The 71,776-nt window shown below is 35.2% G+C and overlaps 5 protein-coding genes and 2 long non-coding RNA genes across 8 annotated transcripts; 1 reads left to right on the top strand and 6 right to left on the bottom strand.

Moving 5' to 3' along the window:
• The first annotated feature begins 5,518 nt into the window (after positions 1 to 5,518).
• LOC136816380 (uncharacterized) lies at positions 5,519 to 6,223 on the top strand. Its single transcript, XM_067072709.1, has one exon. It carries the CDS (start codon positions 5,519 to 5,521, stop codon positions 6,221 to 6,223), a length of 705 nt encoding a protein of 234 aa, XP_066928810.1.
• Positions 6,224 to 13,171: 6,948 nt separating this feature from the next.
• On the bottom strand, positions 13,172 to 14,521 carry LOC136816343 (uncharacterized). The gene is made up of 3 exons (XR_010847913.1): positions 14,464 to 14,521; positions 13,581 to 13,761; positions 13,172 to 13,351 (listed from the first exon to the last, which is right to left on the bottom strand). It is a non-coding gene; the product is annotated as an uncharacterized lncRNA (long non-coding RNA).
• Positions 14,522 to 24,854: 10,333 nt separating this feature from the next.
• On the bottom strand, positions 24,855 to 30,545 carry LOC136816379 (uncharacterized). The gene is made up of 4 exons (XM_067072708.1): positions 28,216 to 30,545; positions 27,726 to 27,924; positions 26,400 to 27,230; positions 24,855 to 25,841 (listed from the first exon to the last, which is right to left on the bottom strand). Exons 1-4 carry the CDS (start codon positions 30,543 to 30,545, stop codon positions 24,855 to 24,857), a joined length of 4,347 nt encoding a protein of 1,448 aa, XP_066928809.1.
• Positions 30,546 to 38,230: 7,685 nt separating this feature from the next.
• Positions 38,231 to 38,894, bottom strand: LOC136816348 (uncharacterized). Its single transcript, XR_010847915.1, has 3 exons — positions 38,758 to 38,894; positions 38,487 to 38,605; positions 38,231 to 38,351 (listed from the first exon to the last, which is right to left on the bottom strand). It is a non-coding gene; the product is annotated as an uncharacterized lncRNA (long non-coding RNA).
• Positions 38,895 to 42,438: 3,544 nt separating this feature from the next.
• On the bottom strand, positions 42,439 to 45,143 carry LOC136816402 (moesin/ezrin/radixin homolog 1-like). The gene is made up of 4 exons (XM_067072730.1): positions 44,608 to 45,143; positions 43,786 to 43,878; positions 43,343 to 43,452; positions 42,439 to 43,006 (listed from the first exon to the last, which is right to left on the bottom strand). Exons 1-4 carry the CDS (start codon positions 45,034 to 45,036, stop codon positions 42,484 to 42,486), a joined length of 1,155 nt encoding a protein of 384 aa, XP_066928831.1. The 5' UTR covers positions 45,037 to 45,143; the 3' UTR covers positions 42,439 to 42,483.
• Positions 45,144 to 51,297: 6,154 nt separating this feature from the next.
• Positions 51,298 to 55,431, bottom strand: LOC136816346 (uncharacterized). The gene is made up of 4 exons (XM_067072667.1): positions 54,904 to 55,431; positions 53,307 to 53,578; positions 52,310 to 52,414; positions 51,298 to 51,945 (listed from the first exon to the last, which is right to left on the bottom strand). The coding sequence occupies exons 1-4, from the start codon at positions 54,959 to 54,961 to the stop codon at positions 51,388 to 51,390; spliced, it is 993 nt and encodes a 330-aa protein (XP_066928768.1). The 5' UTR covers positions 54,962 to 55,431; the 3' UTR covers positions 51,298 to 51,387.
• Positions 55,432 to 57,622: 2,191 nt separating this feature from the next.
• On the bottom strand, positions 57,623 to 69,633 carry LOC136816345 (uncharacterized). Of its 2 annotated transcripts, none has more exons than XM_067072666.1 (2): positions 69,582 to 69,633; positions 57,623 to 59,390 (listed from the first exon to the last, which is right to left on the bottom strand). In XM_067072666.1, exons 1-2 carry the CDS (start codon positions 69,630 to 69,632, stop codon positions 58,104 to 58,106), a joined length of 1,338 nt encoding a protein of 445 aa, XP_066928767.1. In that variant the 5' UTR covers position 69,633; the 3' UTR covers positions 57,623 to 58,103. The 2 variants fall into 2 exon arrangements, with proteins under 2 accessions (XP_066928767.1, XP_066928766.1); XM_067072665.1 differs by lacking the exon at positions 69,582 to 69,633 and adding an exon at positions 60,436 to 60,695.
• Between the last annotated feature and the right edge of the window lie 2,143 nt (positions 69,634 to 71,776).

Raw genomic sequence — 71,776 nt, 5'->3', positions numbered from 1 at the left:
TCCTGAATAAAGCTTAGCAAGTGTATAAATATTCTCAAAAAGTTCAGACATGAAAATCGATCAGAGTAAATAAGGAAAGCTAATTTCAAAGTATACCTTCATCGTAGTTTTGAGCCTGGACAAAGAAATGTCAGTCGCTTTTCTGTTTTCTCCACGCGGACTGATGTAAGTGATTTTTGATTTAAAGCCTGCGCCTGCAATAACACGTATTATCTCGTCTTCGATACTTTTTTGCTTCATGACAACAAAATACGCCACCCCTTTCTTGTCTTTCTTTCCTCCCTTGTGTCTTCTTCCGTTTTCTTTTTCTTTGCGTTGTTCTCTGAACCGGTCAGACATGATATGACAAATTCAACACCAGGTGTTTTTCCTATTTTTATATCGATATCTTTGCGAAGCGGTAAATATTCGCCTCCAAGGGAAGTGAGCCTCACGGAGAGAATGTGACATGATCTCGGTATCTAAATGTTAAAAAAATTGGCTTTTTAAATGAGAACATTCTTTTCCATCAAAAAGCAAATGACGAAAAAACATCGCCAAATAAATAAAAAATCGAAATAGGTAAAATTGATCTCTTGGAACTAGAGACAAATAAACTGTGAAAGAATTTCGTGTAAAAGTCACTTACGTTTAAGATGATGTTGCTTTCTAAAGCTGCTATGACCTTTTTATTTCCAATCTATGTGCTGGTCTGGCCATGATGAAAAATCTTCTGCGAAATAACGTTTCTCTCACTTGACAACACACAAGTTCCTTGTTTGTGCAATTGTAAGTGGGAACTAGATTTTTTCGTACCGTTTCTATTATATCATTTCTATATTATATTTTATTATTATAGATCGATTGATGGATGTTAAAATGTATCCAGATATCTTTAGCAGTTGAAACAAGAATGCCTGTAAATTTTGATGGTTGCCTTGAAACTTGACCTACCACTGATGTAAAAATGAATATTATAGCATGAGTAGAAAAAAACTCAATTTTCATAATCGTAAATTTCACCGCCAAAAATAGATATACAAATACTTTTGATTCTCTAAAACAAGCGAAAAAATAATATCACAATTGTATTTGACTATCAAAAGTTACAGGCATTCTTGTTTCCACTGCCAATTATATCTGGATACACTTTTAGTATATTGTATTATATATGAACATTAACAACATCAGTAATTTGTGGTGACAAAGTGCACTATACCAAGGTAGAGCTAAATTCAAAAATTTATTTATTTTATTTTTATATATAATTTTGGTAACGCGCAATTCCCCTTGTCAGAAAGGGGCAGAACTGACGTGACAAAATAACCGGAATTCTCAATATATTTCTTGAAAGATTGTCTGAGAAACTGAAAAATGCCGAATTCTACTCAGCGGGGGTTCTTATTCCAAGTTTAAAGCAATTTTTCTGGCTCAAAAATCCCCTTTCTTCAATTTTAGGGTCTAAAACTCGAAAAAAAGTCAAAATTTCCTGAAATTTTCACGTTTCTGACTTTTCGTAAATTGGACCTTTGCAAAATATTAAATATTTCATAAAAAAGTGTTTTTGGCCAGGAGCAAACCCTTCAAAATGGTCCGAAACATGTTTTAAGACAAATTTTAGAGGTTTTCAGGTAATTTTGGACCCCCCGCCGAGCAGAAATCAGCATTTTTCAGTTGTTCAGACAATCCTTCAAGAAATATTTGAGACAAATGGGAAATTCCCCAGGAAGTTTTGAAACCAAAATCGATTTGTAAATGCTCTAAAGTAGGTTCGAAGGGTAGAGTTTTAACTCTGAGTTTTAACGCTAGACTTAAGACCTAGGACCTTAGGATCTCAGGATCCAAAAGTTCAAAAATGGTCCAGTAAGGCTCCGAATATAGCCTGGAAGTCTGCCTACCCGTCTCAAATTGAAATATTCGATTAAATTAAAGAGATAGCCCAAAATCGGCTTTTTCGCCCGAAGTTTAAATCTCGAAAAACGTCAAAATAACCGGAATTCTCGATATATTTCTTGAAAGATTGTGGCAAGTAATTGGAGAACCTCTCCCTGATCACGTTAAAAGATATTACTGATGGCTGTGTTACGTTTTGACTCCAGTTGATTAATTTGAAACCATAGTTGCCTGGGTGTTTTGTAGTGCTCAGTGCTGACAGGGTGGTGGTTATGTGCGTCACGTCACTTTGAAAGAATATTTTGAATCCTCAAGCCAAAACCATGATGGAGAGCTGCAATATGAACTTCGTTTTCAATGTCAAGGACGCCGTTTTTTCCATTATATTGAAAATGTTGTAATATTTATTGGCTACCTGACAGAACACGTCCCTCCATAATCGTTCAATGCGGACATAATGAACAGACTTTCCAGGTACAAAAGCGTTATGATCAGGCCCATTCAGGGACTCCATCAAAGATTTGACATGAACAAATTCCCCGCCATGACCTGCTCTTACACGACTCGGAACACCTGACACTTTAACGCCTTCAACAAAGTCACACACCATTGTTTTTGCCGGGTTATTTGTATGAACTTTAAAATATATAATAAAGCGACTAAAACCATCAATGTAACTGTGTATGGCAAAGTTCCACTTGATAGAGAAAAAAGATAACAGCTTAAAAATCTTGGTGACAAACTTTATCATACCCGTACTTCATGAGATTTCTGAATAGTTCTAAACTTAGTTCTCAAAGTGCTAAATTGGAAATTTTAAGGGGACATCTACAGCCTAAGACTTGGTCGAAAAGCTAGACAAATCAGTTCATCTTATCAAAAGAAGAATCATTGAAAGATCGTTGAGTAGATCTGTTGGTCCCAGTAGTCAAGAACCAAGAACTCCACAGAACTCCACAGAACCTAGAACTCAACAAGAACAAGTCGAATCAAGAAAGCCAGAATCTGAGGCAGGTGCTATCAAGAACGCTCATCTAATGGAGTTAGCCAGACTCAAACAGCCAACTTATCTTTCTAATATCCTTCCTCCCCAGAGGTGGGAGGAGGTTGATGAAGATGAAGATGAGGATGCTGGTGGAAGACGTAGGATTAGACCTCCTTTTGTCTTTTGTGCCACCCTTTTATCGAACCGAACGATATCGTGCTTCCTTTTTTCCTTTTTGTATCAGTGAGTGGAATAACCTGGACGAGAACATACGAAATCTTCCTTCAATCTCTCTTTTCAAAACCGCGATACTCAGATTCTATAACAATAGAGGTGTGGTTCTACTTAACCGTTTAAGGGTCGACTTCAGTCATCTTCGGGAACACAAATTCAAACACAATTTTGCAAACACAGTTGATCCTTTTTGCAACTGTCGAAATAACTCTATCGAAACTACACAGCATTTTCTGATGCATTGCTCTGATTTCTCCGATGATAGACATGTAATGTTTGACAGCCTTCTTCAACTTGACATATGCTTGCTACCATTAAACCCAAGAATACTTTCCAGAATACTTCTCTTTGGGGATTCGAATTTTAGTAACAACCTAAATCATGATATAATAAGTATAACCGTAAAATTTATCCAAGATACCGGTCGATTCGAGGGTCCGTTGTTTTGATTGTTCACAATGCTCATTTAGTTTGTTTTTTGTTTAATTTTGCCTAAGTTTTCTATTATTTTTTTTCTTTCTCGTTTTTCTTTTTATAAGGTTCCTCTCTCCTGGCGGTATAATCTAGCGGTTTTTTTTTGGGGGAGGGCTGGAACCTTTTAGTGTTTGTATTCTATGTTCGTGTCATTACTTATAAATAAAAAAAAAATAAAAAAAAAGCTAAAGTTAGAGCAACAGTACAATCACGAAGAAGAGGCAAGCTCAAATCGAGGCAGAATTGATCGAAAATGAACTCCAAATTGCCATTGCTCAGTGGAAGCTAGAAGTATTCTCCAAACCAGATCTATTAGTAGACATACCTCTCGACATCCATCAACTGAAAGCTATGTCAATGATTATTTTCTAGACTCCCATACATATACTAGAACAGGGTACTTCGCCAGTTCTTCTCATTTCTTCATTTAGCTGTACTGCTGCTTTTATAATTTGCTGTGCAAGCCCTCCCCATCAACATGATGTAAAGCTTCTACTACACGCTTTTTTATAAGAATGGTGTAAATCAATTTCATCATGGATAATCTTAACTTTTTTGGGAAAATCAACCTAGAATATTCTTCAGCATTTTTAGGTTAGGATCCTAATTCAGACTAGATTTAACATTTAGTACATACGTCTCAAGCATACAATGACACTTTTGTGATAGGAGTGTAGGAGCCTTACTTGGGGATAATTGACAATTAATAATTGAAAAATTCTCATAAAATGGCATTCTTAGCTGCAATAGCAAATTTCCATGATGGTGATAATCTTAGCATATCCTTAATTTTTCGGCCATTTTCATCATGGACATTCTTATAAACTGTATTCTTATTAAAAAAAACGTGTATTTATTTTATCACACATATTCATCCCATATTCACATTATATTCTAGTTTGACTTTATGCTATTTCCTGTATTTTGGTTTATTACATACCTTAAGTGGATAAATTTTGGCGTGGATTTAATTTGGCGATTGACCAAAATACAATTTTTGGCGGGGATTTAATTTGGCGAATTGGAAGTTTTGTCACACTGACATGGGTGAAAATTACTCAAAAATATACTAAAAAGTTGTGATTTTTCATATAATTCTCTTTTTGTTAAATTTGGCAGGGATTTAATTTGGCGAATTGCCGAATTTGGAAATTTTGGCAAGGATTTAATTTTGCGAATTTTGGTATTTCCAGTGTGAATTGCTGCAAGCTTCAATTTCTGTCATCTATTTTTTAACTTGGCAAATCAAACACATGATTTTCATCAAGAGGATTCTTTTTCTACATCTTATGAAGGTTTAAATCCGTTTGCTCAAGTTTTTGTTTATGTTGAATTTTCTGATACTTTTTATTGTTGCTTTTTATTACAGTAGTTTTTGCAATAAAAACATATTTTTCTTATTTGCCTCTAGAGGGGGATTAATGGTGTTATAATGTTATTGGAATTTGATAAAGTATACAAAAGTACATACATCTACTGTCTAAATTTGATAAAGACTAGATGCAATCGTGTTTTTTGGACCTGGACGTGTTTGGCTTCAGACGACCCTGCCGATACACCGGACATTCCGGCGTTTTTTTTTGTCTGGTGTTTTCTTCATTGAATTTTCAAAAGTGCACACCGGACTGTCTAGTACCGTCAACTGCTCCAACTTGGGATGAGTACGCAACATGGAACTTGTTGATATCTGGCCTGTATTTTCACTTACTGTTAAATCTCTTGACAACAAATTTGTTTTGATAATTCCACCAAGTTTATCAATCATACTTTCCGTCATAACATGTCACGATAACTTTTACTGATAGCGCGCCCTTTTTAACTTTTGTTTTCATTTAAAATGACCGGACGCCGAATGGAGAATTAGAGAATTAGAGAATGCATTTATCAACCTATTTCACTAACAACAAAACTGTAATTGAAAACAAAAACTCTGTCAAAGATCTTGGAGTGTAGATGAGTAGTGACTGCTCATTCACTGATCACATCAATAAAATGATAGCAAAAGCTAAGGACATTTCTAGTTGGATTTTGAGAACATTCAACAACAGAAGCAGTGATGTTATGATAACGTTATGGAAATCCTTAATTCTCCCTCACCTCGACTACTGTTCTCAGCTTTGGTCACCAAACAGCATCCACCAAATTGAACAGATTGAATCCGTACAAAAGAACTTCTTCAATAAAATCAAAGGCCTTAGTGCTTTCGATTATTGGGAACAATTGAAAATGTTGAAAATGTATTCTCTACAAAGAAGGAGAGAGAGATACAGAATTATTTATATTTGGTCGATACTAGAGGGTATAGTACCAAATTTCAGCCACACTGAAGCAGAAGGCACTGTAAAAGGTGGTGTCTCGTCTTCAACTACAAGCCGTCATGGTCGAAAATGCCAACTACGAACAATCGAACGAAGTAGCTTTCGCAAATTTATTTGTGAGAGCTTAGCTGTACAGGATCCAAAACTCTTCAACAGTATTTCCTCTGACATACGAAATATCACTGGCTGTTCAAAAGATTCATTCAAGAAACGACTCGATAAATATCTGTGCTCTATACCCGACGAACCTCACACTACGTCGCGACAAACAAGATTGGCTGAATCAAATACTCTTTTCGATCAAATTATACGTGTTGGGCTCAACGAGCTGGACAAATGAATATCATCAAATCAAACTGAAGTATACTGAAGTAATGCCCTCTGCCTAACCGCCCGATGAGATAATAAATATTCCCGTCGATGGTTTCTAGATATTTGGGACAAGCTGGAGTTTTTACAAGCTCTTATTTGATTTGGTTGGTCGTTAACCAGTAATAAAACAATTTTGTTACTTTTTCTAAAGAACGCGTCATCTCTATCACTTCAAATGACCAATTAGTGAAGTATCTTGTAAAAACTCCAGCTCATCCCAGATATTTAGGTTGTATATTTTCAATTAAAAGTGGTTTGGGATTGTTCACACCCCGTCCAATTTTTTTGTGACCTCAGCTGCCTGTCTATAACAAATAGATCACATTCGCGCGTGTTCCACTACGGATTTTTTTTCATATTTCGATTTAAAAGCCTATTTGGTGCGAAAGAGAAATTGTGTATTTTTTAATACGCGGTTCATTAAACTGAATGCAAATGACTTTGCAGGTTCAGTGAAATTGTGGTGGAATGGCCGTCCCATTTTGCGTAAGATAGTCCCAAGTTGGAGCAGTTGACGGTACATTTTTCTCTCGGAAACAAAGTACACCAGACACTACACCAGACTTTTGTCCAGTGATTTATCCATATATTTGCGCACCTGACAAACTGCACCGGAATGTCCTGTGTATCGGCAAGGTTGTGGCTTCAGTCATATTAGCGTGGTTAAGCAATAAGCTATATATTACGTACGGAATCTATTACGTGAGTTTTTGGACTGGATCCGAGGCGTTTTAGCCTGATTCCTAAAGCTTCACGGCATAGAGAAAAAAGAGGTTAAGCAAAAAAGGCGATCTATTACGTATGACGTAATGTTTATTTTTCCGTATCGCACTTTCGGCCCCAACTTTGAAAATTTTCTTCTTCTTTCTTTCTTTTCCAGCTTTCTTGTTGGTGGTTTGGTCTATAAAATCCCCTTACTTTCAATCTTAATCTACTTAGTGTTTTCCCAATATAAACGTTTTCACAAAAATTAAAACTAGACAAGCATAGTTTTCTCTATATTGCTTTTACTATTTTTATTCAACATTTTTATAAACAAAAATATGTCTATGGACTTATCATTTCAATGAATTCTTAATATTGCAATAAAAATATATAATTTCATAATGTCATTCCTAGTTTACATAGGTACCAATCAGAAATTACTGCTTTATTTATAAACAAAAAAAATAATCTGTAAGAGCATAGTTTACAGTATGTCATCCTTATTTAGCTAAATTTCTATATATGAATGCTTCACCATTAGCATTACCAATAAAAACACTCTTATAAAAAAGTGTGCAAACCCAGTATCGTGTTTCATATATGGCAGGTGTTCCTTCTTCTACTTCTTTGTATTCCAAGGTATCAATATATCCTTTTTAGGAAGGGAGATGTCTCTTTAGTTTAGAATCAAACCAAACTTTCTGGAACGTTATAATGTTATAATGTCGAAGAAGTTGAATGATGACCAGTCAATCAAAATTTTTCAGTAAAGGATTGAGAACTTAAAGCAGTAGGGGTTGTCCAGAAGATAGAGCTTTATATAATTTTTGAGAACGGTTTGAAGTTCAGCAGTTGTGCGACACCAGGTTCTTTAGCAGGCTGATTTGTACGTACAATATATAGTTGACGATGAAGAGCAGAAATTGAATCTCGTTGCTTAGTTGTAGCAGTTGAAATTTGAGCAATAAATAAAGATTTCTTCTGTTATGCTTCGGGTCGTGGAAGGGTAATATTATTTGAGCTTGGCAGAGCAGTCTTTTTCGTGTTTGTTGCTTTGGGTGGGTGACATTATAACTTTGGCTTCTTCGCACTTGATGATGGCACCAAAGAAACATTGAAAAACATGAAAAAGAATATGGTTACATGCTGTTCATTGCAATGGTTACTTTGGATGTATTTGGAATTTGAGAGCATATAAAAAGCAAGATAAAAAAGAGAAGAAAAACTAAACACTAAACTGCTAAAGAACCAGAAAGAAACTTCTGTTTGTTTTAGTTTATACTATAGGTTTGATAAGAAAGTCAGCAAAGATTATTTTCTTACACTTACATCTTGACCTTCTTTTGTGCAATAAATCCTTTCACTGTTTGTATGCATCATAGTTTCCACAGATGAGATGCAAAAACTTTCTTCTGTTAGTTTTCTCAGCTCAAACTTGTCAGAAAGCAAAAAAAACTTTCTGTTTACATTTTTTTCGGGTGATTTCTGATCCTAAACGATTCAGCCCAATCTCCGTAAGCTGAATTTCCCGTTATCATGCGTATATCCTAATCGATATCTATTACGTGAGATTGGAGAATTTCGCGCAATAGATCCACTCCCCAAAATACGACGTACAGGTCAAATTTCATGGGACAGAGTTAGCCTTGAGATTTGGGCTCTAGTCCGCGAAAAACTCACGTAAAATAGATTCCGTACGTAATAGATGGCTTCTTGCTTAACCTCGCTATTATATAAGGCTGATCGCAAAAAATTGTTTGGTTCCCATCATTTCTACTTAGGGTAAAAACGGGACGAAATCGACGAACCTTTCCATATCTCAGGAACTTCAAAAGCCACAATCGTGATTTTTGGCCAGCAACTCCCTCTAATGGTCATCTATCAACCCTCTTAATGGTTTAAACTTATGACTTTTAGCTTTTGCAAAATATTCACGGATATGCGAACCGTAATTACCCCGGATTTTGGGGTAAAAACGGGACACCCCCGGGGTAAAAACGGGACGCGTCTCGCATTTACCCCTCGTTGTTTTCTGCCTAGTGGGGTAAAAACGGGACATGAACTAAACTTTGATTAAATGCTGATAATCAGGCATTTGACTTAAGATCGGGATCGGGATCGGGATCGGGAAGATATTAAAAGACCACCAGTATATCATAATGCTAATTTGTTTTTTTTGTTTTTTGCTTCAGGAAAAAAGATAAAGAAAGTTTATGAGCTATCGATATATACATAAAAGTTTCTTGGTAAGTAACTATTTCATCTCGTGCAATAGAAGCTCAAAAAGAACAAGTAGTCAGTCATCTTATTATTTAGAGGTGGTAATTGGAAACAATCGTTCATATTCCTCCTGTCGTTTTAAATCTTTGACCATTTGGAAGGTTTTTACAACTAATGGATAAGCTGGTATATTCCATTTCCCTGATCCGCGCCCGGTCGGTCCAGACATGATTTTAGCCTCTAGAGGGGCAGAGATCATGTTATGTATCTTACATAGTTCCTGGTGATCAGGGGTTTCCTCCAGGATCGTGGACGTAGATGTGGCTTATAGCGGCTTTCTTAAAACTAACAATTTCAATGTCAGTCACTGGACCTTTATCATCTACCATAAAACTTCGATCGATCTTCCCTACAAACAGATGCGGGTTTTGTTTGATATCGTAGAAGATAAAAGCGACCACTTTCCGGAGAAGCTCCTTTTCCTCGTTAGGAGGATTAAAATCTTCCCATACATCCTTCAAATAACGATATCCATCGAGATCGTTTGATGGTGGGAAAAGGCATTGATCAATGTGCTCGGGTCGGTTTTCAGAATCACTCTCGTCGTCGGTGTCTTGGTCAATCCACTCACCTTCTGACTCGCTCGAACTTAATTTACGTTTGGCTGCACTTCTTTTCTTTGTCTTTGCTGCAGGGTTTGCGTTTTCTTTGTTAGCTTCGATCTTCTTCTCCTCCTTTTCCTTCTTCTTCGCCTCTTTAGCGTTCTTTTTTGCCTCTTTTGCATTCTCTTCATCAATGATTACTTGGAACTTTTCATCGCTAGTTACTAACTCACTCATCGGGTTGACTCCCTTACGTTTTACGGTTTCGGGAGCTTTGGAAGACTTCCCCTGGTAGAAAATCTTGACAAGATCTTTTAAAAAAACTTTGTAAGAACTTTCTAGGTTTCTTCCCAAGATCTGTGCAAAGATCCTTAAAGATCTTTACCAGATCTTGAAAAGATCTTTTAGGATCTTTAAGGATTCTTGAAGGTATGCTGAGTACTAGGGTCTTTGAAGAATCGTTTTTACTTTAAAACGTCCTCTCAACGCCAACAAATCAGCACGACCCATATTGTTAATTTCGCATAGCGAAAGTATTACGATAGGCTTTCGCGGCGGCGGCGGTGCGGAAGAAAAATTAGAAAACGAAAGTAGTTGAAACTTCTAGAACATTCTCGAAAACTCTGAAATATGGACTCACTCGCTAAGATAAAATTTAATGATTCCCCTCTGCAAGTGTTAGGTAGGCGTAACCAAGCATTCGTAAACATTGCTCTCTTAATTTTTTAATGGTGGATTTCAGCATGCTGTCAGACTTGCTCTGGTTTTTTGTATTTTGTCATGTTTTTGGTGTTTTTTGAGTACTTAAAGAGGATTATTTTTCTTTTAGCATAGTATTTTATGTTTGTGTAGTTAGTAAATGCACCAATAAAGTGATACGAATCTTACAATTAAAGAACTGTCCTTGAAAATCACTACACACACAACAACACAGACAACAGAGACGGGTATGATCTTCATTTTTACAGGTAGAATTATTTGATATTTGATTAAGTTGTGTTGTAAGACAGATTATCATTTACTAAGTATCTCACAGAAAAATTTATGGCAGGGGATGCCAATGTGTATAAGTGATAAAAGTTTTATATATACCTTTTGTTTTGTTAGCTTAGCTAACCGTGAGATCGGGTTAATTTACCTTGCATCAGTGGAGGCAAACATGCATAGCCCTCAAATGAATGACCCGTCTGGTCATTAAAATACAAAGCTAAATCAAAACAAAAATGATAGAGTAGAGCTGTGTGTGGAGCTGCGTAGTTCATTTGTTTTGAAATTTTTGTTGCTATTTGATTGGTCAGTCATTTGATTGATGGCTATGCAAGGTTTCCCTCCACTGATGCAAGTTACCCGACTTCACGGTAGGTAGGTGAGATGTGTCATTTTCCAGACTCTCCCACTCTAGATAACTATTTCCAATCGATGACTACCGTAAGTAGTTGAAAAAGGGTTATTCCTCTCTGACCACTATATAAGCAAAGAATAACAGTTTCAATCTTTCTATAAATCTCAGCTGGTAAAAAGGGTGTCGGAATTAGAGGAGGGGATTATCAAAAACAATAGATATCCAATCCATCAATTATTTATCGATTAGTAATCGATTGGAAAAGGATATCGATTGTATCGAATGGGAGAGTCTGGCATGTTGGATGGGCGCTTCGTGGAATAGTGGTCATTAACCTTTGAAGTTGCGATTCCTGATGGCAACGGTTCACTTGGAAAGTGAATAAGCCTTCACCCGGGTCAACCCAAATGGATGTGAGTGAGGGAAACAATGACAAGATTGTTATCAAATTTGATCGACCTGCTCGAAATCAATTTTCTACTGCAAAGACAATCAAAAAATTCTCAAAAATCTGTAACTCCGCGTCTCAATGATATGGATGCAATGCAAATAACAGCAGTAACAAAGTTTTAGCTTTTAAAGGTAAAAAAACTTTTGCAGAAAGAAAATTGGTTTAAAAATTTCACTATAATCTCCACCAAATTTAGAATATTTCATGTAATTTTCCAAATTTGTGCTTTTTCAAGCTTTCAAACAGTTTTTTTTTTATCTAATTTTGCCAAAAATAGCCCTCGTGGTCTAATCAAACTCTTTTTATATATATTTATTTTTCAAGGCATCATCAAAATTAAATGCCTGCCACAGTTGATTGTGTTTGATTTTGTTTTATTGAGATAGCATATATTGTATAGTGTCTGTTGTCCCAAAAGTATGTAGATTCTTTACCTTTGAAACAAATTCTCAGCATCAAGTTATCCTAAATTAAAAAGTTATACAGGAAAGATATATTAGAGGTGAACGAGGGTGAACAATCTAGTATGACTAAAAGTTTTTGAAATATTGAGAAACTATGAAGAAAAAGGAAAGAAGATGAGTAAAGTGAGGATTGTTCCTTTTTGCTTGTGATGATGTGAAACTATAGTACATTTCAACATTGAGGATTTCAAATCTCTGCACAAATTTCACGTACCTCTCTAAGATAAAAAGTTACTGTACAGCCTTGTGGGCTAAAATATTGAAAATAGCAAACATGACCAAAATAGCAGAATATAGAGTTTGAGCTTTTTGATATGTTTTGGTTTAATTTGGTTTAAATTCGATTTATCTATAAAAGGTGTAAACTTTTTGTGTTTTTGTAAATTTTTGTATATATCTTTGTCAGATTGATATTTATTTATTTGTCAACACAGGTCAGGTTATATACAATATACCGTATACCAACTATGTATAATTTAATATATATTGGCAGTGAAAACTGATGTGGACTGTATTCATGTAACTTGGCCACACTGGGACAGTTCACATTTAGGTGGCAATAAAGCTCTAGCTCTAGCCTCGTTCTATTTATTGCATTCTTTTAATGGTAAAGGGGGAGGGAGTACTTAGACATTAATAGGTGCCAGGTATGTGCTGATGCTAAGGTTTGGTTTTTGACCTTCCCAAGTCTCTCTGAATTATTTAAGGTACGAAACTTGAAAAGTCAAAAAAAGATCTCTAGAGGGTTAGAAATTCTTTTAATAATTATTGTTCTTAGAGTCACTTTTTCGACTTGTCTCTGTAAGGATAACTTTATTCTCTGTTAGAGCCAGTTTTTCTCAGGTCTAACCTGACCCTCTCTAACCCTAGTACTCCCCCAGTCTGCCAGTTCCGGTCGTTTAAAATGATTATTTCATCTATGAATAATCAAACACTGTGCGAAATTTTCGACTCTGAGTCGTCTTGTTTTTCTTTCAATTATTCAAGAATTCGAAAGCTTTTTAAAATGTTTATGTCCCTAAATTCAAATCCGTCTTGAATAACAAAGAGAAAAAGACAAGTAATTTCTGACTTTCAAATTATATTAGTATGTCAGTAATTAGTTAAAAGAGTTATGTACAAGGTAAAGAAATTTAACGTAAATGATAAAACTAATGGACAGGTTCAAATTCATCTTCCTCTGTGTCATCGCCACCCTCTTCAAACTTCTTTTTTTCTTTCTTTTGGTCAGTTGCCATTTGATTGACCGACTTTCTGCAGCGTGCCCAAGTTTTCTCGTCGTTTTTCGACGGGAAAAAGTGTTTGATGAGACCTGCAACGAAACGGAAAAATCGTTTAATATGACAAGAGATTCCCGGAAACTTAATTAAATGTTCACAAGAAAGAAACCTTCTCCATTATCTATGCTGGAATACAGGGTGTCCGTACATATACAAAAGTAGAAATTTTGTGTTTAGTTTTGTTAATATTATGACGAGAATGAGTGTTATTCATTACACTATGAAGTGTTATTAATAACACTAAGTTAATTGGTATCTTACCTTTGATGAGTTCGACTTTTCCGTCATCCAGCTTTCGCTTTTTCGTTTTTCCTGGTTCTGGATCAATGAGGCCGTTTAACAATTCGTCCTGCGACAAAACCTCTTTTGCTAGGTTTATGGCGTATTTTTGGGCAGTCGATGGCCGCTGCATTTTAGAGAGGTCTGTTTCATTTTCTAATATCTAAATTAAAAGTAAAATACCTCTATTATTAATAAATCCCATTAAAAGTGAATCATTTTCAAGGAATAAAACGATACTGAGAAAATTAATAACCATAGCATACTCGTACGCCCACATAAGTAGGACATGTCACGAGTAGGCTCGCACATTATGCCACTTAATAAATAGACACATTTCCGCAGTTAATTGTAGGGACCCAAATTGTAACTTTTGCCAAGAAATCTTAGCAATTTTTCTCAAAATACCGACTACTACTTGGAATAGACCTTTTCATAAATTACGTCACGAACAATACTTGTCTCGTTTAAAAACGATTACCTAGGTGATTATCTCCCTTGAGTCCTCTAATCATACTTTTATGAAAAGAGTACACATCTAAGAAAATTTGTTGGGAATTAGTTGTCATAGCATCATTCCGAAAACGAGGCAAGTGTTGTTCGTGAAGTAATTTATGAAAAGCTCTATTAAAATTAATCTTGAAGGTTTGTCGAAGTTAGCCCTCCCCTTAATGCCAACCACCCTCCTGAAGCTACATTTAATACAAAAACCACCAATTTCCATTTATTTAACACCCCTACCCGTTCACCATTTTTTTTTCAAAATTCAGTGCTATCTACATTATTAGCTGTCGAGGAGTACAGACCAGGAGAATGTTTCCTTGTTTGATTTTTAATTCAGGTAACTTTTTAAAAACATACTTACATAGTTACCAGCAGGCAGCTCCTTCGAAGTACAATCGTTCTTTCTCTCCTACAAAAAAGACAAACAGCTCCCCATAAGTAAACTATTTTGATAAAGTTTTCACACTGGTATTTACATATACTCTTTTGTGCTTAAAAATTTCAGGGGGTGGAATAAGCAGGGGACTAGGAAGAATCCATAAAATGGGGGGTCATCATAAAGTGAAATTGGGGTGATTTTCCAAAAAAAACCATTCATGGGAAAATGAAGGTTTTGGCACTTTCTCAGATTTTTTGAGAAGAAATTCATAAAATGGGGGGTCATTACGAAGTGATATGGGGTGATTTTCTCCCCAAAAATTGTAAAGTGACCCCTTTAAAATCAAGCACAAAAGAGTAATGTGTGTGATAAATAGGTGAGTAGTTTCGGAGGGAAGCAGATATTGCGATTTTAGCTAGTATAGATACTTATTTGACAAAGGGTTCCAAGTTGATTGGTTTTCCTTTGCTCCAAATAATTGAGATTGAGCACTTCTGTAGGATTCTGTAATTAAAAAATAAATATCAAGAATTTACAGAGAAAATAATAAAAAAGCACTAAAATATATTGATAGCTATACGACAAAAGGTACTGCTGAATTAGGAATACACAAAACATCTTTTTGCAAAAAAGAACTTACAAATAAGAGAAGAATTTTTTCAATTTGGGGAATTTATTTTGGTGAATCAATGAAAATTCAAATTTGACGAGTATTAATTTTGGCGAACGACCCATTTTTATATTTTGTTTACTTTAGCTGAAGAAAGAGGAAAAAAGGGATTTTTAGGAGAAATAGAGACCAAACTGAAAAAAATATTAAAGTTGACTGGAAAATTAGCGAAATTCCTTCCCTTAGGGTGTATTGATGCAAGAAAGAGAAGTTACTTACATCAACAACTCTTTTCTTGGATGAGGGGGCTTTTGGCGCACTTGCATCCGTTCTTGGCGAGGTTCCATTCTCCCTCTTAAACAAAAATAAATTCATATACATCACTTGAGTCACATTAGTGAAATCGGATTGTACCAAGCTTGACTCTCCAAAATTATATCTCTGTTTGATGCAAATGAGTCTCAAGACTGGAATCCAAATTAAAGGTATTTTATGTTGTCTTCCATTTAAAAGTACATCCAAAACTTATCTAAGTTTCCTATTATAATTAATTGTTTACATGCTTGACTGCCAAAGTTGATACTTTTTGGTCTGTGTTCATCGGTTCTTCTTGGCGGTTCCTGTAAAGGTAATGTTTCAGACATGAATCTTTAAGAAATAGAAGCTCTGCACAAGCTTGGTTTCAAATTGTGAGCTTTACATTACTCTTATGGTTAAAATTTCAAGAAAGAATAAAAGTCATTGAGGTGCAGTTTACCATAGATAAAGATGACGAATTAAAAGGAGTAAGATAAATATTATTAACAAGGACTACAAACTAATCAATTTACATCTGGGAATGCACAGGCACCACCACTCCATTTATGCTTCAAGTTGTGAGCCTGAAAAAAAAGGAAGTATACATTGAGTTATCTAAACAGTCAAATAATTTCAAAAATAGGGTCAAAATGAACACTACATACAAATGCTGAGAAAAAAATGTTTGCATAAGGTGGATTAATGAAGCATACCCCAGTATGTTTTCGACTTGAATGCGTTGAGGAACTTTTAGAATTAGGATTTGATGGTTTTTGCTTCATTATTGGAGTTTTATCAAAATATGGATGGCTAAGTAGCATAAGTTGAACAACAGATTTAAAACTTAATTTATTTCACCGTAAAAAAATCTCTTTTAAATGATGTTAATGTGTTTTCTATCTAGAAAACATAAATAAAAGCAGCACAGGTAAAAGGAGAGAAAATAAAACAACCGTTTCAGCAGTTATTTATATATATTAAAAAGCTATCACAAAAACGAAATCAGAAAACCGCTATACTTACACTTTTGGACAGCCCAGGTAATGTTGATAGAAGTGCTGAGTTGAAGCGGTCGTTTTCCTTTGTAATATCTGTACAAGAGAAATTTATTTGAATTAAGAAGGAAATTTCGCGAATGGAGCTCTCTAAAGCAAGTTCAATTTTACCTCATGTTCTTTTTATTATAAAAAGATACAATGCTTATCAGTGTACAAGGAAGGCAAAACACTGTCTATATTTATACCCTTAATGATTTCTAAACCAAAAACTTGAAAAACTTTGTGGATTTAATGTTTTTCATATTTTTTTTGCGATTACTTTCGAATCAGCCTTTGCAGAATTTTTTGCAAAAATAACTTACTCTTAGGTGCCAAATAAACGGGGGGGGTTCGAATAAACAGGGGGGTTGGAAAATTTTCAAAATTTTAATAAACAGGGGGACCTAATTGCCGGGGAGGGGTTGGAAATTGTACTTCTGAAAACCCAAAAATAAGGTAACTATAGGCTAAAATCAGGCTATTTAGAGCAAAATAAGGGACCTTCTCTTTGACAGCTGAAAATATTCTTAAAAATTAATAAACGGGGGGTCCTAATAAGGTCCGGGGGGTTGGAAAATTTTCGAAAAATTAACAAGCGGGGGGCCTGTTTATTTGGCACCTAAGAGTAACGAATTGGCCAAAATTTGCGAAGGTTTCATCCTTTAAAGTAGCCATACTCTGACAAAAAATATGTTATATTTATGCTCTGGTCTATCTGTCCATATTACAATGTTTGATTTTTTATGGACGTCAGTTTATATACCATAGTTTTTAGCGGGGCTAAGACCCCGCCCCCCCCCCTACATAGGAAGACCCTACATTTTGCGAAAAGGGGGATATGCATAAAGGGAAGAGTAGAAATCCCTCTGTACACTATGTAAAAGTTTTTGCAAATAACAAAACAAACCTAAGTGCACAGAATCTCCTCCATTTTGTTCTCCTTCTTCCTCTTCCTCTTCTATATCACTAGTTTCAACATGCTCATCCTCATTTTCAACATCTTCTTCTTCATTGAGAGACATTCTATTACAAAAGTTGTTTGGATTATATTTTACTTTTTTTGGAAGAATTTACATATACCCCTTTCACTGGGTACCCTTTTGAAATAAACCACCCCCTCAAAAAAAGATTATGACCAGATAAGAGGACCTAATACTTCAATGGGATGAATTTTTCAAGTATTAATTTTCAAGATTTGGATGTCACATAATATTTTTGAAAAAAAAAACCTAAAAATATCAGATAACTACTTTTAAAATGTTTACTGACATCAAATAAACGCTATAAATGTGTATTTCAACAACGTCAACATGCACTGGCAGTAAAAAGACAAAAGATATATTGAAAATATTGTCTCTCTATAATTTCATCCATGAATGAAGTCCCTGCAAAATTTGTAAATATTTTCAGGACCAAACTAAGGCCAAAATTTTGTTGTATTGATAAAAAGTATTCCCTTCTACCTTCTTCTCCTCACCCTTAACTTTTCACATCATTACCGATACTATTTAAGCGACCTTACAAGATATAACAAACTTCATTGCAATATTTGAACATTTGAACTTTTCCTCCTACAATAGCCATACAAATAGATTCAAAGTTAATGTGTAGAGTACTCTTTGGCAAATAATTGTAGGGGACCCCCTCTTGTTTTCTTTTGTCTGAAAAAAACCACCCATTTCCATTTACTATCACCCTCCCTGTTTAGCAATTTTATCCAAAAAACAAACCCTCCCTTGCTATTTAAAACCCTCCCTGTTTAAGTACTATTGAACCTAAATTGAATTGAGAAATCATTTACTGGTGCCTGTGTGCACTTCAAAAGTTTTTGAAGTAGAAGATTTAAACAAAATATTAATTAAGATTATAAAAGTTCAAAAATAGAAACTTCGAATCTTGCAGTACTTCGAAAACAACACAAAAGGTGGAAGGCCCCCCCTCCCCACAAGAAAAGGAAATTCGACAAAAAATGAAGGTCACCCCTCCTCTCTTAATACTGACCCCCTAATTACTGTATTTTATTAAAAACCACCCATTTCCATTTATTAATACCCTCCACGTTTATGATATTGTTGTAAAATGTTGGCCACCCCCTGCCATTAGACCCTCCCCACAATTAGCTACAAAAGTAGAGTGATAGAACAGTTACTTTCGGAGGAAGAAAACATACCACTTCCATAATATGTGGACTCATCTTTGTCTCGTCTGATCTCTCTCTCTAGTTCGTTGCTTTTAACTTTGCATTCTTCTTTTGTACCTGGACATCAAATGAATTCATTTTGTTAAAAACTGTTCAGCACTGTTCAATACACGTTTTTTTTTTATAAGGAACACGTTTATAAGGAACTCGAGGCTGAAAATGGTTCAAAAAATAAGGAATTGTTAAGGAACTGCTCAGGCTGAGAATAAGTGGATTTGAAAATAATGTACTTTATTGGGACTAATTTGACCAAATTTTGATCTTTCAAGGGGCAAAAAGTTCAAACTTTCCTATGTAGTAAGGAACTCGATAAGGAACTTTGAGGCTGAAATTCTCTGTAAAGATAAGGAACTCCAGGCTCAGAGCAAAGTTAAGGTTCCTTATGAAAAAAAAACGTGTAGGTGATGTAAACAAATGATCACATCAGTTCCATAGGCCCTTGTCCTCGGGTGGGGTGTACTGACCTTGGCAACCGACAGGGACGTGCCACTGGAGATTGAAAAGTGGGTCGTTTCAGATGCTGATTTTTTACAAACCCTGTCCATAGTTTCCTCCTGGGTCAGTCCCCCCCTTGAACTTTAGGCTTCCCCCAGAAAAAAAATATTGGGCCCTTTGTATTTTTTGCAAAAAAAATTGCCAACCCCTTTTGGAAAAATTTTGGGAACCCCCTCCCCCTTCTGTGGGGGGGGGGAACTATGCTGTCAGAGCCATTTCTTGAAATTTCAGGGTTTTGCACCCCTGTCAGAGATTGAAAAAGAGCTCCTGCCAAGTGGAATGTTTTCTGATAAGGTAATACAATTTTTCCTTGGGAAATGTAAAAGTACAAAATGTATAAAAATGTGCAGTCAATATAAATTTTAAAAGAAGCAGTTCTTACCAATATGTATATAACATAAAATATAAAAGTACAAAATGTATAAAAATGTGCAGTCAATATAGATTTAAAAGAAGCAGTTCTTACCGATATGTAAATCTTTCCTGGAAACTGCCCGTTCTTGTCACGCAGCTGAATTACAGCTCCTATGTTCTTGTCACAGTAAGCTTGAGAAGTTGACTGCGATAAAATCGTGTACTTGTTTTCCTCTTCGAAAAATATCAAGACACGTTGGTCTAAAAAGAAAGATAAATTGAAATGAGATGATGATTGTAAAGTGTAATTTCAACTCAACAATATCAATTCTATGATGGCTTTCACATCATTTGTTTACTCATTTGACTTACTGCCCCATTTTTTGGAGGCAAAAAGACAATAACATTAGCTGGAGGCAAGCAGATTTTTTGTTTGAAGTCTCTGGTAGGACTTTTGAATATAGATTTTAGTTTATGTTCTCTCAGAGGTTTATAGGTGGCTTACCATTCATTAATTTCAAAGATATATGACCAGTAGTTATAAAAAATTTGATTGATATTTACTTGCCTCCATACAAGTCTTTTTGCATCCAATATCAAGCGCTATCACCCCGTAAAAAATCAAAACTGGTTTATTTCTATTTTTACATGTTAATTTGCATAATCTTTCCAAAAACTTTATTCTTGCAAATTGAATGTTAAATAAATATATACAGTAAGGGTATTAGAAATTAAAATTTTTTCAATAAATTGCTGATTCAGCAGAATTCCGTTTACCTTACTGAAGATGTTAAAACAACATAAAATAATATCATAGAAAAGATATTTCAGATTTAAAAAAGTGTTTTTCTTTAATTTTCAGTGCTCAAAAATGCGAAAAATCCTACAATAAAAATTTTAGGGATCCTGCATCAATGCTGAAACACAGCGGAAAGGAATAAATAAAACCCCCATCGTAAATTTGTTTACATATGGCTTGATTTTGCTGTTCGTATCCCGCGAAAAATTCAGTATTTTAGGCACAGAAAAATAGAAAAATGGCTGTTGTTAAAGAATTGGTCCTGTATCTGAGGTTGCACCATTTGTAGTTTTAGGTCTCTCAAACTTCGTGTCCCTTCCTGCCTTCCTTCAGTGTTCAGCTCAGGGTAAATATGTTTTGAAGAATTTCAAGAACAGAAGAATAAATGCACGAAAACGAAAATAATACTTACATTCTGCAGGAGTTGTTCTGGAATGATTTGTTTCTTTTCTTTTCCTGTTGGAAAATCTTTGCTGTTGAGATGCCATATTTGGATATTAAAAAAAGAGAGAGGAAAGCCGCATGCCGCATGTAACACTTTGAGTATGGTTTTGCGGTTTTGGAATTACTCAAACGCGGTTTTTCCGCGGTTTGAAAGATTTTCAAAATGGTAGACCTTAACAGTGCAAAAACGTAAACAAAGGAATCGCGCGCCAAAAGTGCTTCATTCAAACAACATGGTTGATCTTGATCATTGATGGTTGTTCCTTGAATCAAGTTCTTTTTTTACTTTATGAAAGCTTCATGGATTCATGTAGTAGTGACGCAGATTCAAGCAATACAAGTACTGGTCAACGAAATGAAAGAAACTATCGACACCAGAATAACCACGCTTGAAAAGAAGATTGAAAACATCATCGAAAAGAAAGAAGAGAAAAGACCACCAATGAGCTACGCTAAAATCACATCCAAACACATCGAGAAAAACATTGGAGATGCGATTCGAGAAGAAAAGCAGGAGGAGCAGCTGATTCGACCTACAGCACGCAACCTAATTTTTCATGGGATTGATGAAACGACAGATGAAACAGAAGAAGAAACAAAAATCGAGGACGAAAAATTTATCCATGACAAAATTATTGGTAAGCGGCTCCATCTGAGGAATATACAGATTACCGAGACGCAGCGGATCGGGAAATTTACAAAAGAAAGAGAAGATAAAGCGAGACACCGACCAATTAGAGATTTACGAACGAAGAGGACAAGAACACAGTGTTGCAAGCAATAACAATTGCAAGCAATAACAAAAGAAAAAGGCTTTCCTTACCGAGTGACAGAGGATTTGACCAAAAATGAAAGACAGATAATTAAAGAATGGTGTAAGGAAGCCGAAAAAATGAATGCTAAAATCAAGGAAGACAACACAAAATGGAAAGTCCGGGGGAGCCCGCAAAAAAAACTCTATTTCAAAAAGATCATTGTAAAAAGTACGAGCGGTTTATAGAGGCCCATGTGTCTTCACGGTGGCCTGCAAACCTGTAAAGCTTTATTATAATATATTATATAAGTATCATTTCGAATGTTACTGGTGATGACGACAGGTAAGAATTTTACAAACTTTTTTTGCCTACTTCACACACAGCACAGGCTCACTCTTTGATGACTTCATTATATTATATTTCTTCCAAAGCATCTTTCTTCAACAAATTTTCACTTTCTCCAGAGAGGGTCTAAGCCTTGATCTTACAAGGGTGAGCTCTAAATAACTTGAATGCTTGGGGAAAAACATTCAGAACATTTGATAACAGCCGCAAAGATAAATAATACTCAGTTAATCTGATTAATGTTTAAAATAATCAGTTGGTCGCTCTGTAAATTTAAAAATCAGGCCTGGCGGAAGCGGGGAGACTGGGTAGACTTAAGCCCCCCACTTTTGAGCAAATTTTTAACCTATTTTAGCCTTAAAAGCCTCCCAACTTTTAAGGCCATTCCGCCGGCCCTGAAAATTATACCTTCAATAAAGCACAGAAAGATTATGTAATGAAATTACCTGAAAGCAGATGATCAGCCGTGCTCTGAGTTCTTCTTTACAGCTGTTACCTATCATCAAGTGTTTGCATGTCAAGCATTATATAATGATTGTGTGTGCACTTTGTAAGGTAGGTAACAGCCGTAAAGATAAAACTCAGTGCACGGCTAGCCGGCTGATCATTTTCGCTCCGGGAATTTCATTGCGTTATCTTTCTGCGCCTAATTGTTGGAGGAATAATAATGGCGTCTTCTTTGAGAAAATGCCAACATTTACCTCTTTCAAGCATTGCTAGTGTATCATAAACTTTGCCTTAGCACTTACCACCAGAAACAGCTTGACACTTGATCATTTAATTTTTCTTAATTGCCTTGTATAAATTATCAAGGAATGTTTTCTTGCTTTTAGAGGTGAAAACTATCTACACACGCATTACCAAGAAGACAGTGACATCATTGAATCGGGCTACAAAAGGTGATTTTAATTCTGTTATATTATTTTGTTATAATGTGTTTCTTATTGTTAAATCGAAGTGGGATACTTTCGGGATACTCAATAAGACTCTGCCTCAAAGGATGAGAAATGATTGTGTTTGTTATTTAAAGTCTAAAAAGTAAGATACTCGATTTAACAAGTGAGAAAGGGTTGGATGTTATTTTCTTTTTCATGTGAATCTGTGCAGAATTACAGGTGTGAAGATCACTTTTCATACCCATGTGACTTGCAGATTTTTTCCTGTGTATATTCATTAAGCATAAGCATTACCACATGAAGTGAAAAAAAGCAGGCTCACCTTTTTTTTTATTTTTCAGGAAAACTTTTTCGCCATCAGAGAGTTCAGATAGTAACTCAAGCACAAAAAACAGGTAACTTTCTCCTTCTATGTATTTTGCATCAGACCCAACACCTTTTGTGGTTTTGTGCAATCCTGGTTTGATTTTTTTATTCTCTAACTAAATTTTTGGTTACCTTGATTAAGTTTAATAATTTTGATGGGAATTCGCTGGCTTTCAGAAAGAGTTTTTTCAATTTCAATTCAGTACTTATCAAGATAAAAGACCAAGACGTAACCGTTATACTACAGATAATGAGGGCTGTTCAGATTCAGACAATGAACCCTCTTCAGATTCAGACAATATGGTTGTTCCAAATCAAAGGTAAATTTGCCACATTTCAAAAATACTGCAATTAAAGGATGGTCAATATAGTTTTGTGCAGGGCATAGTGTGCAGAGGGGTCTGAACCCCTCCCATTTTTATTTAACCCCCCCCCCTATATGTGTACATCCCCCTATTTTAAAAACTTTTCCAACCCGCGCTATTTGCAGCAGAGGGATACACCAGTCATTCAAAACCAAAAACATTGAAATTTATATTGAAATTATATGAAAAAAGTGTTAAAAATAGTGCTGCAGGCGAAAATTTTGCTATTTACACTTGCTTTTTAGCTGGCCCACACCAAATATCTAAATCAATTTAAAATATTGTAGATAATTTGACCAAAAGTTGCTATCCTCCCTTAAAATCTAAACTTTGTTCGGAAAATTTCCTTATCCCCCTATAAACCACTTTTGGAAAAGTTGGATCCCCCTTAAAAAAGGGACGGGTTCACACTGTGCAGGGTTTAATACAAATCAGTGGTGGGTTAGGAATGACCCAAAACCTCAAACAATATAGCCAACTTAAGTATAGACTCAAGTTTGAACTAATTGAAAAATTGATATTATTTTTCTTGCTTGTGTTACAGAGAACTGCAGTTAACTCCAGAAAGTCAACACCATTCAATGATGATGACTCAGATAACATCTCAGTTGAGGAGGAATATCTACAACCAGCTTTTGGTATGCATTTTCATTTTGTAATATTGTTCAAATGCATATTATTACCCCCTAAATTTAGGTGGGGGTCTCAAAATTAAAAAAAATACATACACTCTCAGGTACCTAATAAGCGTCCCCCCGCTAATTAATTTTTCGAAAGTTTTCCGACAAGGACATACTTATTGCAACCCCCCCCCCTGCTTATTTATTTTTAGGAAAATATTTTGCAAAGTTCCTTTTGCCCTGATTATTCTGTATTAGCCCCTTTTCAAAACATTTCCACCCAGGACATTTTTATTCCAACCCCTCCCGCTTATTAACTTTTGAGATTTTTTACACCCACTGTGGCTGTGAAAAGGTTTTATTAATGACTGGTCGAAATATTAAGAACTTAAGTAGAAAACTAGAAATCCAAACAGAAAATAGACAACGAAAAATGTAAAGTCAAGTTCTCAAGTTCTTGTAAAAACGACAGTAAAAATAATTTTGCTTCTACTAGCACAACACACAAAAACGCTCTCTTACTCTCTCTGTGTCGAACTAGTTTACAAACAAAATAGTTACAAAATATAAACCCAATCTAATTTCCCATGAGGGGCAATTATCTAGACGCAAGGGAATGTGACGCAATGCAAAACAAAGAAGCCTCATGAGACGCAATGAAATGAAAAGACACTAAACAAAAGAACTTATATACACCCGGGATTACAAATTAAACATAATTAAAACTAAATTATAAAGTTCATTAAAGATGGCTTTTCTGCCATCAACATCTGGCTCCCCTTCAAGATTCTTAATCTTGAAAACTCCTCGGTGGGGAATCGCATTCTTCCAACAGCACAACGTTCGAAATAGGTCGTTCGAATTCACCGTACAATGTTTTAACTGTCACCTTACTACAGTCACCGTGTTCGTCCGTATTGGCAACGATTATGCGCCCGAGCGGCCATTGATTTCGCTTGCCGTTCGTCTTTAGCAGCACAATATCACCCATTTGAAAACTTCGTCTCTTGCTCGTCCATTTCGTTCGTTCTTGAAGTTTTGTTAAAAATTCCTTTTGCCAACGAGTCCAAAATTCGTTGACAGCATGTTGAACACGTTTCCATTGTCTTCGTGAATATCCAGCTGATGAATCACTGAAGGCACCAGGTGGTGGTAACACAATCTTGGACTTTCCAGTCAGCAGCATCATTGGAGTTATTGGCTTCAAACTCAAAGGATCGGAGATATTCTCCACAGTCAAAGGTCGAGAATTCAAAATACATTCAACCTCACACAGCAATGTCCTGAAAGACTCATCATTGTACGATTGGCTATGTGTCAACAGAATACCATTCAAAACATTACGAGCACTACGAATTTGACGCTCCCAAACACCACCAAAATGGCTCGAATATGGGGGATTCCTTTCCCAAACGATGTAATCAGCATTGAACTCATCTCTCAAAAACGATTTGATTTTACTATGATCAAGACTCCGAAACAATTCTTTCAACTCACTTTGACAACCAACAAAATTCGTACCATTATCACTTCTTATCATCCTGATAGAACCTCTTCTACAAATAAAACGTCTCAAACACAGAATAAATGAATCAGTATCCATAGAAAAGACAGACTCAAGATGAACACTTCGACTCGACAAACACGTATACATCACACCCCAACGCTTAACCATCGCTCGACGTTCCTTTACAAGGAAGGGACCAAACAAATCAACACCACAAAAACTGAATGGAGGTGCTTCAAGAGTTCGTTCAATAGGTAGATCTGCCATAATCTGAGTACCAAATTTACCTCTTAGCTTACGACATAGAAAACATTTCCAGATAACAGACTTGACAAGAGAGCACAGAATACTAATCCATATACCATTGTCCCTTATCTCGTTAATTGTTGCATTCCTTCCAGAATGGAAAACTTTCTCATGATAGAATCTGACGATTGACTTCGCAACTTCTGAATCTTGAGGGATGATTACAGGATATTTGATAGAATCATGTAGTACAGACCTCCTCAAACGACCACCTACACGAAATAAACCAACCTTATCACAAAAGGCATTCAACGAAACAAGTTTAGAATCAGACAAAGAAGAAAAGTATTTTTCTTGAAGAAGTTTAAAAATCCATGTTGTTGCTCTGGATAAAACGTCAACTGACAGAAGACTATCAAACTTAAATTCAGGTGTAGATCTTGTTTTTCTATAACGTTTACGATTCTTTTTTCGACACTTTTCAATGAACAGAAGAATAAAGGACATAACTTTTTTCATCCTCAAAAAACAAGAAAAATGTTTCTCAAAATAACTTATTATGTCAACAAGATCATTTTTTACGAGCAAAACCTTTGTTGCTTTTGGACTGACTAATTCAGGATCATTTTCAGATACAATATCAGACGAAAAATCTTCAGTTCTCAAAGGATTTTTCCATAAGAAACTTGGACCATTGAACCACTCAGACAGCTTTTTATCATCTCCTTTAACTTTCAAGCCTCTAGATGCATGATCTGCTGGATTATCAACAGAATCAACATAATTCCACTGAGACGAATCAGATGATTTAGTGATAAGCGACACTTTATTCGATACAAACTTCTTAAACCTTTTACTAGAATTTCGAATGTAACCCAATGTACAGGTATTATCACACCAAAACAATTCGTAAGCAATTTCGAAATCCAATTCTTTTGCAATGAATTTAGCAATCTGAGACGAGAGAGTAGCAGCAATTAATTCAAGACGAGGAGTAGTATGATTACTCTTTGCAGGTACAACACGTGATTTACCCATGATCAAACAACAATGAACAGAATTATCAGAATTTACGAATCTAAGATAATAGCAACCACCGTAGCCATAATCACAAGCGTCTGAAAAATGATGGACACTAATTTCTACAACTTCGCGAAATTCTTTAGGTTTGAAACAACGATCAATTTTCAAAGAATTCAAATCAGATAAAGATTCAATCCATTTCTCCCATTTAACAAGATATTCCTTCGGTACAGGGTCATCCCAACCGATTGGAAGTTGACAAACACTTTGAAATATCAATCTACCTTTCAAGATAAACGGAGAGATAAGACCTAATGGGTCATAAAACGAATTCAAAGCAGAAAGCATACCACGACGTGTTTTTGCAAAGACTTTATCAGGTGCTTCAAACTGAAAGATGTCATTTTTCAAAGACCTGACACGTCAGATATAAGCGACTTAGCAGACTCAACAGAATCAGTAGACTTGAGTAAATCATCTACATAGAAATTTTTTCTAAGTGTATCAGCAGCCTTAGAACCAAATTCAATCTCACCAGCAGAAGCTGTTCTTTTCAAAGCAAAGTTACTACAAGTTGGTGACGAAGTACTTCCTTGCAAATGAGCATTCATCTCATAAGTGACAGGTGGCTTGGAATAGTCACCATCCCTCCACCACAAAAATTGATGAAACCGACGTTGACTTTCAGGAATTTTGATTTGGAAAAACATAGATTCAATATCAGCTGTGAAAGCAACATGTTCCTGGCGAAATCTCATCAAAACTCCAATCAAATGGTTAGCTAGATCAGGACCTTGCATAAGCTCTTTTGTTCATACAGAAACCTTTGTATGACGAACTACAATCAAAAACAACTCTAATTTTATTCTTCGTAGGGTGGTATACACCATGATGTGGAATGTACCAATTCTGACCCTCAGGATATGATGACGTAACCTCTTGAGCATAACCTTTCTCGATGATATTCTTCATGAAACTAACATAATCAGAGTGAAACTGAGCAGAAGATTCAAGTTTTCTTTTCAACGAATCCATTCTTTTCAACGCTTGTGGAAAATTGTCAGGGAAGGACTGATTCTTATTTCTAAATGGTAGTGGAACATGATAATGACCATCAATGAACTCTGAAGACTCAACTATTTCAAGGAAATGCAGATCATCTTGTGAAAATACCTCAAAATCAGACATGCGAGTTTCAGGCACAGTTTCAATAGAAAATAGGTTCTTAAGCATAGTCTCAATTCCAGAATCCTTAACTCTTGGCTCTTCAACCAACAGATGATTGGATCTACCATTAGAATTTACCGAAATTCTACAACATGCTACAGACTTAGATCTAGGAGAACAAATTGGTCCTACGACACACCAGCCTAACTTTGTCTTGTAAGCAAAGGGACCATCATCTTGGCTAGCAATTGTTTTCACAGGCTCAATAGCTTTAGGACAATTTCCTCCAACCAAAATTCCTATTTTCAAAGAAGCAGTGTTTGGAAGTTCAGACTCTATAGATTTCAAATAGGGCCAAGCTTGAATAGACTTAGATGTAGGAATCTCACTTTGATCAACTGGAATGTAAGATTTACTAAAAAGTTTTGGTAGAGATGTCCAACTTCCATCACCAGCATGCAATCCTTTCACTTTCAGTCCAGATACAACATGACAGGCTTCAGTCTTACAGGAAGTGATTGTGTCAACAGTCAAATCAGTACGTTCAGTTGGTATCGACAACATTGATAAAATATCTTCAGAAATGAAGGAAGCTTGTGAACAATTGTCAAGCACAGCAAATGTAACAATGTCAGATTTAGACAATTCATGACGTAATATAACTGGAACAACACACATACTAATGTTTCTTTCAGAATCCTTATTCAAAATACAACTAACAGGTGGATTTGAAACTTCAGGCTTTTTAGGACAAGGTCTGACATCAGGTTCTTTAGATTCAGAGCTGTCTTTCTTCGAGTCTTTAGGAGGTAGACGTGGAGGATGACGAAATCTCATTCCATGAGTAATAGTTGGATGCTTTTTATTACAAACCAGACAAGTTCTTCGATTTTTACAACTTGAAGCAAGATGACCTTTTTCAAGACATCCGAAACAAAGCTTTTCCTTCAATATAAATCGAAACTTTTCCTCCATTGTTTTCCCTTTAAAGATTGGACAAACTTCAATATCATGGTCTACGTCACAAGCCGAACAAAGAAACGTCTTATAACCCTTTGTACCATCCTTTCTATCGTGTAATCTTTTTGGTTTGAAATCACTACGACCAACTCTAGAATCATCATAAAACCGATCTTTAAAAGCTTCCCTTGAGAAAAGTGGATCACTTGCAACTATCATTTCATTTTCCACGAACAAAAGCACATCCTTAAAACAGGGCTCACGATCAGACTCAGTTCGAATGTTTATCACCTTTCTATTCCATTTATCACGACAATGCAGTGGAAGTTTACTGGTTATTATGCAAAGATTATCAGCCGTATCAAAACTATTCCAAAGTTTATTCTCAATGACGGAACCACACTTAAGTAAAAATGAATAAAATTTACCAAAGGCAGAGGAGTCTCCTGGTTTAATAGCTTCCCAACGATCTAGTTCCTTTTTGAAAAAAGTCATAATTCGGTGGGGATCACCGTATTTTTTCTTCAATAGAGACTTAGCATGATTATAACCATCACTTAAGTACAGACAACACTGAATTAAGTCATTAGCCTCTCCCTCAGTAAAATTCATTAAGCGAGCTAGACGTCCTTCACTGTCAGAGATCCTCTTTTCAACTAGTTCTTCAAAATTTGTTATGAATGATCTATATTCCAATGGATCACCCTCGAAAACCTCAAGTTTAACCGCAGGAGCACCTTGCATTTTAACAAGATCAAAAAGAGCATTCGAAATATCAGCAGTATCAACGGTCGTTTGAAACTTAGAAACTCTTCTCACACTTCGTGTTCTAGGTTTAGAAGGTGGAGCTGGCAAAAAATTGACACTATCATGGCTAGATACAGACTCTGGCCTAGATATTTGCTTAGAAGAAATAGGAATACTTTTTCTTGTAGCCTTTTTCTCGAAGTTGGAATTTCCCAACGTCCAATTTTCAAAAATATCAGAAATTGCCCTTTTCTTAGCAACTTCTTTTTCAAGGAGCAAACGATCCTTTTCACTAACACCCTTCCTCTCAGCAAAGGCAAGTTCAACTTCTAGACTAACCAGTTGAGTAGCATTCTCGAGCATTTTTTCTTCTGGAGAAGTCCTCTTTGACGAACAACTAGTTGCCCCTAACGAAGATTTCTTCCCCGACGACCTTGTTGATTTCGTGATAGATTTAGCTTCAGATTCCTTAGCATAACGTATGGCAGAATTTTTAGTCAAGAAAATGTCGGTATCTACACTGGCCAAAAACGAATCTAGTTCACGTGGTTCATTAATCATTGGTTTCAACTTTTCACATACAAAGAGCAATTCGGCAAAAGCCTTATCTAGACCCATGATTTCATCATTAACAGAACTAGATGGCAAAGACTTCAACAACATTTCATTAACATGATCACATCTTTTCATAATTTCAGCATCAAGCCTACACCTCTGTCTCTCAAAAAGCTCAAAATCATAATTTTTATCAGATCTTCTGGTCTTCCGCTTAGTCACATTTCTATCCCAATCAGACTGACGAGCCGCTTCATTTTCCGATGGTTCAGACATAACTCCAAAATGAGTTTCAAACTAATTTTATCAAATTTACGATATTATCAAGCAGCTAGTCAAAATCTAGATTGGATTTTCAGCACTGAAGTGATTAACATCCAATATTTTATCAAATTTTACGATATTATCAAGCAGCTAGTCAAAATCTAGATTGGATTTTCAGCACTGAAGTGATTAACATCCAATATTTTATCAAATCACGTTATTATCAAGCAGCTAGTCAAAATCTAGATTGGATTTTCAGCACTGCAGTGATTAACATCCAATATTTTATCAAATTTTACGATATTATCAAGCAGCTAGTCAAAATCTAGATTGAATTTTCAGCACTGAAGTGATTAACATCCAATATTTTTCTTTATTATTATATATGTAATTGTAAGATGTTATAATATAATATTACGAGATGACAAAATATTTTCAATAGATGAATCACAAATCAAAGCAACAAACGACTCCGAAAAGAACTGACGGATCAGATTTCCTCTGGGTGAGGATGGTTCAAACAATTTTCATAAAATTCCTAAGTTAAAAAACTTTTTTCCAAACCGCGCACTGTTGCACTAGCGCATCATCAAAAAATCAAAATCAAACTTGCAAAATTGAAAATCGCCTCAAGCTTGCAGCAAAACGTAAAACAAAAAAAATACTTTCAAAAAAATTCAAAAGTTCAAAAATCTCGCTGTTCAAAAATTCAAAACAGGACGGCCCAACTCCTGGGCATTATCTCGCTCTCTGAAGATAAAAAATTCTTGTTACCTGAACAAGTTGCGCGCAAAAAAAATCCAACGAGGGTTCTAAACCCTACCGTTATTCACTCAAGCACTCGCAAGAGGAGTTCGACACACACACGAGAGTGATTAGAAAAAATCAAAAATCAAAATCAAAAATGAACAAAAGTCTCCAAAAAAATTCAGCAATTATTTTTACCTTTGTGGCTGTGAAAAGGTTTTATTAATGACTAGTCGAAATATTAAGAACTTAAGTAGAAAACTAGAAATCCAAACAGAAAATAGACAACGAAAAATGTAAAGTCAAGTTCTCAAGTTCTTGTAAAAACGACAGTAAAAATAATTTTGCTTCTACTAGCACAACACACAAAAACGCTCTCTTACTCTCTGTGTCGAACTAGTTTACAAACAAAATAGTTACAAAATATAAACCCAATCTAATTTCCCATGAGGGGCAATTATCTAGACGCAAGGGAATGTGACGCAATGCAAAACAAAGAAGCCTCATGAGACGCAATGAAATGAAAAGACACTAAACAAAAGAACTTATATACACCCGGGATTACAAATTAAACATAATTAAAACTAAATTATAAAGTTCATTAAAGATGGCTTTTCTGCCATCAACACCCACACCACTTATTCCAACCCCCCCCGTTTATTAGGTACCTGAGAGTATGTGGTTCACGAAAGTCTGAAGTCTCAAGGATTGGCCTTTAGGTAGTGTTTCAATTTCATAGGGAGATTTCTGATACTGTACATTGTTATGAAAACCTCACTGAATAAAAGTATATAAACAGGATAGAATCTTGAACGCTTTGGTTAGGGATGGTTCAAAAATTTTGACATGGGGTCTGCCTGTTGTTTCAAGGATTTGTATCCTTAGTTCCTCATTACAATGTTTTTTTTTTAGATTTTGAAAGAAGCAGGGGGGGTCAAGCAGTTAGTACAAGACATTATGCCGGTTAGTACCGTGGTGGTATACCTGTATAAATTTCAAAAATCAGTTAGTACTTGATGGTACTAAGTGACATTTAGGGTGGTGTCAAGTAGAAAATCTAGGAAAACAGTTAGTACAAATCAATAATAACTGCTGCTTTTTTACCTGTTTTAGATAAAAATTCGAAAGCATTCGAAGTTACTTCTTTTGATTGTTAAAAGTTCGTTTTTATGAATTTTTAAGTTTACAACTTTCATTCAATCAGTTTTTAATAACATTTGGATTGGTTTGCAGGTCTATGCCCGTCGTGCAAGCCTAAGATGATTCAATTTCTTTATGAGGCTACCTTTAAAAAGTAATTGAAGATATCAATCTAAAGTCTTTCAGGTTTATTTAAATCTTTTGCATCAGGTTTTGGAGTTGATATTTTGAAATTATATATTGTAGGTTATAAAACAATATATAATTAACCTTTTTTTATCTTCTGTTTAGATCTTATAAGTTAAGTTTTGTCTGTAGAACATTGAGGTGTATTGAATATTCTTGCTACAGGTTGCTATAAATTGCAAAAGGTTTCTCCCTAAGTAAGTGGTGAAAAGCCTAAGAAAATTAAATTAAATACATGTTGTTACCCTTTTTCAGCTTAGACTGAATGTTTTATTTTTATTTACGGTTACATTGAGAGGGGCTATTTATATACTATATTATATTTTATCTTGTATAAATTATTGTGTTATAACAAAGACTTCTATTGACTTAAACTTATTAATAACGGTTTTAAAACAATTATAGGAATAATTGCTTTGACAAAAAGTCACGTCTGATAGGTTTTAAGGAGTGGTCCTAGTGAATTTTACTGAAGAATCACTTAGTATATTTGGTACTAACTGTCAAAGGGTGGTGTTGTAGCCCCTTAGTTCAAAAAAGTCACATAGTAGGCATAATGTCTTGTACTAACTGCTTGACCCCCCCCCTGAAAGAAGAGAACAAACCTGACGAGAAGTACCCCAAATAATTAATGTCCTTTTAAACCTAGTATAAGGAATATTAACATTGTTTTACATAAAATTAATTGTACTTTGTATTTATGTCACAGGTCATCAATTAAACAATAATGACGACTCAGACGAGAGTGACACTGACTCTGATGACAGCCTCAGTTCAAGTGACAGTGACATAGATTCTGATGATTCTAGGGACAATGATATTGAAGATGATGCAGTCATTGACGAGCCTCTATATGAAAATTCGACATGCAACACCAGTTCATTCAGCTATTTGCTGAAAGTATTTTCCATAGAACACACTATGTCCAACATAGCCATCGATGAATTGTTGAAAATATTTTCTAAAGTTCTAACACTTCACAATAATTGTCCTTCAAGCTCCTACAAGCTGAACCAAATTACACGCGAATTCGAACATCGAAGCAATCATTTCCAATTGTGTGAGCTTTGTCATACTCAACTTCAACAAAATGCCTGCAACAACGAGAACTGTGATGGATATGGTCTTAGAACCCAGAAGTCCTTGAACTTTTTCACCTTTGATATTGAAAAACAGCTTCAAAGAATATCCAAGTATAAGAAAAGCTTTCTTCTGGTTATGATAATTATATGTTTACCTTTTTTTCACCGGTTTGAATAAGTATTCTGGTATACCAGCAGTAATACTAATACAGTCAAGTATCTTCAAATGAACCCCATTACTAGGTTTTCTTCTGGAAAGGTGAACTTAATTTTCCTTCAATAAATAACGCACATTTGCAATTGATGCTTTGAAAAATGTGAAGCTACTTCGATGTCAGAAGTTTGTATGGCCTAGAAATCTCGCAATTTTGCCGTTAAGTATGTGACTACTCATCTGTGCTTGATTTGTAGGGGGGGGGGAGCAATTTTCCATTTTTCGATTTTTTCAACCCCAATTCACATTTTATGACTTTTGCCCCAAAAGTGTAAAAAATCTTCATTTTCATAGGGAAAATCACCAAAATCACACCAATATCCCTTAAAATTATAACCCCCCCCATTTTATAATTTTTCTACTGGAGTGTCGACCCCCCTACAATTAAGCACAGAAGAGTATAAGGTTTGGGCTACCTTAAGGGGTTCCGCGAGAATTAGTTCCCACGAAAATTAGTTCCCGTGTCAAATTCCTTTTCCAAGTTTATTCTTACTTTCAGGCTATGCTGAGGATATTGTTAACTACAACAATGAAAATGACTTTCGAGGTGTCTACAGTAAGACGTCACATGGTGAAGTCTACCGTTCAAAATTAGGACATGATCCTTTTGTTTCAATTGTCTAGCATATTGACGGTGCACCCACCATTAAATCGCGAACCATGAACATCTGGTTAATCACCGCATTTATTATTGAGCTACCAAAGAAATTCAGATTTGCACCCCGAAACATTGTTGTATGTGGTCTCTGGTATGGTAGTGAAAAACCAAATTTTGATTTATTTCAGATACATTTTGTTAGGGAAATTAAACGACTCATTCGAGTTGGTTTCTCGATGACGTTGTTTGACCAGGAACAGACATTTTATCTGAAGATTGAATCGAGCCTTGCTGACCTCCCCGCACGTGCAGCGTCATTAAATATTAAACAATTCAATGGGCGTTTTGGTTGTCCTGTTTGTCTTCACCCTGGGAAAAGCCTGAATGGTACCTTTGTAAGGATATACCCCTATAAGTCAGGTTTGAGAAAACCCGCATTACGTACGCATGACACTTTTCTGCTTCATGCAGAAGTAGCAGAATTAAACAACAGTGCTTTTTTGGTGTCAAAGGTAAATCAGTACTTATAGACATAACAACAATACCATCCGAAATTCCCTTCGATTACATGCACTTGATTTTGGAGGGTGAATTGAAAAGAAAGCTTTCCCGTCATTTGTTCTCGTCTCAAGGCTTTATAACTGCTCAATCGTTGAGCGAAATAAATGATTCATTAAAGGAAATGAAGTATCCCCATGACTTTTCTAAGAAAGTTACAATTATTGACGAGAAAAGCATGAGGAAGGGGAAAGCTGGCTTCTTGCAAGTTGTGTTACTACATGTACTCCTTCCATTGCTCAAATCTCGAGTACCAAACTCAATTCTTTGCCACATCGGTCTTCTGGTTACTGCGAACCAAATCCTCAATACAGATCGAGTTGATGAAAATGATATTTCTTTAGCTGAAGAAATGCTGGATGAATACCATCGCCTTGATGTTTCGTTTTACGGAGATCAGTCTCAAACTTCACCAATCATGCCCTCGTGCACCTTGCAGATCAGCGCCGAAAGGAGTCTGTTAAATGACGCGCCTTACGCGCCCACGCGCCCACGCGCCCTACGCGCCTGAATTTCGACGCGCCTTTAAGTTTTGACGCACCTTCTTCTCTTCTTTCTTCTTAGAAATGTAACTATTTACAGTGAACTTTTCTTTTTTTACCAAGGAGAGAAAGGAGAAATTAAAATAGGTGCGAAACAGACTTAACGAAAAATTCGTTTTGGTGTGAACAATTAGATTACTTGTGTGTATAAAATAAGGTAGTGTTCATCCAGGGTGTAATTTTTTAATTTGATTTTTCTGGTTTATCACCTGGTTTTCGATTTTCATTCAGAATTCAGGATGCAGCACGTGCGTACCACGTCGATATTTCAAATTTTACAATTTCATATTACATCCCTAAGGCTAAAAATAGCAAGGATAATATTTCCTTTTCCTTTTTCACGGAAATAATATTTATCCATAGAAATAAAATCACTTCTATCTCATAGAGAATGCTGAAAAATTTGGATTAGAAATCAGAAAAAATGAAATGAACCGCCGTTGTTGTCGTCTTTTTTTCTGAATAATTTTTTGCAGAACGTTTCGCCTTTCACGTGCTGGGGGGGGGGGGGCAATAAAAATCACGTCAAATTTACAAAAATTTAAGGTAGTAATACTGTAAGGCACGTCAAAAATTTAAGGCGTGTTGATAATAAGGCGCGTCAAAATTCAGGCGCGTGGGCGCGTGGGCGCGTCAATAAATGGAAGGCGCGTGTCATTTAACAGACTCCGCCGAAAGCATGGATGTCCTCTGGTCTTACTGTCAAATTTTGTATTTGAAGGCTTCATCGCAACATTTAATAGGCAGTACCATGGTACACGTGGAATTGTTTCACGGATGGTGTCTAACATTGGGCTTCTTCAAAATGTATGTGAAGTAGCTCATCGTATTCAAGATCAACAACTCCGTGCACTAGCCAAAGAAATTGTCGAAGGAAAAACACCTATTAAAACCGAAATGGCCCACAATGTGTTTTTCTATGGAAAGATAAACGAATCTCCGCCTATCATTCCTAACTTACCCCCAATACCAAACGATTTGAGGGATAAATTTGATAGCTTTGATCGTTTCTGTGAACGAATTAATTTCGAAAACAATGTGTATCATAGTTTCAGTTACAGATTTAAACGGAACTCGAATAGTTACATGGTTTCTTATTCTGATGGAGGCCAAGTAAAATACGGAACTGTCATTTTCTACGCTTGTTCCAACAATAGTGATGAGGTATGGATGGTCTTGAGGGAACTAATATCAACCGAAATCACCCTTTATGAAATAGAGAGATTGTCTCCCAAGCATTAAGTTAAATCGCTGGATAGATGGTAATCAAATTGGAAAATGTTTCAAACACGTTGTTGAAAGTGACATTCTTGTAGTACACTCTGCAAAATCTTTGATCAGTCGAATTGTTTTTGTTCCTTATGAAAATGGTGGTTTTGTTTCAAACATACTGAACAGTTACCAACATGATTGATATTTATTTTTAACAATATATAACAACCCTTCCACACGATTTTCCTATTGAAATTTTAACCAAAATTAATAACTTTGTGTTTGATTTAGGTTGTAGAAATAAACTTGGTTTTTCAAATACTTCAGCATACTGGACTACAAAAGGGAAGGATGATAGGTTCTTTACTAGTACTTCACTGTCTGAGTGTGTGTCCTTTCTGATAAAAAATTGCTTTTTCAAAGTTGGCAATTCTATTCTTAAACAGTGCATTGGAATTCTCATGGGAATAGATCATGCTCCTTTTTGGGCAAATCTGTTTTTGTACCATTTTGAATCTGAGTATGTCAAAGGTCTCATTTCTGCTAGTTCGCCTAGTGCCAATAACTTCCACTCTGTAGGTAGATTTATTGATGATTTGTGTGCCTTAAATGACAGAGATGAGTTTCATAATTGCTACAAACAGATTTACCCTAAAGAATTAGATCTCAAAGTTGAGCACCATGGAAACCATGCATCGTTTTTAGATTTAGATATCACCGTTGAAAACAATATTTTTAGATATAAACTTTTTGATAAGAGAGATGCCTTTCCCTTCTTCATTGTAAGGATGCCACATGCCGACAGTAACATCCCATCGTGCATTTTTTATGGATCCTTCTTTTCAGAAATTTTACGGAAAGCACGTAGCACACTCATGTTTGAAGATCTGACTCCTAGAATCACTGAGCTTTTCATTCGAATGCGAAAAAAAAACGTGTTATATAAATCACAAAATGTTCATGAACATTCCAGATCAATATATGTAATCAGTGAAAAAGAGTGAATCTCCTCAAAATCCAAACGATGAGATAAGAGAAATTGACAAGTTATATATTTCCTGGGGCGTCAAAATATTAAAATACTCTCCACAGTATGATATTTATATACCAACTTTATTTGTACTTATTTTCATGCATACTAATCTTTGCGCTATTGTGCACCAGTTTCTGTTCATGCAAAATATTGTTTCACAACCATATAAGAAATATAAAGTAAATACTACTATATCGCAAATTTTTACTTGTGCTTGAAATGAAGGTTTTGGTTTGTGCACAAAAAATATGTGCGAAAAATTACATCTAGATACGCAAAATAAGATACACACAGAAATTGGTACGGATAAAGTATAACCACTTAGATCTATAAAGTACGATTTGAAATTAATATAAGATATAAAAAATATTATCTTTCTCTGTAACCATAACTAGTCACTTTCAAACCTATTTACAAAGTCAATAAAATAATAAGTTTTTCTTTGTTCTACACAAACCTTCTTTTCATTGATTGATTCTGTTTTTACAATAATTTTCTTCTCGGTTCTAAGTATTAGGTAAATATAAACACAACTTGTCGTTTTTGACATTAAAAAGAGTTCACAACAAAGTACTGAATTTGAATTTCTCTTAATTTTTTAAAAAATTAGAAGCTATAATTAGTCACATCAAACGTTATACCTTTTAAAAGCCTTGATATGACTAAGTGAGATAATTTTCTTGTCCATAACACCACATATATCACTTTCCATTTCTTTTAAAACCTCAACTACTGCAAGGGTTACATTCTCATCTTTCCCCTAATAAGTAATTGACGATTTATTAATTCTTCTGTCAATTCACCTTCATAAGTGCTTTTTGACCCACTAGGACATTTTTAAAAACATCCACCTTAATTTTCCACCAATTTCATTAGTATAAATCAAGTACCATCTGATGAAACTATTCGTACCTTCATGAAAAATAAGACCAATCCTGGCAAAGTTTGCTTTTGATAATTAACAATCACAGCGCTATTTTTCCTTGCTGAGGATCTTCCATACTTCTCAGATTTGATGTATGAATTCCCAAATTTAATCTTTTGAAATTCAAGTAATTCATCCCTGGTAATGAAACAGAGAAAGAAAAGTTAAGGAAAATTTGTTTGAAAAACAGAAAGTTGATGAAAAAAAAAATGAAAATACAGTTACACATACCATTGAATCATGCTCGAGAAACTGGTTTGGGTGGTGATGAACCAACTGAAAATGAAGTTTTAGATGAAGAAGTCATAAATATTTCTGACGATACTGCCCAAAAAGCCAAAGAAGCTGTCGCTGAAGCTTGTAAAAAAGAACGAAATGACAGAGAAGCAGCCATGGAGGTGAGGCGTTTAGCCATGGAACATAAAGCTGAAACTTTTTGAAAGAAGAAGACAGACCAAATGAAAGATAAACCACCAAAACGTTTGAGCTCAGATACTGTAGAATTTTTGAAAGAAAAATTAAAATATGATAAAAAAAACGTCCAAAGGACAGAGAACTTCAAGATGATCAAACAACCATGCAAAATTAACTTCAACAGATGATGGCTCAACAAACCTTACTTATGCAACGACAACAAAAAGACTAAAAGTTGGACACTCAGATACTTTTTTTTGCTCACAACCATTATGAAGAAGGGTTTAGTGATTTTATCAGGGATATGTTATAGCGGAGCTGGATGAAGGACGAGAATTCCTTAGCGGATTGCTTCTTTGTCTTTTCTATTGTAAACTGTTGATAATAGAAATCCATCTCAAAATTCTTTATTTGACGTCAACGTGATCAGACGTCAAATTTTTTTGTGGCAGAGCTTCTAGTAAAAATACAACAAATTTTTCACAAAAAACACAAAAATTTACAAAAAATCTGCTATTTTTACTAAAAAATTAAGCTCCCACAAACGCTACCATCATCTTCCGCCACCAAAATCAACAACAATGGATGAGGATCCACCCAGTGATATATCATCCATTGACATAACATCAACAGAGACTCCACCAAAGTGTACAACTGCAAATTGCTTCGTTCCAGACGAAGCAAACACCCTTAAATGCTCCATGGTAAAATGTTCTCGTTTAGTTCATTTCAAATGCTCTAAACTACCAGCATACCAAGTTCAAATACACTTAAACAATCAAACCCTGAAACGCAACAAAGCAACCTTCATCTGCTCAAACTGTGTAGACATCTCAAAGGATATTGAATCATTATGTATGGAGAGCGACCAAGAAAATTTGAAAAATATCATACACGAGCGTGATCGATCGATCAAAGATTACCAAAAGAAAGTGAAAACTCTTAAAACAAAGAATAAGAGCCTAGAAAACGAATCGTACACTGTAGATGACTTCGAAAAAAAAATTAAAGAACAAATCGACACCCTAGGAGAAAATATCAAAACTTCGATCCTTCAAGAAATCCAGTCATCACTAACGAAAGTAGAGGATCAGGTGACAGAAGTCAAACCTATGCTAGTGCTACCAAAGCCTCCACTCCGAATGGCTTAAAAACAATCGTTAAAGAAGCTAGGTATGAGGAAATGAAAGAGAAGCGTGATCATGATAACCGATCGAAAAACATCATCATTCATCACTACTAGGTCTGAAAACATCAATTGTGGACACGGTTGATGTTTTTTATCTACAGTCGATCGTTTTTATGGACAGTTTTTTCTTTTTCTTGACAGTCGATGCCTGGAAATAGACAGTCAATACTTTTCATGAACTGCCGAGATCATTTAATTGACTGTCGATATCTGATATCCACTATCGATATCTGATATCCACTGTCGATTAGCTGATCTCGGCTGTCGATAGCTGATCTCGACTGTCGATTAGCTGATCTTGACTGTCGATTAGCTGATCTCGACTGTCGATAGCTGATCTTGAATGCCAAGAAATTCTATCATATAGAGTGTAGCGGAATTGGGAAATTAATTTGAAACCATTTTCTCCCTCTCGTCGTTTAATTTTATCGCCTTGCGAAAAGCGAAATGTTTGTTTACAAAAAGAATTGTCCATACATCCCAAATCGGAATTTATAACGGGTTTTTAATACTTGTATATACCACGAGTCTGATTTTCTTACTTTCTTAGACCACTAATCGGCAATCGAAAGATGAGTGAATTCGAAATACTTGGAGAAAAGAGCCTGTAATCGAACGATAAATAAATCCAAAGTAGATGAAGAGTTTCTCCACACGAAACGGTAAAATCTTTTATTTCAAACGATGTTACAAAGACTTAAGATACAGCTTAACGTAATTTAAGGCCAAAAAAAAGATTTCGACAAGATAAATAAAACTTTGCGTCTTGCTCTTTACTTTCACTTTCAAAGAATTTATCTTAATCTGACGACGTTACTCTTTTTTTAGAATGATCACCTGTTTTCAGATCATGCTAATGGGATGATATTAATTCGATTGGAATTCACGACTTTGAACAAAAAACGTAGACAAATTGGTAACGTTGATCATGATGAACGTTTATTTATGATAAGTAGAACTGCTAGAGTATAATAATGATTATTATAAATTAATTTGAATATTTTGATTTGATTGATATATTTACAAATTTATATCATAAGTTATGAAATATATTTACAAATTTATATGATAAGTTATCAAATATAAAATAAATTTGGAACTGATAAAATAATATATAAAAATTGTAAAAATAATGGCATTAGTATATATATATATAATCCCAGAGTATTCTAAAATGATCCCTAAAATTGATCCTATGTGAGACTCAAATTTGCGAAAAAAGACGGAAATGTTAGACTCTCTCAAAATGTTCAAAAATTATTTTGTTTAAAGACACCTTATGGGATACTTGTCTCTCTTAATGTTGGCATTTTTGACACTCTTGAATGCAAAAAAAGTACTCTGTTTAGCGGAAAATCCGCGCACAAGTGAACCACTTCCTGTACTTACTATATATAGATAATATATGATAGAATGTTAATAGATTTAAATAAATTTCAAATCAAAGTGGCCAGAAGTGGCATAAATAAATTGTTACTGTATAAAAAGTGACATTCTCTTTTCTTCCGGTCACATAAAAGCACATTTTGCCATTATGTGTATCAGTTAAGTTCTTTTGTATAAAAAGTACGGTAGTAAAAAACGAACAAGATTTTAAACATTTCATAATTCACAAGATACCTTTTCAGGGTTGTATTGTTTAAGACAAAGAAAAAGTGGCGCGAAAAGGCTAATTGAAATTTACAAACGAACAACTAAACATGATTGAGCAAGCTAAACAACAACTATTAGCCCTTACCAAAAACAAAATCAATAAGGCCGAACAAAAGTGAGAGTGATCTTATTCTAATGGAAAGTATAGCACTAAGTTGAGGGTCTTTTTGTCAATGATATGAGGAAAGAGAGGATGAAAAAGTAGTTTTATTCTGAAATCAAGACAACCGAAAATGAAAGCGAACTAATTAATTTTTTTTTGTGGAAAGTAGACTACTGTAAAACAACATGAAAGGATAAAATAGCCAAATTACTAATATTAAAAAACTTGAAAGTCATTACAGACCCATTATGATAAGTGGAAACAGAGACAGCACCATAGGAAAAATTTTCACAATCGTGTTCACAGTGTCAAACCTTCTAAACTAAACTTGAAGAGCACTTTGTTCGAGCAAAATTACTCTTCAGAAGAATCCTTAGGTGGTTCTGCAAAATACTTATCAAAATAGGCTTCATAATGACTTTCAAGTTCCGCAATATTAGTAATTTGGTTATTGTTATCCTTCTGGACAACTCCCAAAATATACTTACTTTCCACATCGCCGTAAGTCTTTCTTTTCCAATTAAACATAAGTTCATTCGCCTTTGTCTTGATTTCGATTAAATCCACCTTTCTATCCTCTCCTTCGTCAAGGTCCTCCGTTACCTCAGCCAATCCAAGGCGCGTGTTCCAAGCCACTGCAACATACTGTCCTTTTGAAATTTTGGGTGGATATGACTGTAATAGGAGGGACGATCGTTCTTGCTCTATTAGTTCTTGCTCAATTGGTTCTTGTTCGGCCAGTTCTTGAACAGCTTGCTCGATAATGTCCCGTTGTTCGTCCGTAAATGTTTGGTTTTGATTTGCCTCCTCTTGCCTCCTCCTTTTTCTGTTCTGTCTGTATTGGTACACAGACACACCCTCTGAATCAGCCTCTTTCCTTGAAAAGAAACGAAAAAAAGGAAATATTACAGTCTAGCCTCGTTTCGATGAAAAGCCTTTTCCCAGACTCCAAAAATGAAAATTTTGGAAAATGAAACTGAAAAATAATCTTGAGTTTTAAATCTTAAGACTAGAACGTTCTTAGAATGTTCGACATTTGTGAACAAGTTCATGCAGTTTCCAAAGAAAAATTAGGTTAAAAATGCAATAAAATGTTCTTATAAAAGAACTTGTAGACAGATAGACACTACTATATTCTTCTACCTTAACAGAAGTTGAAAAAACAAGCCTCCCTGAGTAGTAAGTGATTATGCTGTGGTAGAAATAGGCTTACTGTTCTTTTTCAGAATATCTTTTCCCAGCTAATATTGACGAAAGCTTCTTGCTCAGTTCGGTTGAAGCGTCCGGGTGTTGCTTGGCCGATATTTTCAAGGTTTGCATTATCTGTATAGAGAAAAGAAAGTGTTATATATATAAATATACAAGATGAAATACAAATGAATACTCAATCAAAGGCTACTAAACAAACTCTACTTAAAACACACCCCTGTATCATAGTTCCGGTGGACCCCCACACCCTCTGGAAAACATGGTCAAAAAATCGTCCTGGTAAAATAAAAAGCACAAAAATTTCAATTCTACTGGGGAATTGCCCTATAATTATAAATCCCCATTTGAAATTGCATTGAAAAGATCCAAAACCATCACCACTGGCATTATAAGAATTTCTGAGAAAAAGTCCCACTGGGGCACTGAGACAGGGGTGTTAAAACATACCCAATTGACAGCTTTCTTTTTGTAATATGTGTTCTTCACATTCTCCATACCAATACCAATTTTGTATCGATCCAGAGCAACATTAGCAATATTCTAGAAAAAAGAAAAGGTTGTTCGTTATTTTTGGTAGACGCAAGAGCCTCGGTGTCAGGTTGATCAACTATTTTATCTGCTAATCAAATTCTTTACTAAATGGAGACCTTTTTGACAGAAAATTCCTTTGTTTACTTGCCATTTTTTCGTGATTTCCACGTATGATTTTGCTAATTTAAGAGAATCAAGTGAAAATTACCATGAAACTAATGTCACAACATTCAATAATATTCTAAAAATCCCTCCCAGTAAAGCGAAAAAAATCTTATTAGTAATTTATAAAATATCACTAAAAGACACTAAACAAATTCGAAAATTTATGAACAGTCCAGGCTGACACAAACTTTATTGGTTCTTATAAAAAAAAGCGTGTAAACCGTGAAATAAAATACCAAAATACATGTTTTTTATAAGCATACAAAAATCCGAAAACAGGCTCAGAGATGCTTAGGTCGAAAATTTATAAGGCTGAAAAAATGCTTGAGGGATGCTTATATCCTAATAATACTGCTTATATGCTGCTACACCCATACTACAAAGTAGCATTATACTTTTTCATAGGCTCGAGATAATGCTTAGCATATGCTTAATTTTTCCCCCATCTGAGCCTAGATATGCTTACAAGTGTAATGCTTATAAAAAAACATGTAATCCCAGAAATTCTTAAAAAAAAATCCTTTACTTTAATTTTAACACAAAGGGCTTTGAAGGGGGAAAGGTGAAACCTACCACGTAAACAGGGTGTGCAGCACTGTATTTTGGCGACTTTTTGTCAATGAAGTCCCGGTAATCGTAGGTTACCTCTTTACACATGCAAAAGGGTACAACATCTTTCCACTTAGCATAAAATTCATAAAGTTCTTCATAAGATGGTTTGCCTTTGGTCGTGTCGGCGGTCTCTTGATCTTCATCGTCCGAATAATTGAAATCGATAGTTTGCTGGAGGGAAGCTGCTGGAGGGGTGTGTAATTGTTGTTGTTGAAGCTGATTGTTGTAAGGTAGAGTGGCGGAATGAAGTGCTTGCATGATCCAGTTGTTGTTGGTTGGTTCTTGCAGCAGTGCTCTGTAGCTGGATACTTGGCGTAAAAATTCTGGTGAAATACCGGCTGACGAATGTGGTGATGTTGAAATTTGTTGTTGTTGTTGGTTGGCAGACATCTTTTAGCGTTGAAATCCAGTCGTGAAATAAAATAATGAAACAAAGATTTGAATTCACGTCAAAAATTGTCCGAAAAAAATTCGATAATTCGATTCACTATCGACTACCAAGAAAAAGTTCTATTTGCCGTTCGATTGGATATCAACTGTCGATAAATGTGTTCTAACGTTCCATTTTACCTTATCGACAGTCGAGGGATCGTTCGATTTTATTCTTTAAGGCAACGACTGTTGATAAATTGTTCTAAAATTAGATTTTGGAGCTATAAAACAGCTCAAAAATTCTGAAATATGCATTTCTTTAAAATTTTTTACACAATCAAGACAATCTCGACAAACTGTCTCAGATTTTTTCAAAAGAATATGGTTTCCTGAAAAATGAATTCAAATAAAAGAGGTGTACTTAACTTTTTGAAATGCTTCTGTTTTAGCAGTAAAAATGGGGGTTTCTTCACTGATGATGTCCAAGAATATGCCAAACTTCTTTCATCTTTCTTCTAACAGTCCAGAACAGTCAGCTTTCAAATTCGTAAACCTACTTTTTTCTCTTTTTAACGTTCTTGTTTTGATTTGATTGCGTAATACATTCGAAAGACTGACCCTCCAACGTAGAGCCTATAACATTTTTTTTATAAGCAATTCCAATTTTCGTGTCAAGCCTGGTATTGCCCACTGAGGTAAAAATTGCAACTAAGTTTCTATAATTAGGGTAGGGAATTTTTCAAAAATTGAAGAAAATTTTTCAATAAAGTCTCTCTAAGGGTTCTTCTAACAGTCCAGAACAGTCAGCTTTCAAATTCGTAAACCCTTTTTTTTTCTTGTTTTTTAACGTTTGTTTTTATTTGATTGCGTAATACATTCGAAAGAGTAACCCTCCAACGTAGAGCATTCAACATTTTTTTATAAGCAACTCCAATTTTCTTGAATGTTCGACATTTGTGAACAATTTCATGCAGTTTCCAAAGAAAAATTAGGTTAAAAATGCAATAAAATGTTCTTATACAGATAGAGATGAACACTACTATATTCTACCTTGACAGAAGTTGAAAAACATGCCTCCCTGAGTAGTAAACCTTGAACATTTTTTTATAAGCAACTCCAATTTTCGTGTCAAGCCAATTTTAACGCAAACAAGAGGCTCTCTATAATAATAAGGGTAGGGAATTTTTCAGTCTCTCTAAGGGTCACCATTTCAGCAAAAATCAGTATCTCTAAGGGTCCAGGGTTTGGAGGTCTGGCTACCCCGTATCCCCTCAACCCTAGTATTACCCCCTCCTTAATATCGGACCAATTAATATCATTTGTCAGGGGGAGGGGTGTTTCAGAGGTGCGAATTGTGATTATTTTTTGCAAATTCTAAAATTCCGTAAAACTTCTTGCTGAATTCCGTTTTTCTGCAATAAAATTGTCTAATTTTCCGTCTCCGTACAGTCTGCGCCACTACCTCGATCGGGAAGATTCTTCCGAAATGGGAAGAACCTTCCCGAACGGGAAATTAACTTGACACCCAAAGGGGAAGATCTTCCCGATTGGGTTACGGCAAAATTACCGTACCCCATTCGGGAAGATTCAAGAAACTTCTGGATTCGGAAGATCTTCTACTTCGGGAAGACGCGATTTTCCAATAATCAAATCAGGAAGAAGAAAAAATGTAAACAAAAACCGAGATTCCCAATCTGGAAGAAAAACTTGTTGAAATATGGCCGCTCCAAAAGAAATTCTTTTATTTATGATTTTGAATTCAAACAGTCAACATGTTGAGCTCATATTGCTTCATCGGTAATACCGAAATCAAAGGGTATCATGTTTACGGTATTGAGCCCCCTGTTGGACTAGAATTAGACGTCGTTAAAGAGGAAAACAATCGTTTCGACAAAAATGCAATATTGGTCAAAATTCCAAAAGTCAATCTTGTTGAAGAAAAATTCAAAGAAATGGTGGAACCTATTAGTGAAAAAAATGTTGGTCATGTTCCAGCTAATTTATGTAAACTTTGTGTGGATCTTGTCAAGTATATGATATCGATGAAATGGTATGATTACTTTTCTTTTGTTTGTGTTTTTTTATGAGTTGATCTTGTCCCTAGCTCTTGCTATTGAGTCCTAGCTGTAGTGTTGCTTTTATTTTTGTTGTTTTAGCTACGTGCAAGGAAAGCCTAGGAAAAGTTCCCATCCTCCGGTTGATTTGAGTTTCAAAAAGCGCAAGGGTGCACCAGATCGAAGAGGAGGTGGTGTCATCATTCCGTGCCGCTATGACCTCATTTTCCATGAGAGCTGTAAAAGTCATGATATTTTAGATGTACTTTGGAAATACATCGACGACAATCCCAACTCGAGAGAAACCATACGTTTTTCGCGCCATGGCTCTTCGTTCGAGCTAAGATCATTGGACGCGATCGAATATCGAGAGGAACGAAAAAGACAGAAAGTAACCTAAAAAGACATTATTCTATACCATTTGTCATGATATTGTATAAATTTATACCTAGCTTTGTAAATTGTGTGCAAAAACTAAGCTTTTCATGGAAACATATTTTATCTCTATTTTCTTCAGCCATAATTATGTCCATTAATTTTATTTGCGTTGTTTTTTGGAGTTATTAAAAGAATGTGAGATTTGAGTGATCAAGATTACAATTGATTTTCTTCTCAAAATTTTCAGAAAATGTGAGCTTGAGTACTTTGATTCAAAAATGTATTCATTAAATGTTTTTTCCTTTAGAGAAACTAGTAATAAAAACAAAACATAATGGAAAATCCGCCTGAAGTTACAACTGATGAAATTGAAGAAACAAACAGAGATGGCAATACAGGAAGATACATTAAAGAATGTTTGCACAAAAATCACAGATCAATGTCAACTTGCCCATTGGTTTCAGACTCCAAAATTCGACAAAATATCAGGGAACAAATTGTGAAGGAAGGAAATATGACTTCAAACACAACTTTCAGAATTTGCAAAGACTGCTATGCAGAGCACCTAACCGACCCACCAAGCACGTCGTTCAAAGGTAAACGGAAGTATAGTACGTCAAACCCATCGAAAATACTGGATGAAATAAGGGACGATATAAAGAAGCTAAAGGTTGACAACCCGGTCAAAAAGATAGATTATATGTTAAACTATAATGCAGAGGAGTGGCTTAAAGATCGACCAGCCAATTTAGTATCTTTGCTTGAAAATTTAACTGAGCTTGATCCAGAGAAGGATGAATCAAAATTGAAAATCGCCTTTTTAATTGAACATGTATATTCGTGTGTAAATGACCGTTTGGTTTTACCATTTTCATTCAGACAAAACTTGTTGTTTTATAGTTTCTCCAGAAGCCGTTCTATTACAGATGCTTTAAGTGCATTCCTGCCATCTGGAGCGCACACTTTTCTCAAGAATTGGCTTGATATGAATGCGTTAAACCCAATAGTGTTTCCTTCTGGTTTTATACGTGTAGTATTTGATAACGAACAAGTAGTGGGAAAATCGTATCGTGTAAAAGTTTCCGATGGAGTCAAATTAAGCGTCATCACAAGTAAAGCTTACCTCAAATTAGACGATTCGACCATACAAGAGGATCCTGCGTCAAGCCCAAAGGAATGGTTTCCTTCAGAATCCCCTACGCGTCCAAATTTGGAGAAAATTCATTTTTCCAATCGAGATTTTTTTCGCTTGAAAAGAAACAACTTCATAAAACAAAGACTTCGTATCGTTTATAATCAACAACAAGTCGAGCTTGACGACAAAGGAGAGTCTAAATTTTCAGATAGCATCGATGATCTAGTTAAGAAAAAAGAACAATGTTCAACTGAAAAATCTTGTAGTATATGTAAGCAAGCCAATGATATTTCCTTGAAAGTGTGTACTTCATGTGGTGGCTCTTTACAACGTAATAAGTTCATTATTGACAAAAGCAAAGTTGATACGGTGGCAGACCCTTACGCTTGTTTCGAAGTCACGCAATCACAATCCCCTGAACCAGTTGATATTATCGTAGGCGAACCAGAGCTACTCAACCCATCAGGCTTTGAAAATATTGTGGTGATACTGAGAAATATTGGTGTACGTGCGGGTATCAAAAAGTATGTACCAAATGGAAACCGGGAATGGTTATTACTAGAAAATGATGGCGCTATATATACAATAATAATCAAACTGATTCAGAATGTCTTCGCATGCAGTAAGTGTAATCAATCGATATATGGTAAAGAGATGGCTGAGGAACATTCTTGTGTTGCGCTACAAAACGCAACTGTGACGAGAGAGTTTGATTGGATAATCATATTACCTGGCTTGCTTCATTTTGAGATGAATGCTGCCAAGGCATGGATGGATTTGAATTGGGATGTGTTTACCCGTGACGTAGTTATCGAGCTGGGCAAGTTCAATTATTTTTTAAAAACAGTTTTTTTATTTTTTATAATAATATTGAGTTTTGGCTGAGGGTACCAACGTATTGTTAAGAATTTGCCTAAATCGTGAGAGAAATTTCGTACGCTTTTTTATAAGAATAATATCTGTAACAATATTAGGGTGAAAATTGGCCAGATCGTAAGAATACATCGTTTTACAGTTTTGATTAATTTCAAAGATTTCTATTGGTAACAAAGTATATCTGGATTCTTCAAGTTTTTACACTAAGAAGTCTCAAACTTTCATTCTTAAAAAAACATAATATTCGCCATTGTGAAACACCTTCGGAGCTAATTGACAGTTGTTGATCACTTATTTTAATTCAGGATTTATCACCGAAAACGCATTGAAGTATATTCGTAAAGGAAGTGACCATCATAAATTATGGGATGTTCTGGAAATCTGCTTTTTAGCATTTACAGACGAATTAATGTTACCGTATGTGAGGAGCTGCATCAAATCAAAATTATATCCAACAGTAGAAGGTTACTGGAAATTTTACGACACGATCAAAAACCCTAATTACATATACGTTCACGAAATGACAATGAGATATTTATTCTCCTTAATGCTGTTTCGTAAAGGGTAAGTAAGAATACAAAGATAACTTTTAATGAGTTGTTTTGCTCTCTCTCTCTCTCTCTCGGAAACTATGTACATGGGCTAAATGTTGCATAAAAAACTTTGATTAGAAAAATGTTTTCCAATTAATTAGTAGAAATTAGTAGACAAATAAAATAAATTAGTATAATGACTTTTTATCACACATTCATAAAATTATTAAAAAATCTGAACAAAATTTTGTTTTAGTTGCCGTTCAGCTCATTCCGCAATGATGGAAGCGTCAAAAGCAAATGTCTCGACAATATTTTTTGGCAGAAATCATCCAAATTACAGAGAAATCGTGAACTACGACTACTTTCAATCAGCAAACATGCCTGACGAGCTAAAGAATAACATTGACAAACACTTGACCGTTAACCATTCATCGGACGAAGGTCATGCGCAAGGAGGTGATGCAATATTGGAGGAAATAAACAAAGAAGCTAAGCGTTGGATGATTGGTGTACCCACGAATGATCAATGGACAAGAAGTTTCAGAAATCTAGATAAAATCACAAAGGTAACGAAGAGTTCTTTTTCAATTTAAAAAAACGACGGAAGGGTTGAGCTGAAATAAAATTTAAATCTATAAATAGGTTTGTTTTCTAAATATAAGTCTAGAAATATCAAAATATGAGTGTGTAAAAATCTTATTTTCTTGTCAATAAAAATAAATAATGAAATTCCTTAAAATCTCTATTGTTTAGATTCGAGAAAATGCTTTGATGGATGCTCACATTGTCGAATCAAAAAGCACGAAAAAGTTTGATCACGAAGTTGAGATAGCACATGTACGAGTTGCGTTTAGACAAAGGCAGTACCTTTGCTCTAATTTGATGAAAGAATCCAAACATTTCAGCCTGAGCGGAAACGAGTTGGAGACAAATCTTATTCATTTCACGACTAGATCTAAGAAAAATTTCCAAGACTTTATCGATTGTAGTGGTATCAGTTATGAGCATGATTTCGTTTACGTAACAAAAGAGGAAAAAGAGGAAGCTATGAAAATTGAAAATAAAACTAAAGAACAAATCAAAAGTGAAATCTTCAAAATAATTGCCAGCCTTGGGGAAACGATCGGAACATTGTACTACGAATGCTTTTTAAAGGAGGTCAAAAATAAAAACAAGAAGGACTTTATTTCGTTCTACTATAAACTAATTGATATTCGGAATAATATCCCGCTAGAGGCTGAAACACCAGAAGAAAACGACAGTCAAGAACCAGAGTTATAATAAACTGCATCTACTCATATGCATAAATCAAAATTTGAAAAACTTTGTAGTCTTGTATATAAAAAAGTCTAGTATATAAAAAAGTCTTGTATATAAAGAAACCTTCTCTTTAAATATCAGTGTCAATTTCATTACTTGAAGACTTGTGTTCTGGGCACAAGTAATAGGGCAATTTCACTTTGGCCTTGACCTCAATTCCAGCACAAACACCATGCACCCTTTTACCACAATCCTTAAAACCACAAGTAAGAACTCGAGCTTTCACACCATGGTCTTTCCTAAGTTGCTTGTCTTTTTCCGATTTTGGAAGAGCGTTGCATATCAAACATTTCAACGTGTTCCTTTTTGACTCAGGTTGTCCTTCTTTCTCCAAATCTAAACGTTTACGTTTTATTCCTGGTAAATTTTTAACTTTCTGTGAAAACCAACATTTTTCTTCTACGACGGTAGCAGTTGGGGTTGTCTCCTTGTCCTTCCTTGTCAATAAGGGGTGGGCTGATGGTGTCCCAAAAATACTTTGTGGAACTGAAGCAATCGAAGAAGAAAATTCTGTTTGAGTCCCCATGACAGCAGTTACGGGCATCCCGTAACTCTTCTCATCATTGGAATCATTACTATTGATCAATAATCTCACTTTTGCGCCAGTAATCACATTGAGCTCATGCGCCTAGAACAAAAATCAGAAAGAATGAAAAGTGGAAGGTTGTATCTTGTAACTAAGATTTGCCAAAAAAAACTGGGGGGGGGTGGTAATGAATGTCAACATGACCAAAAAGTTTTGGTTCCAATAAATCTTACTTCTTCCTATTTTTGCAAACTATGTCCCTTATTTTACACTAAATATCCTGATTTAGCCTTTATTTGCCATAATCTGGGGTTTCTAGAAGTACAATTAGCAAGTATGTGAAATAAAAAACAAAAACTGAGTAATATATCACCGAGTTATCAAGTGCCAAAAATTCAAATGCGAGTCCCTTTAGGGATATCTGCTTTGAAACAACAATCTCCAAACTAAAACGAGTGGACCTTACTTTTTGCTTCAAGGTTGCTGACCGCTTCGCGTATGCAGTGCCACGCCTTTTAGGTTCAGTTTCGTATTGAATCCTGATGGGTCCCTTGTGATGATTCGGAGGGGTCTAGAATAAAGACAATGCAATGAATCAATAAAAAAATATGACCAGTAAGAGCACATGGTCAGCTAAACATTGCATGCATTAGCTCTATTCATGATTTCTCAAAAAAAGCTCTTTGAATTACAGAAGATGAGATGCATGCAATTAACTAATAATAATACAAATTTCCCAAAATGTAGTTTGAATTACCCATTTATTTGCTTAAAATTTATTTGACCTGTTTTCAAAAAGAATGTAAGAAGATAAGATGACCCTAAATTATATTATTTTCTCCTTTGATTTCCCCTAAAACTACATTTTTCTTTTCAGAAATATATGATAACCAGGATTTGGACATACAATACATACAACAGGAAATCAGGGTTACAGTACCATGTCTTCGGGTGTTTGGGTCTTCGGGTTGGGATATTGGGATAATGAATATACAGGGTATTGGGTTCATTCAGGTTCCATTTCCTAATTGTTTAACAGTAATAATCTGAAAAATAAGTGGTACATAGTAATGTATGCAAATTTATCTTTGAATTATACAAGAACATATTTGAGTTTTTTACAATAAACAATGAGGATTTAAAGTCAGTTTTTAAAATACTGAAAAATGCAATAGTTTAATATATCATTATGCAATGCTCCCTTGCAGTTGCTTCCTTTGAGCAATCTAGAAAAAACATTTACCCAGTACAACATGGTCTAACCTGGTTAATAAAAGAATTATATAACAAATTCCACTACTCAAAATTGCTAAAATAAGAGAAACCCTTGTTAGAAATTCAAGTAAACAAATTTCTGTCAACTGACAGAAAAGTTGAAATGCTGCTTACTGTTCAAATTAAAAAAGCATCAACATCAAGTAAAATGAGACGAAGCTGTTGACCTGATAAACTTAAGAGCTCACCTTTATAGTATCTGTTGATGGCTGACTTGCAAGAGGTTCTTGGAATAAGCGTGAGGCGTCTGCCAAGACTGATAGGTTACTACTAGTATTAGCTGAATAATCTTCTGATGTTTCTCCATAAGACATATTACTGGAATTTTTGTTAGGTTGCTGCTGAGGGATGAGAGGTTGCAAAAGGGTAACGTTTTCATGTGATTGAAACCGAGGGTCTTGTTGCACCAATTGGTATAAGAGACCCATTTGTTCTGGTGTGATTTCCATAACTTGTTGAGCTTAAAATAAAACAGCAATAAATTTAAATTTCCAGTTAGCCTGGGTATCCAGGCAGTCTCTTTATCTTGCTCGTTCAAGATTCAAGCTTCCTTACCTAACTTGTTTCTGCTTAGATTATCATAAATGTAATTGATCAAGAGTGATTTGAAATTCCCCAACTTGGGAGTACATAGAGGAGTAATTAACTTTTATGACTTTAAACTACTTTTAGTCTATGGGTGAGGGTCAATATAAATAGAGCTCAGCTATGGAAACTTGAATCTATTGTAGGTTCTCCTCCATCAAGCAAGGATATCAAATGAAATTGTGGAAAGAGCAAGATTATGAGACTGCCAGGCTGTAATATATCATTGATTTTGATAAAAATCTGTGTTTACAGTCTGATCTTAATTTCAAGTTTGTAAACCCAGGCTTATGTATCTTTAGAATCGATAAAATCAATCATCAGTTTTATTAGAGAGCTAATCAATATTAATCAATCAATTAGATATTGATTAGAGTCAATAATCAATAGCTAATCAAGGTAAAAAAAATTTTGAATATTGATTAAAGTATTGATTACCTATTGGTATTGATTGTATCAACTATTTTAATTGATAACTCAATTATTCAGTGTTGCAACTAGGTTATGTCAATATAGACGGAAACCTTAGGATTAGATGGTCATTTGAACCAAAAACCCTCTTACTGGCAAGAGGGAAATGATATATTTGTATCTCAACTAGAGTTACCTCCACCCTCCACTGATGCAAGTTACCCGACTTCACGGTATCACGGTATTGATTATTGATTCCAATCGATGTCTAATCAAACGGTTAATATTAATTTTAGCTATCGATTAAACTTGCTTAGCTGCTCACAACCATTGTGTTGGAAAAGTATGCATGTGTAGCTTACAAAATTTTGAAATTAAAATTAAAAAACAGTTTGCAGCCTCTCTTTTCTTCATTGTTCGATTAGTTCGATAACTTTAAGCTTGGAAAGCATATGCAAAGAGTAGTCATCAAACTGTAATCAAACCGTAATCGAAGCAATCAAAGCTCGATCTAATTAATCAATCCAATCTTTTTCAGATCTCAAACTGATTAGTCTTCGTACTTCGATGAATTTGAGTAAATCAAAAAACTGATTGTTTTGATTAGCTTCAATGATTCAATTTTTCGACTAGATACATATAGTAGAATTTTAGACTAGTCCCACTGACTTGGACTTGATAAAATAAAAACATAGATAAGCTTGCATGAAGGGAGGGAAAATGTAAAGCATTGCCTCCAAAACAGCAGTGGAGTAGACAAAAATAACAGACTCGATAGAAGATACATACTTTGATTTTGTGTTTCTTCCATGTTTGGTTCTTCTTCTTCAAAGTTGTTGCAATCCATTGCTTAGTTTCAATCAAAATTCAAAATCTGGTGGTTGAGCAGCAGGCAGCGCGGTGGAATTAAAAACATGCGAGGCTTCAAGGCTTCCCGTTCAGGAAGAATGGGCAAGAGTTTAAAAACGGACTTCCAAATCGGGAAGAAGCGGGAAAAAGTTGAAAATAAGGAAAACCCGATTGGGTTGGAACTTCCCGTTTGGGAAGTTTACGCAGTTTTTTCACAATTTAACAAGATTTCTACGGTAAAGTTTGTTTTTTTTTCGGTGAAAAACCTTAAAATTTAATGCTTTTTCACCTCCAAAAAGTTTCAATTTTCGCCAGTCATCGTACAGCTTCGCCGAAGATTCAGTAATTTTTTAACTTCCCAAAGCGGAAGAATCTTCCCAATCGGGCAGAAAAAAATCAAGTAATTTCTTCCCGTTCGGGAAGGTTCTTCCCATTTCGGAAGAATCTTCCCGATCGAGTTAGTGGCACAGACTGCCGAAGGACTCACGAGACTTTTTAAGGCGAGTTGTACAGGTTTGGCGAGTAAAGATAAAAAGTAAACAACTCGCTATCAATTTTTTCTGCGGCTTTGATTACGGGAATTCGCCAGGGACCACGTCACAGATTTTACAGGGGGGTGGCCCGAACCCAAAGCCCTCGTTTTCGGTACCGTGAGTATCGAATAAATATCAATATTTTCTTAGGGTACGTTTTTCGGGCTCAAACATGGTATTTTGTAACGCTGAATATCAGAGGCCACTGGCAATGCAATATTTATTTCTTCGAGCTGTGGATACTCACGGTAGTATTTTGATGGTACGTGTGTAAAGGGCCGTTGAGCCTAACTGGGGGGACGATGCGGTACCTCAAAGACTGAGCTTTCAGCTCTCTGATGGGAAATAGGCCGGATTATACAGTCATGGTCAGAATATATTGACATTTTTGGATATTTTTGCATGGTAGCATTTTGCAGAATTAAAAGTTCGGACAAAAATGACATCTTCAGGCTTGCTACACTTTATCCAAACGTATCCAGTCCCTTAACTCGCTTTTTGATTATTCTGACAGCGCTCACGACCGTATCACGTCCATCCAAGGACACTTGTATAGCGAAGATTCGTTATATACCGCAAATCACCGATTAAGCGCCCCGCTTGATTTAGCGCCCCGCTCGAATAAGCGCCCCCCATTTAGTTAAAATAATTTTATAAGCGCCCCGCTCGAGGGAGGGGCGCTTATTCGAATTGGTGGCCTAGGCTAATTTCCGGGATAAGAATTTCTCTTCAGATGATTAACAGTTGAAAAAAATTGGAACAAAAATAAAAATCAAGGTCTTTTTTTCTGTTTCTTATTGGATTTTTCTTTTATTCATCCTTTTTTGAAGTTAAGTTTAAGCAGATTCCGAATTTGTTGATATACGAATTTCTGAAATAAAAAAATAAGCGCCCCGCTTGAATAAGTGCCCCGCTTGGATAAGCGCCCCCCTCAGAGCCTGAAAAATTAAATAAGCGCCCGGGCGCTTAATCGGTGATTTACGGTAAGTGTCCTTGGTCCATCAGTAAAAAGCAAAAAAGTGTTACAAGTGGCTCTGTGTACGAAATTATACTGTGTACGAGATTGTACTTCATCTACTCTTAAGGTTCCAAATAAATGGCCACCACTTGTTAATTTTTCGGAAATTTTTCAGCCCACCGAACCCTATTACTATTAGGATAACCCCCCATTAATTTGATTTTTAAGAATATTTTCAGCTTTCAAAGATCCCTTATTTTGCAAGAAAAAGACTGATTTTATTAGGCTATATTTACTTTATTTTCGGGTTTTCAGAAGTGCAATTTCCAACCCCTGACAACCCCGTTTATCAAAATTTTAAAAATTTCCCAACCCCGCCCGCTTTTATTTAGAACTTAAGAGTAATCGAATATTTTGATTTTGGAGGGGTACACTGGCTGACAGAGCTTATGGTTTCAAGTCACATGTTAAAACTCTACTTCCTGACCCTAAATTACGTCACTTAAAAACTACTTGCGTTTTTTGTAAATTTGGAGCAAAATTCGTTTTTTTCCATGTATACTACCAAAGATAGTAGTTAAATTAGAGTACATTAGACGATCATATAAAAAGTTTTTTATTAGCCTTGAAAAACGGGGCGGCAGTGATTTTGCTCTTCCGAGCAAAACTCCTTATTTCTTCACGTTTGTTCTTCGTAGATGAAACTCGTCTTGGCTTTCAAATTTCATATAAAATAGATTTCGCATTCTCTGGCATTCGAAATTTTTGATAACAAGGGCCTGCTGAAAAATCTATGATATATAAGTAAAGAGATCACATTATTGTTCAGTCGAGTTTACTTACTTTTCATTAAGTCCACGCGATTTGATACTGGCGGTAGGGAGTACATATTTTTTGTGAAAACAAATTAAGAACATTTTAAGGCTTCGTGGACTCTAGGACATCCAAGATTTTAGAAAGTCTTACAAAAAGCTCACAAAATGGTCAAAATAAGAACATATTAAGGCTGAAAACTGAAAAAGTTAAGAACATCCAAAGGCGTCAAGAATTTTAGCTTTTCTTACAAAAAAATGTTTACTGTGGTAAGAGTTCAGCCTCGCCGATCAGTTGGATTGTTTACGTTAGTAAAATCGTATTTGAAGGTTTCTCAATATGAATATATTCAATCTAAACAAAACACTGAGATTGTATTATATTGCAAATACAAATGCATAAAATAAAGATTTACATTTATATATTTACACTTATATAATCATACTTATAAGTATACGATAAGCTTTATTAATAAATTCTATTGTATATACATTCGAATCTTATTCCACTTTGTTATACGATCAAGATTAACTAGATCTCGTCAAGAATCAGGTAGTTTCTTTACTTGGCAACGAGCGAACAAATCGCAGGTAAATAATTACAAAGAGGAAATTAGTATAGGAAAATGTCAAAAACAGTTCGATTAATTAAAACAAAAGTCAGATTAATTACTTGAAAGCATCAAAATGCATAGGATAGATTTTCATTTTCTGAACATACTTTCATAGAACAAAAGATTTCTGCTCGTAAAAAAATTCGTCAAACAGTAATGTCAAAAATAAACATTTCTTAGACTTATGTCTAGTTATCTTTTCTATAGTCTGTTGCAAGACCGATTAAACATTAACGACGCAACAGGTGAAGGGTCTGCCGTATCGATCACAACATCCTGTATTCGGGCAAGTAGGAAAGTGCAATTGAGTGATGCCTCTTGGGCAATTACTATGATCTCTGCGTTGTTGAGATGTCAGTGTCCTGTCATTTTTAGGAGAATTGGCCGAGTAGGTGCCACCGCTTTTAGGAGAATGGGGCGAAAAAGATAAACAGTCTTCTTCGTCAGTTGAGGATAGTTCGTCGTTATGGTAACCAGAATCGTTTTGATCGGGTTGATAAAAATAACGACTGGCTCGTTTGTTAGTGTTTTTACTCGGTTGACGATAGTTATTAATGTTGTTATTGTTGTTGTATTTTTGCTGACGTAAGCATTCTGAGCAATCTGAGCAATCACTCCAAACATCCTCGTCCAAAGATCTACGTTGTTGTTTTTGCGTTTTCTCTTGTTGTTGTCTACGTAATAACGTTGAATTACCTGAAGACTGTCGACTGTGTGGATTGTTTTTAGACGGATTCTTACCTGTGATCAGAATCGGATTTCCTTCAGGGTCACGCGTTACGAGAATCCCACAATCGCTGCAAAAGATTTCTTCAATTTTGGCACCCATTTGGTGTACAGTTTCATAAAGGTTGTCTAAGTGGACTTTTAAGAATGTTCTTTTGGTGGGTACAATATGTAATTGTTTGGAATGTTTTAATGACAGTTGAATTTCAGTTCCATTTTTTGAGAAGATGGTGAAATAGCAAAAGTTCTCTTCCTCGTACATTGGCTGTGAGCGAAGTAAATCCATATAGAAATATTTCATTTCGTCAAAGTTGTCTTTCACAAAGATGTTATACCGTAAAACTGAAGAACCTTGATGGCAGACTGACGGCGACATAAGTGGATATTCTTCCGTCAGTTCGTAATAAGGTTGCTTGGCGACGACTTTCTTTCTCTCGACGTCGTACGTCTGAAACGTGTGATGAAATTTCCACGGATTATTGAAAAATAAACGACGGATTTTATGAACTTCATTTCCAATAAGTTCCTCGCGAAGAATGAAATTGACGCTTAAACTTTGTGTAGGAGTTTTATTGGATGTTGTGACCTCCTCCTCGTGACAGCAACGTGGTATTAAGTGGGCATGTTTGGCAGTTTGCCGACCATTGCTTTTGAATGTTTCGATGGATATTGATTCTTTCCATACCGGCGAAGGCGTGGTAATCCGGCTGTAAATACTACGGAGATAATCTTCCTCTGACCGATTGCCTGGTAAAATGACGAGACTGCAACATGGTGTGTCGTCCTATAGAGTAAAGGAAATAAGAAGTTGTCATTAGATTTGCTTAGATCGAGAATCATTATGAAGGCTTTAATAGACAGGGTAAATAAAACTTTGTATATAGGCTGATGATACTCTTCTACTTGACACGCTCCCTTAATCGATGAAAAGCTAATTCCCTTTGAAAAGAGAGCGTCAACTATGGGTTTCGTTAAACACAAAATCTGAATTTCAAAACTGGTGTTTCTGTTTGTTAGAACGAGAGTAATTAGTCTCTAATCAATAACTGCACTGACATCAAACCGTTAATTATTTTCCGCTCGTCCCAAAAAAAACAAAAACACAATCAAAACAGTGACAAACAAATGGAATGATTTGTTTTGAACAAATTACTGCAGGTTGATCTCCTATGTATGACATCAGACACATACATGTGACGTAGAACAGAAAACGATAAGAGCCTTCTTCCCTCTCAACCGACAAAAAAACTATAGCTTAATACAGGTGGTGGAAAAACAACATGGCCATGTCAACACGTTTTGAAGATATAGACCAGCTTCCTTTCTACGTCAGCACGTGTTTCTTAGACGGAAAACAATGATAAGTGCAGATAAGTGTGTGCTTTCTGCAGGTAAGAATTTCTCTTAAGATTTCTTGATTTCTATTTTGGTCGCATGCGTGCTAATGTGTTTAACATTGATTTTCAACACGACAAAAGATATAAATAGATTCGATGCTAAGTGATACTCGTGTTAAGTAATTAGAAACTTTCAAATAAAACTTGCTGTGACTTGAAGAATTTCCTCAGCCTCGAATCAACTTCTTCAGTAGTATTATAAACACTGATCAGTGAAAAAAAATACTTATCATCCTTATTTACATTGACTACAATTTTTAGTCCAATCCCCAAATACTTCAAGATTAATCTACGGAATAGCGTTTGCTTATAACTTTCAAAAAATGACGAAAGGGAAGGGCGAATAACCGTTCAGTACCTTGTTTTTACAGAAAAACATACAAATACAAACATGGAAAAACACAAGTTGCAAGATTTTGAAAATAAAATTACCTCAAAGTAATGATCACTCGAATCCGAGTCGTACAGAAAACTCGATTCTTTTCTCATTTTAAATTTTAAACGTTAAATGTGCCTCAAACCAAAACGACAACCATATACTAAACAAACTTCCAGTTGAAATATTCTCAGCCAAAAGATAAATATTCAATGAGTAATTCGCGCGAAATTGAGTGCTGGAGTGGTGCGAACGAGATAAGCAGCAGGCGCCTTTCTTCTGCGAGATGTTATCAAGTAATAAACTGACTGGCCAGTAGTTGACATGATAGTTATATCAACAAATTCGTCACTCTCGTGTTAGGTAATTACAACATAAAGCATCATTAAAACAATAAATCACCCACTTAATTGACAGATCTATTGTTCCGTATTAATGAGCGACTGACTGTGTTTGCAAGCTCTTCTTTCTCCGCTTTCAATACAAAAAGTGAAAACAAAACGTCAAAAAAAATGTTCGAAATTCTTTTGATGAAGTCGGTTCTTTAGCCAATCAAAAACAATAGATTAAAATTCTCTCCTTTAGATGTTTCATGCAGAGTATTATTGTCAAATTTATTTTCGACTTTTGACTTTTTTTCGTTAATTACTGGTTGCTACTTAAGGAATGATATGACGTCCATGCCTATTTAATTATATACTGAATAAAATACATATAATCACAAAAGATGTTTTTGTTTATGTGAGTCTTTGATTAGTATTCTTCGCAGTATGCAATTAATCCCATTTTTCTCTTACATAAAATCCTTATACACGAAAACCTCAAAGATATCAACTATGAGAAACTCATCAAGCGAATCTTTAAAACATCAATTCAGGCTATTACCTCCCAGCAACGATACAAAAGAGATTCTCATTAGAAAAAGCTCCAAAGCTTCCAAAATCCATGTCATTTGACTGGTCTTAGGGGTAGGGTTAAATATAAAGAATGGAGGCCAAGCTTGAACAAATAATAAGGTTAAGCAGTACACTCCAGCCACCTCACAAACCAGGGTATGGCTAAAGGGTGTAGGGTAGTAGAAAGTTTGAACTCCAACGCAGACACTTGGGAAAATGTCTCGGGTCGGAATTTGCTAGCTTTGATTTAGTTGTAGTCTAAAAAGCTGTGGGTCAAGAACAAATCTTCCTTGTAAATCCCTTACAAGCTCTCTTAAAAGCCGACCGCGTTGCTTAGGGTTGAAAGGTGCAAAATGGCCATTATACACCCGGGTCAGTTGGAGATAACCATGAAGGGTATATATGCTTGTTCAAACTCATATAAGAATCTTCAATGATCGATTTCGGTAATATGCTTAAAACGCCAATGGCAATGAATAATTACTTGTTTTAATCGAATTATAGAGAATTTGCGAACAAATCTTAATAGTGCTGCGAGGTGAAGGTGTTGTAAAGCACCTGATTAAGAATGGTAAAGACATTTTCAAGCTGTGTTAATTATATCAATAAGGTTTTGCTGGTCCTCATTCATTACTCCCCATTATACATTTCTCGAAGAGGATGATTGCGAAAGTTGATGGAGATATTGGACGGGGTCAATCTATCTTTAGTGTTCTCAAACATTCATTACTTTTAATTATTACAACTATTAATTAATATTTCTTTTGTTTATAAATAGCAGAAATAAAAGTTATATATAATGTATCATTAAGAATAATTAGGGCTTTATTACTGTGTTTAATGGGTTGAAACTATTATAATGCATTTCAATCAAAAGCTTAATTTACATATTACGTGCATTAAAGACTGTTTCCTTCAAAAGGATGGGGGAATGGGGTTCGTTGATATCAATTGCAAGAGTATTTACTTAATCTAGGTTGTAGCTTCCTCAATTCTCATCACTTCAGGATTTTGAGCCCTTATTTGCTGCACCCTTGGAGAGTAAGCAAGAAAAAGTGTAAAAATCTCAAATTGAATATGGTAGTAAAATCTTTTTACAAAAACCAGCAGATCATTGTTCAGACTCGACTGTTCTTATTTTTTTTTTTTGCACTTAAGCCTCAAATCATTCTTACCTGTTCTTATTTCTAGAGACAAGTGGAGGTAATTTTCACTTTGTGCTCTATTTCTACTAATTTTAAACCCTTTATTTGCAAAAAAATCAGTCATTTTTTCCAAATTCAGCTTTGTTCTCAAAATCATTCTTATTTTTCAACGTTTTTTGAATCCAACATTGTTCTCATAAAATTGTTCTTATAAGCTTGTGTAACTAAATGACATCGTATGGCATATAGCCTTAAGCTTTATTTATCACATTTTTGGACGTGCTATAAGTTACACGAGAGAGTTCAACTTGGCTATTCTGTGTTTTAGCTTGTAAGGAAGAAGGATCGTCACGTGACAGATTGTTAGGAGCCAGAGTAGTTAGAATAAAAAAATAAATGCTTGAGAGACAGAAAGATTCGACTAACAATTTTCTTAACATTTAAAAGCAGCTAACATTTTTAAAAGCAGCTATGAACGATTAAAAAACGCTAATGAAGTTGACTGTATGACGACCGTTTAATTAGATTTTACAGAGCGATCTTGGAGCTATTGATTGGAAATTCTGATAAACAAACATGACATAACAATCGACCTACCGCCAAGAACAAATCAAGAAACGTGGGTCTGGAAAATATCTTAATACACGTTTAACATAAGAACATCCAAAAATCTTGAAGCCTGCGGATGTTCTTAACTTTTTGAGTTCCAAGCGTAATAATGTTCTTAAAATATTCTTATTTCCAACATTTTGTGCGATTTTCTAAGACATTTGGTGTTTTTTGGTGTTTTAGAGTCCATGAAGCCGTTAAAATGTTCTTAACTTGTTCTTAATATTTTAGCCTTCAAAACTTTATGTTCTAAAAAAAAGTTCTTAAGAACGTGCAATGCGTGTAAATCAAAATGACGGACGCATTTCAAAATAGATGGAAACTTAAAAATTGAATCGATAAAAACAGGACAACCCTGGAAGTCGTTCCAAGATTATTTTTACGAAATACGCGAAATTCTTATCTCCCTATTTTCGATTTTGCGGAAGTTTTTATATTCTCGTTATTGTATATTGGTATTTCGATTTCGCGAAGCTATATCGGATATAAATTTTATAACAAATAAGAAACAAATGTACTTATGAAACCCTCGTCTCTTTCCTGAAAGAAATTTTCTTTGACAGAACAAAGTAATAAAATGTAAACATTGCGCGAACCACGTGTCATTAAAAAGAACAATTAAAATCACGTGTCCAAAACAAACTTGTAAAACAATTGAACAATCAAAATTAGCCATATTTGGTTTGATTTTTTATTTTCACATGTGACATTTGCTTTGATTTTGTATCTGCTACAGTTTGTTTAAAAATTTCGCAAGTACTGTTATGTCCCTTTAAGGTGGTCATAAACTATGGAAATTATATCTCTCAAAACTTCAAACTGTTCAGGCTGTTTGTATCTATGATGCAATTTCATCATCAGGATATTACCCTCGTCTATTGGCCAGTGAAACAATGATGGCGTAAATGTTCATTGGACAGTATCATGAATTCCTTTGTCAGTCAACTTTCGGAAACTTTGAATAATTTAGCATCACAAAACTTTTCAATGATAGAAACGTCATTTTTCATTTGTGACGATTAGTCATCACCTGGAAAGCTTTCAATGACTTGCATAGATATTTCCAATCATGTACCGCTTGGATCCCTCCCCCTGAAGACACCACCATTACCGAAAAACTGAGGTCTACCACTGACATAAAGTGGAACTGACTATAAACTGGACCGAAATTAAATACTTCCCTCAAAGAAATCTATTCAGTTAAATGATTTTAGAACCTTATCTCGGAATCTCAAAAATGTGCTAGTTCGACACTATTTGACAAATAGGTTTGGACACCTGGCGCGTTGAGTTTGACAAACTTTGTATTGAAGATAGTTAACCTTCGTGGAAGAATCAGATTAGAGCATACCCGGTGAACGTGGAAAAATGCTCATCTATTAACAACGATCAAATTCATAGACTTCCTAATTCGATTAGATTGGATTTGGTAGAAGACGTTTAATGTCGATAAACTTATACACGCAATTCAGTGATCAAGAATCAGAAGAATAGATTGCACAAAAAAGAAGATGAATGCGAAAAAAAGTAATGGAAAATGATTAAAAATGTTTATTTTAATTTTTACTCCTCGAGATCCGGCTGACCTCGCCCACTAAAATGCGCGACCGTAGTCGTTTATTACAATCCAGTCCCTTAAGAAACTGACCGGGCAGCTAAGAGTTGATAGGTGTAATACAATAATATGGGTGTAATATGATAGTACGATAATTGTTACGGGATAATATCAATTTGTATGAACTACAAATGCCTCTTCCATTATTTTTTGCTTATTTTCTACTACCGTAGTACAAAAAAATTTAGCCGTATTTTAGTTAACTTTCAACAAAAAGGACCCATGAAAAGCTACAATGAAGTGAAAGTTAAATCAGGTCGTGATATGAAACCTGACAATTGACTAACATTAAAAAAGCTAGCCAGTACCTTCCCACAAACCAAATATTTTCTTTGATAAAAAAGCGGTTTTCGTCTAACAGGCTATAAGAAAGCATGCATTAAATTAGAAAAAAACGTTAGATATCATAAGGAAGTATGCTTGACAGAGAAACTAGAACACTAAAAACACGAGGGACCTTTACTTTCATTTTCAGCTTCCGTATGCCGTCTACAAAGATGGTTAAATTGATGAAAAATGTAAACAATAGTTGATGCATTATTTATTGGAAATGGCGTGTTTTAGAGTTTATTATGCTTTAAAAGATGTTCTTAACTTATGCCTAATATTTGGGTTATTAAAACCTCGTGTTCTAATATAGTTTGAAGTTTTTGAAGTGCAAAAAATCATAAAGAATGAAAGAACCAATCTCGATAAAAGCTAATACCAAAGTAATTGATAATGTGCTTATAAAAAAATATCGAATTTGGCCAGTTTTTCTACAAAAACACGCTAGGCAACCAAAATTTCAAATTCAATCCTGAGAAAAGTTGGTAACAGACGATCGAACGGACGAACGGACTAACACAGGTTAATTTATAGGACATCCACCCCACCGGGGTAGGTCCAAAAATCAGCGTTTTGATACTGGTGTAAGCCAGTTAAATCAAGCCCTTGTGGTTAGCCATTGTGGTTAGACTGCAGTGGGGGACTTTGATAGATTTTGAACAGCTTTGGATGGGTTTGGAAAGCACCCAGAGCCTCTCGGGAACTTGTTTTTGATCGATATTGAAGTATTTTGCAAATATTGCAGAAGTCTACAAACCTTTAGTTCATGATTGTATGCTTAACAAAATCTCATTTCAGCCCTTATAGGTATAAAAAAAGGTTTAGCGCGACTGAACACAAAAGGGCTTTTGACAATGACATGGGATAACACCTTTCGGACACTAACACCCCCAAAATATAACAAAAGGTAGCCATGGTACACGGTATCAATAAAGCTTATTGTATTTTCGTGTTTCATATATCAAAACCACATTGCTTATAAAACCCAAACACTTCCGCACGATGAGCTCATTAGAAAAATGAAATCATCAAACTCCCTCTTAAAGTTATTATGTAAGCCAAATATCAGAAACCAAAAATACAAATAAACAAATTATAAGAAGCCTTGTTGAAAATATATCTTTGGTAAAGGCTTAATTGGAATGATATTGTTAATTTAAGGCAAACAAAACAAAACACAGGGAGTTTCATAAGAGTTACCCTTGTTGCAGAGAGATAGTCTTCATGTTTTTAGAGATTTGAGAAAAATGGATTGTAAATTCTTTCTTCAATTTCATTATGTCAAGCCTTAGAAGAAGAGGTTCCAATTTTTGGTGGACAACCATTTGCTGGTGCAAATTTGTCTCCTTATAGACAAAGATGCACCTTTTTCCATAATAGAAGTTGCACTGTGAAAACTATCAACGAAAATAGCGAACGAATTCGGGGAACTTCCCTTCTCAGTTTCGATGAAGCTGTATCTTTAAAACAAAAAAATCCTAAATTAGCATATGTTTGACACAAAAGGCCTTATCATCATTAAATTTTGCAATGATAATGAAAAATGTTAAATTCTGGATGTAGGGAAAAAATAAATCTCTCTTTTTTTGTCGTAATCGATGCAAAATGTTGAGAATGCCAAAAATCGGGGGGATTTATAATTGCGCAAAATGAGTGGTAAATGATATAATAGGAAAGGCAAGGAATTTGTTGATTCAATTGCATATGAAGCCCTATGATTATATCTACAGTTGACTCTCGCTAATTCGAACTCGAATCTCATTTGTTCGAATTACAGAGAGATTCGAATTATAGAAAGTATTGTGTGAGGGTGTCTTCTTGACGGGGACTGGAAATAACTCCGCCCAGCTTGAACACAACGTTGTTTCAACGTTTTTCTAACATTCAAAACGTCCATTTAACGTTAGTTGAACGTTGAAACAACGTTGTGTGCCAGCTGGACGAGTTTACTGTATCTGAAGGTTGGTAGATTCCTTGTAGCTAAGGTTAATAAACAAATTTCGAAATTGTGCAAAATTGAGAGGAAACTCCTCCAGACCTTGGCGTGTTGTTCTGTTATGACTCAATTAAAACGAAAACACATTAAGAAAATGTAACTCCCTATTTCTTGGCTTTTCTCCAGATTTTATATACGCTGATATTGGATTTTGTAAGATGATTTTCTATGGACAGTGTAATTAATGAATGTCAATTATTATAAGTTAATTACAAATTGCTTCTTCGTTTCGTCATACGATCGACTGTTACTCAACCCTCCCTTAAAGATTCTCTTATATTTTTCATAAAATATTTTTCCTGAAAAACCGCAAAAAATGTTGTAACTTCCTGACGGTCTTGATTGAAAATTGTTAATAATTTCTGATCCCAATGAACAGCTGTGAATTTCTCATGACCACCGTGTAAGAAGCCTGAAGAAAGATAAAAACGCAAATTTCCTAATCGGAGATTTGTTATCAAGAAACTTTTAATGAGACCAATCAAAATATTTGTTGGCACAAATATTTCTCATATGACAAACCTTACTCTTAAAAGGTTAGGACGAGTTGCGAAAATATACACAACCATTCTTCACCTGCTTATACCTTCCAGCTTACCAAGATTGCATTGTTGTTGTTGCATTATTTTTAAACAATGAAATTTAAATCCTCAGCCATAAAAAAAAATATGTATCCCCATCAAGTTTTAGCCCGTTATTATTACCCCCATTTGCTAAAGATATCCCACCGTGTCTGTGAAAAGGGGGTGTCATAACATACCATTTCCTCTGGTATTAAAAATTCACTTCATAAAAGCTCGTAATGCACATGAAAAAGTTCGCTACCTTTTTTAAATATCAACTTAATATACAGATCCTCTTAACCCTCCTGCTGTAATATTTAATGTATAAATAAATAAATGGTTGTGTTGACGCAGATAAGTCATAACGGAACAAAGTCTCCCGTAGTGTGAACAGGACATAAACTTTTTATGAGAAAACCAATAGTGTGAACAGGACATAAAACTTATGAGAAAACCAAGGGGAATCTCTAACTGAGAAGGTTTAAATGGTGAGAGAATGCTTTTTCTTATGGATTCCTTAAGCAAAGAAAGACTATTTAAAAGGCTCCCTATAACTGCCTCCATCTCGAAAAAATCGTTATCTCGAGTTTTCACTGACCAAAAAGTCGTAGTAGGGAAGATGATTATTTTTCATGGAAACGATGCTGCTTTTCTGTCTTTGATCTTGCATCTTCAACTCTTAAAAGCGAATATCGAGTCATTATAACGTTGATATAACTTATCATTAAATTATCATTAAAACACTCTTTGGCAAGACATCAAAAGCCATAAGGAAACTGAAGAACGATTATCTTCCTTTGGCAAAGAGAGACTGATAAGGTTACAAAACCTTGCAAAGAATGAGTCAATTCTGCATTTTGGAGCTATTGCAACGAACAGGCGTTTTACAAACGACCTAACATTGTCATTATCTGTGCCAGCCTGTACTATGCCAATTGATTTATTGATTTTTCTAAACTTGCCAAATTCTGTAAAGTACAGTGTGTAAACTTTAAATGCAACTATTTTACTCTTAGAAACTAAACAATTTCTAACGTAAATAGGTATAATAAATAACGTACTCAAATAATCAATAGTGGAAATCTAAAAAACTTTAGATGCTTTAAAGAGTAAGTAAGTCTGTGACTAAAGTCGGAGGTAGGCAACCCGCCTCCTTTTTCGATACTCATATACCCGAAGGTTGAAGAGGGAGCGACTCTTTCTCCTTGGATTGCTTCACTTACCCTTGAACCTTCTATTAATGGTTGAAAGACATCAAGTGCCTTTTTGCAGCTGAGTACGAAGTCTTTGGTATGGGGGACAAGCTGGAGTTTTTACAAGCTCTTATTTGATTTGGTTGGTCGTTAAACCCTTTGCGTGCCGGTACCTTGTTTTTGTACCCCAATCCATTTGCCGAGGGGTAATTTTTTTTAGTAACCTGATTTGCCGATGTCGTATATATACGACATGCAAATTTTAACTCGTGTTGCCGCATGTCGTATATATACGACAAGGATATTTTATTTCCTATTTGCCAATGTTTTGACATTTGTATTTGACATTTGTTTTATATATATTTTATGATAGACTAAAATAAACCTGAAATAAATCTTTTGAGCACTTAATATATACTTTCACTACTAATATGGATTTTTTTATGTCGGATATATACGACATTGGCAAATAAGAAAACCATTTTCCTAAAAGCTGATTTCTCGGCAATAGAGGTGCCTCTTTTTTAAAGGCCTCGGCAATTAGGTAAAAAAATTAGATGTCGGATATATCCGACATTGGCAAGTAGAGTGAAAATTTGCATGTCGTATATATACGACATCGGCACGGAAAGGGTTAAGATGTAATAAAAGAATCTTATTACTTTTTCTAAAGAACGCGTCATTTCTATCACTTCAAATGACCAATTAGTGAAGTATCTTGTAAAAACTCCAGCTCATCTCTTGGTATGACCAACTGAACGTTCTATCTTTGCACTATGGTCGCTTCAGGAAAGTTTAAACCTTAGTAGAATATGAAACATAAAAGATTCTTTTTGAATAAAAATTGAAGAAACTTACGTTCAAATCAACCATATCTAAACGAGGTATGACATTGACTTTCTGTGGCATTGTGGTGAATCCGAAGTTGAACAAGTTCACCCAACGAACAATATATTGAGTGATTGGGTGTCAAAAATAACAAACAGCTTTCAGAGTTGATGATTGTTCAACTTCTTATGCAAAACACAGTCACCCAAAAGTAGTGAAAAAACTTCACGAGAACTAAAAGGTCAACAAGTAATTCGAAAGATGAAAAGATAGCGCTTGAAACGAAATCTTCGTGCACTGAACACGCAGTAGAAAACATTTGACAAGATGATGACCATGTCTTATATATGTAACTTTCTCAAGTCACTGCAGGAATTCTGGCATTTATAGGAATAAGAACTGTTAAAAAACACACATACAAAAAGAGCGCTTTCGAAGTAAATGTTTAAGGGAGTTTTAATTCAAACTTTTGAGACATACTGGAATCACGACTAGTACTTAGCTACAATAATGATGTTTGGACCATTTGAAAAAAGGTAATAAAACATCAATTCTGTCTTTAAATCGTTTTTTTTTTTGGATGCAGTTACACTAACGCAACACGTTCTTATCAAAAACTTTGTCAAGTCAACTCAAGGGTGTACTTTGAGAGAAAACAAACAAAAATACGGCGTCATCAGGAAACAGAAAAGTTATCTCATCGTTATTGCTTCAAGTGTATATTGACGTAACCTCACTTGGCCAGCTTTATCACAAAAACATACAAAACCCTTACAAATTTGAGGAAATCTTTAAAAAAAACTTTGATGAGCCCACAGATTAAGTCTAGCCAAAGCAAATATGGTTCAATTTTTCCTTTTTTAATTCAAAAGGGACAATTTTAGTTAGGTTTACGTGTTTTACATGCGAGTTAAAAGGGAAAATCGAGAGAATTTTGGCGAATACTCAACAGAGGCGTTGCCAGGAGTATTTGTGTCGGAGGGGGGGGGGGGCCCTTTTTAGGGAAAAGAATTTTCGTAACTTATGCTCTGCGGGCGTAAATTGTTGCTTAAAGCAATCTCAGATAACCTTAAAAAGAGGCATTGGAAGGACTAAGAGAATAAGATCACAAAAAGTCCAAACAAAAAAATTTGAGTCTAAGAAAATGTCAAACAGCTTTCAGGAGGCCTTAAAAAGGTCACAAAACTACAGAACCCTTCACATTCTATTGGGAAAACTTTGAACTTTTAGGTAAAGGATTACAAAAAAAACTTAAATCCCTAAATATTTATCCCTAAAAAGGCCAAATTTTAGACCTTGAAAGTTCCGATTTTCAAATTTCGGGCGGCACTCCCGTCATTTCGCAAAGCTAGTGCCCCCCGGATTTTACGTAAGTATCACGCCGGGAGTATAGCAAATATTTTCATTGAAACTTCTTTGTTATTACACTTTTAAAGTATGACATAAGGATTACCAAAGAACACGTTACATTATGAAGATTTGTGTCCAGAAAAACTAAGAAAATTCATACAGAAAAGGGGATTCTTATAAAAATGTATCCTTGAAAATTTCGATCCAACACGCTGGGAGAAATAACTTTGCAACCTACGCACGTCTCAAATACGAATTTAAACTAAACAAAAAATACGGTATATTTCAAAGCATAGCCAACATTTTGGAATTGTTTTTGTTTGATATCGGCTAAAGAAAGAAACATAATCTTAAAGTTTGTTATTCTATCTGTAGATCATAAATCAAAGGAATTGTGTCTAATCCTGCATCAAACTTTTCAAACACGAAAGTACAAAAAATTTGATATTTTTTTCTCAATGTGGGTGAAGGTAGAAGGTCTATCACCATATTCTCCTAACACCCTGCCTGGAAGAGCTTTGGATTCGAACACAGTCCATTGCGGTTCAAGCTGGTTCAAGTCTGTGATCGAAACTTTCACACTGCTAATTTTTTCAGAGAGCCAGACCGTTGACCATATGAAGTCGAATAATATGAGAGATTAGCTTCTCGCACCAGTGTGTCTGATTTTGATGGGAATTAGGTTGACCAAAATGGTCTAAAAACGATCAAAACGGTCAAAACCTCAAGTCCTTTAGAATTTGAATTTTGTTTTTTAGCTTTATCCAAAACGAAACAATTTTGACTAACTTTTTTGTGTTCCACCAGCACGACTAAACAAAAATAAACACCAAGACGGTATAGACAAATTTGGTTAAATTGTTGAGCTAATAGTC

This window comes from Clytia hemisphaerica, unplaced genomic scaffold, assembly GCF_902728285.1.
Source record: "Clytia hemisphaerica strain Z4C2 unplaced genomic scaffold, Clytia hemisphaerica genome assembly, whole genome shotgun sequence".
Lineage (NCBI taxonomy): Eukaryota > Metazoa > Cnidaria > Hydrozoa > Leptothecata > Clytiidae > Clytia > Clytia hemisphaerica.
This window is presented reverse-complemented; position numbering and strand designations above follow the sequence as displayed.

Bases quoted from the DNA above. Each gene is read 5' to 3' on its own strand.
- LOC136816380 (XM_067072709.1), top strand. From the start codon at position 5,519: ATGAGTAGTGACTGCTCATTCACTGATCACATCAATAAAATGATAGCA.
- LOC136816379 (XM_067072708.1), bottom strand. From the start codon at position 30,545: ATGTCTGAACCATCGGAAAATGAAGCGGCTCGTCAGTCTGATTGGGAT. The intron at 27,231-27,725 runs GTATACCACCCT...GACATCTTTCAG, and splicing joins GGTACATTCCACATCATGGT to TTTGAAGCACCTGATAAAGT. The intron at 25,842-26,399 runs GTAAAAAATGAT...TTTGGTACTCAG, and splicing joins AAGCAACAAAGGTTTTGCTC to ATTATGGCAGATCTACCTAT.
- LOC136816402 (XM_067072730.1), bottom strand. From the start codon at position 45,036: ATGTCTGCCAACCAACAACAACAACAAATTTCAACATCACCACATTCG. The intron at 43,453-43,785 runs GTATGTTTTAAC...TTCTCTATACAG, and splicing joins AAAAGAAAGCTGTCAATTGG to ATAATGCAAACCTTGAAAAT. The intron at 43,007-43,342 runs GTAAGCCTATTT...TTTCTTTTCAAG, and splicing joins AGATATTCTGAAAAAGAACA to GAAAGAGGCTGATTCAGAGG.
- LOC136816346 (XM_067072667.1), bottom strand. From the start codon at position 54,961: ATGGATTGCAACAACTTTGAAGAAGAAGAACCAAACATGGAAGAAACA. The intron at 53,579-54,903 runs GTATGTATCTTC...TTTTATTTTAAG, and splicing joins GGAAGAAACACAAAATCAAA to CTCAACAAGTTATGGAAATC. The intron at 51,946-52,309 runs GTAAGGTCCACT...TTTTTGTTCTAG, and splicing joins CAGCAACCTTGAAGCAAAAA to GCGCATGAGCTCAATGTGAT.
- LOC136816345 (XM_067072665.1), bottom strand. From the start codon at position 60,492: ATGAGAAAAGAATCGAGTTTTCTGTACGACTCGGATTCGAGTGATCAT. The intron at 59,391-60,435 runs GTAATTTTATTT...TTTACTCTATAG, and splicing joins CGAGTGATCATTACTTTGAG to GACGACACACCATGTTGCAG.